This window comes from Schistocerca gregaria, chromosome 7, assembly GCF_023897955.1.
Source record: "Schistocerca gregaria isolate iqSchGreg1 chromosome 7, iqSchGreg1.2, whole genome shotgun sequence".
NCBI classification, from domain to species: Eukaryota; Metazoa; Arthropoda; class Insecta; order Orthoptera; family Acrididae; genus Schistocerca; species Schistocerca gregaria.
Window position 1 is genome coordinate 531,250,193 of NC_064926.1, and position 72,089 is coordinate 531,322,281.

The window sequence follows — 72,089 nt, forward strand, 5'->3', positions numbered from 1 at the left end:
ATCCCAGTCTTTTTGTTTAGGATGCATGTTATCGATAATGACTTTGGCACTTAATTTAGAAATGTATTTCTTAGCCCCATACTGACAATATCTTACATGTACATAATCTATCAGCAGATCCACCTGCTGTGAAGCAAAACACACTTTCCATTCTGCTGTATCTAACTTCCTTCTACAGATTAAAATTCCTTTATGTAATCAGTAATATTGTGCTACGTTTGGATAACTAGGTACTCCTAAGTGTCTTCTGACTGTTTCCAATTGATCATTATCATTATGCACCCGTCTTAAGTTTTTAAATACTTTCTTTAGGACACTCTTCTCCCTGAGCTCTTGTATGGCCAACATGTTTACCTCATTCCTATCTGCCAAGGGAAGCTCTGATTCATTCCATAACTCAGCACTTGTTGATAGCCCATCTGCTACCAGATTGTTCTTTCATTGTAAGTAGTTAATTTCAAGTTCGAACTACTGAAGGTACATGCCCACCTAGTTAGTCTTTCATGCCTGAGTTTGCAAGTCTTTAAAAAAGTAAGTGACTTGTGATCGCTATAGATTATCACCTTATGTGTAACGTCCCACTGGTTAGTGTGTAGTTAAAACCGGTTTAAATACCTATGAAAATCTTGCCTTCGGTGTCCCTCGACCACTGCATACATGAGCTAAAATATGCTTGTTCAATAATACAGGATACCATAATGGATATCACTACAATGATGTAAACCACAACTGAAGTAAAGTAAGTACTTAGATTTATTCACTTCAGAACCTGTATCTTATGACCTCATGATCAAATTTCGATGTAATAATCCTCGTTGTCACTACTACAGCTAATTGATGGTATCACAAGCTATACTGGCGATATTAAATGGTCCTGAAGCAGTAATTTAATGGAAATGCGTGTGTGAGGTCAATTGCATTGTTCAACACTACTGCTCAACAAAGTACAAATATAAAGTTACATGTCATTCTGCATTTTGCGATATTAAATCAAATTGTTTAACACTCTGAAATAATCTGTCGCTCCACTGTTCTAACATGCTCTTTTAGACAATGTCCAACATACGAGTTGCTCTATTGTAAATCCAAACCTGAATCATGCACAAAGAACTTATCTCAACTGTACACACACATCTGCCCTTTAGTGGGGCCAACACTCATCTGCACTAACGATACCCGAGGCCGAGTATTTATACTCTTCCTACAATGTATTACTGGTTGTAATAATGCAAAGGATAATTTATAAAATGAAATAGTTTAACAATATTTTCAAACACACTATAATATTCCCTACTTGGCTAGAACAAGTTTAAGACATTTTCTCAATACACAAAAATCACATTAATACTGAAATTGCAGAAATGAGCATTCTAAAAATGCTAAATGATCAATTATCTATATTTTGTTAACTAGGGTCGACATTTAATTCCTACCATTTACAGATGATGAGAACGAAGTAGATTATTCTTTTATCTAAACATTTTCCATATATTAATTTTCTGAATCTGATTTTGATTGTTTATGGTACAAAGGGTATTGTAACTACTATTGTTTGGTATTGCTATTATTCTTATAAAAGCCTTTTTCCTGTTATCTAAAAGTAATTGAATTTAATTATAACTGGAGATATAAGAGTATTGATCTAGTAATACGTATTGCAGGAATGGTAACCATAAGCCTGGAACTTTACATGTCCTAACATGTCTTCATGGACGGGATTTAGTTTCCCAAACGTGGCCTGTTGTGTTCATTTGCTACAGCATTAGATATGGTAGCATTTTTTCCTCGTACTGGTCTCAATGACCCTGTGTTTACATTTCTGCTTTCATCGTAATAATTTTCCGAAAGCGTGGTGACTGTCTGACCCCTCTTTTACCACGGCCTTGATTTTCATAAATTACCCTTGTGTTTATAACTTCCATACTTCTAACATTCACTTTCCCATTTTCTTCTTTTCTGTTTTGTACGTGATTATTAGATGAACTGCTTCATGCTGCATCTACTCCTCCGCTGCAGCTATTCTTTCCACTCGTTCTAGGTATTCAGTGAATTTTTCTATATTGTCTCTAGGTGCGGAAATGATTCATTTCTACCAGTACCAAGGCAGCCTACCTTCTAAACCCATAATGATCATTTCCGGTTACATCTTTTCTGTCACATATGGCAGTCATGAAACCCACTTCCTAGAGAGACGTTTTACTGATTCACGTCCTGGGGAAAACTTCTTACCACTCCAAAATTCCCTGAAAACATCATTTTGTTTGTTGTGTGACCAGCATCCTTTAATAAATGCACGCTTAAATTTTACATTTTATCATTACACCATGTGACCATCGAAAAGCATCTCCTGACAAACGACTTCTTATAAAAGAAATTTTGTCCTTTTTCTGACCAAGCATTAGGCAAAACATCTTCAAAATCATTCCAAAATTCAAGAGGAGGTATCTGTTTATCTTGATCAAAAGGTAGGAACTGTCGACACCCGATAGAAGCACCGTCAACTGAAATCACATGCTGTACAGTAGTACTATTAGAACTAACAGAAGTTACTTTAATTGTTAGTATTCAGTTCTTCTACTTTTAACTCTACTGCTTCTACCCTTTCAGAACACCTTTTGTCCACCTCTTCAGTATTTACCTGACAGGCATCTACCTTAATTTTCATCTCATCTATCCTTTTAGATCAAAGCTTGGATTCGTTGTCTATTCTTTCTGACAACCTCTCTTCCAAAAGTTCATCTGCATCTTGGAAGTCTTTGCAAATCTTGTCAGTTTCGCATTTAAAAGTACTGAGCATTTTACTTAACTGTTGCCCTACTTTTATCTGAATATCCAGATGGACAGCATCCATCTTGTAATCTAAACTGTTCATTTTTTATTTCATTTCATCTTTCAGTTCTTTATTACCAGCCTCAATCTTCTTCTCCAGTTCTTTACTACTACATTCAGTTTTATTATTTAACTCTTTATTATTATCCTTGAGCTCTTTATAATGCGACTCAAGTTTAGCAAACAGTAATTGCATCCAATTTAGAGCCTCTACCTTTCCCACTTGGAATTCCCTGACCTGGATGACTTTCAGACTTGTTGAGCTCAGTTTCATTATCTGATAAACTCATTAACTCTATCGGCTCCTTTTTGACTTGTATTTCAATTACTTCATCCGAAACTGGTTCTAACCTTTCAGTATCATTTAAATTCAAATCAGATTCTACTTGTGACACCTCACCCTCCGATTTAATATTAATTGGCTCAACGGAACCATCCTCATTTAATTCAGTTTCTGATTCTGAGGATTCATGGTCAGAGACCAGTTCCTTTTTGAAACTTACATAAGTATCCCTTTCTAGTAACCTGTTAGCAGCAATTAACAAATAATTTAAAAGTTCTTGACTTAATTGCTTGACTTGGACGAATGGTGTCGGCGCGTTGTACTAGCACCCATGATGCGACGCTTCGCGACGTATTGCAGGGTCAGCAGCAGCTGTGGCGGTGAAGATGGCCGCGGGTATCAACTACTGCAGTATCTCTTGGAAGGACGAGGGGGGGGGGGGGGGGGGGGGGGAGCGGGCTACGCACCGGTGAGCGCTCCCCGCTGCTTGCAGGTATCTCGCAGACCTACGCCCCTCCGTGATTACGCACCGTCTTCTTCTGACCTCAGTGCCGGTGGCAGCCGGGATCCTGCGTCGTCTTCTTTCCTTCTTCCTTAACATCCATTGTTTATTCACGACACTCGCGAGTAAATTATAGCAACGTTCTCGCACTGGTTTCTACCTATGTCACTTCGGTATCCTGTTAGTACCAACCGAGTTCGCTGTTTCCTACTAATCACATTCAATGTTCAATCACATTGATTTGCTTTCCGTTTCACGGACGATAAGCACCATATATCTGGTGGCTGGTGGAAATAATTTTGTTTTATATTGGTTTGTATAAGTAGTAAACGCCGTCTTACTCACGCGATACTGGCAACAGCCAGAAAGCAAAGGGAAACATATTGACCTTAGTATCCAGTGTACACGGTCACAATCCGGTCCAGCTCACTGAAAGCAAAGTTTCTATTCTCCTATTTCTTTACGGGATCAGGACTATGATTTAAATAAAAGTACACAGTTCCAGTTAAAAATGAAATTACGTAAAGTTTCTCAGGTACAACACTAGGAAATTCACTATGTTCAGTTGAAACCAAGTCTTATTCTGACAGCACATTTAGCAGTTCAGAGGCGACACCTACGGTACGCTCCTACCAGATTGTCTTAAGCACTGACTAAAAATACTCAACTGAAACTTGGTAATAAATGTTAAAAGTTAATGCTTGCCATAAAAGTGGAAATCAAGTCACCACTTGCCACGGGGAATTGTAACTCACGCGGACGGCATACTAACAGCTACTTAGGCAAATTCTAAGCGATACAGGTCGGCGTACAGTCCTCGCGAGTTCAGTATCCGTTCTTACGGCAAAATAAGCGCTTTCTCACAGTTCTGACGTCATCCGGGGCAGAGCGAGATCCGACGTTTAACAGACGTGGATCTTACAGTGGTTGAGTGCGAAGTGAACCTCCCTACTACCACTCGGGCTGTATTTATACAGGTGCCGGAGCGAACGGCCGAGGGAACGTCTGTTGTCCACGGCCATCTGCATACTGCAGCAGCCTCCGAACGACCGCTTTCTCGGGTACATAAACTTTAATAATATAGTTACCAATTTCTTCAGAAACCTCTTAATTTCTATTTGTACTCAGGTAAGTTGTCTGAAAGCATATAAAAAGTTTCAGATTACTAGAATGAAAACTTTGCCTTCTAGAATGTTTAACGGTAGATCGTTACCTTTGAACCCAATGTTTACTAGAACTTGTGTCAGCAGTTATTAATACTACAACTGTCCGCCCCCGGTAGCTGAGTGGCGCCGGTACGGTAGCTCAGCGTGTTCGGTCAGAGGGCTGTGTGCTCTCTGTAATTAAAAAACTGAGTGAAAAAACCAACGATCAATTTCAACGGATGTCTTGTGACGTCCGCCCAGACCAAACGCAACGAACTATGTCGAGCAGAAAAAAAAAACAATGCGTAGAGTCGCTGAGCAATGAAGAGTTAAAAAAAAGTGGTCAGCGCGACAGACTGTCAATCCAAAGGCCCCGGGTTCGATTCCCGGCTGGGTTTGAGATTCTCTCCGCTCAGGGACTGGGTGTTGTGTTGTCCTAATCATCATAGTTTCATCCCCATCGACGCGCAAGTCGCCTTAGTGGCGTCAAATCGAAAGAATTGCACCCGGCAAACGGTCTACCCAACGGGAAGCCCTACTCACACGACATTTCATTTCATTTCAATACTACAACTCTCAAATTTGATATGTCTCTGTCACTTAGTATCTTTTATCATCCACTTTAACCAATCTTCTCTATCATTAAAATGACAGGTACTTAATCAACAACAATTGGGTATATTTTAGTTACAAAATTGGTATTTACGTAATTGTTCAAAAACTATAAGAGGTAGCTTAACGTGATCTCTCAGCTATTATTTTTGGGGTGAACTGAAGCATAAAACAAATTTTCATGTTTCTGAGTCCAATATTTAGCACCTCTGATTTTTCCTAAAAACATGGATTCCGGTGTTAATTTTTGTTATATTGTCTTGGAAACCTGCACTTCTGGCCGAATTCTGGCTTTCTAGCTTCATTATTTAGTGACACTTAGTTTTCTCTTAAAGCGGCATATTTGCCGCATGTCCCGAGGACATGCAGCTTTACTGTATGATTAAATGATGATTGCATCCTCTTGGGTAAAATATTCCGGAGGTAAAATAGTCCCCCATTCGGATCTCCGGGCGGGGACTACTCAGGAGGATGTCGTTATCAGGAGAAAGAAAACTGGCGTTCTAGGAATCGGAGCGTGGAATGTCAGATCCCTTAATCGGGCAGGTAGGTTAGAAAATTTAAAAAGGGAAATGGATAGGTTAAAGTTAGATATAGTGGGAATTAGTGAAGTTCGGTGGCAGGAGGAACAAGACTTCTGGTCAGGTGACTACAGGGTTATAAACACAAAATCAAATAGGGGTAATGCAGGAGTATGTTTAATAATGAATAGGAAAATAGGAATGCGGGTAAGCTACTACAAACAGCATAGTGAACGCATTATTCTGGCCAAGATAGATACGAAGCCCACACCTACTACAGTAGTACAAGTTTATATGCCAACTAGCTCTGCAGATGACGAAGAAATTGAAGAAATGTACGATGAAATAAAAGAAATTATTCAGATAGTGAAGGGAGACGAAAATTTAATAGTAATGGGTGACTGGAATTCGAGTGTAGGAAAAGGGAGTGAAGGAAACATACTAGGTGAATATGGATTGGGGCTAAGAAATGAAAGAGGAAGCCGCCTAGTAGAATTTTGTACAGAGCACAACTTAATCATAGGTAACACTTGGTTTAAGAATCATGAAAGAAGGTTGTATACGTGGAAGAACCCTGGAGATACTAAAAGGTATCAGATAGATTATATAATGGTAAGACAGAGATTTAGGAACCAGGTTTTAAGTTGTAAGACATTTCCAGGGGCAGATGTGGACTCTGACCACCAACTATTGGTTATGACCTGTAGATTAAAACTGAAGAAACTGCAAAAATGTGGGAAATTAAGGAGATGGGACATGGATAAACTGAAAGAACCAGAGGTTGTACAGAGTTTCAGGGAGAGCATAAGGGAACAATTGACAGCGATAGGGGAAAGAAATACGGTAGAAGAAGAATGGGTAGCTCTGAGGGATGAAGTAGTGAAGGCAGCAGAGGATAAAGTAGGTAAAAAGACGAGGGTTGCTAGAAATCCTTGGGTAACAGAAGAAATATTGAATTTAATTTATGAAAGGAGAAAATATAAAAACTCAGTAAATGAAGCAGGCAAAAAGGAATACAAACGTCTCAAAAATGAGATCAACAGGACGTGCAAAATGGCTAAACAGGGATGGCTAGAGGACAAATGTAAGGATGTAGAAGCTTATCTCACTAGGGGTAAGATAGATACTGCCTACAGGAAAATTAAAGAGACCTTTGGGGAGAAGAGAACCACGTGTATGAATATCAAGAGCTCAGATGGCAACCCAGTTCTAAGCAAAGAAGGGAAGGCAGAAAGGTGGAAGGAGTATATAGAAGGTTTATACAAGGGTGATGTACTTGAGGACAATGTTATGGAAATGGAAGAGGATGTAGATGAAGACGAAATGGGAGATACGATACTGCGTGAAGAGTTTGACAGAGCACTGAAAGACCTGAGTAGAAACAAGGCCCCCGGAGTAGACAACATTCCATTAGAACTACTGACGGCCTTGGGAGAGCCAGTCATGACAAAACTCTACCACCTGGTGAGCAAGATGTATGAGACAGGCGAAATACCCTCAGACTTCAAGAAGAATATAATAATTCCAATCCCAAAGAAAGCAGGTGCTGAAAGATGTGAAAATTACCGAACTATCAGTTTAATAAGTCACACCTGCAAAATACTAACGCGAATTCTTTACAGACGAATGGAAAAACTGGTAGATGCGGACCTCGGGGAGGATCAGTTTGGATTCCGTCGAAATGTTGGAACACGTGAGGCAATACTGACCTTACGACTTATCTTAGAAGAAACATTAAGAAAAGGCAAACCTATGTTTCTAGCATTTGTAGACTTAGAGAAAGCTTTTGACAATGTTGACTGGAATACTCTTTTTCAAATTCTAAAGGTGGCAGGGGTAAAATACAGGGAGCGCAAGGCTATTTATAATTTGTACAGAAACCAGATGGCAGTTATAAGAGTCGAGGGACATGAAAGGGAAGCAGTGATTGGGAAGGGAGTAAGACAGGGTTGCAGCCTCTCCCCGATGTTATTCAATCTGTATATTGAGCAAGCAGTAAAGGAAACAAAAGAAAAATTTTGAGTAGGTATTAAAATTCATGGAGACGAAGTAAAAACTTTGAGGTTCGCCGATGACATTGTAATTCTGTCAGAGACGGCAAAGGACTTGGAAGAGCAGTTGAACGGAATGGACAGTGTCTTGAAAGGAGGATATAAGATGGACATCAACAAAAGCAAAACGAGGATAATGGAATGTAGTCCAATTAAATCGGGTGATGCTGAGGGAATTAGATTAGGAAATGAGACACTTAAAGTAGTAAAGGAGTTTTGCTATTTAGGAAGTAAAATAACTGATGATGGTCGAAGTAGAGAGGATATAAAATGTAGACTGGCAATGGCAAGGAAAGCGTTTTTGAAGAAGAGAAATTTGTTAACATCGAATATAGATTTAAGTGTCAGGAAGTCATTTCTGAAAATATTTGTTTGGAGTGTAGCCATGTATGGAAGTGAAACATGGACGATAACTAGTTTGGACAAGAAGAGAATAGAAGCTTTCGAAATGTGGTGCTACAGAAGAATACTGAAGATAAGGTGGATAGATCACGTAACTAATGAGGAGGTATTGAATAGGATTGGGGAGAAGAGAAGTTTGTGGCACAACTTGACTAGAAGAAGGGATCGATTGGTAGGACATGTTTTGAGGCATCAAGGGATCACAAATTTAGCATTGAAGGGCAGTGTGGAGGGTAAAAATCGTAGAGGGAGACCGAGAGATGAGTGCACTAAGCAGATTCAGAAGGATGTAGGTTGCAGTAGGTACTGGGAGATGAAGAAGCTTGCACAGGATAGAGTAGCATGGAGAGCTGCATCAAACCAGTCTCAGGACTGAAGACCACAACAACAACAACAACAACATTAAGTCTAGATGATAAAGACTTGGTATTTGGAACGTTATAGCGTTGAACTATATTTTAACAAAGTTTTAAACATAAATTTTGATTTTTAATTTCACACTTACTTGTTGTGCAATACTTGCGCTCTACGCGGAGACGCGTCAAGGTGGCGTGGCGGTACTGGCAGTGAATTGGGGTGAGTCCCGGCGCACTCGCTCGCCTCTGTATCCCTCACAGTGACTCACACGATACAGCACTTGGTTTGCTACAGTTCTGGTCAATCGTCCCGAATGCGCGTAAGTTCAAAGTGAAACTTCAGAGTCCCTTCAGGACACCGAAGAAAAAGACGTGCGAGCGTGGAATCCACAATACGTAGAATCAGAATACCTATACGAATCCCAATAAGACTACGAAAGCCTCTCTGAGTTTTGGTAGCGTTCCTTCAGACCTTAGCAAGGGGCCCTGCACAATCTTCTCTAACCAATCCCAAAAATGGTCTAAATGCTCTCCGCGCGGGTTAGCCATTCGGTCTAGGGCGACTTGCCACGGTTTGTGAAGCTGCCCCCGTCGGAGGTTCGAGTTCTCCCTTGGGCATGGGTTTGTGTGTTGTCCTTAGTGTAAGTTAATTTGAGCTAGATTAAGTAGTGTGTAAGCCTAGGGACCGATGACCTCAGCAGTTTGGTCCCATAGTACTTACCATAAATTTCCAATTTTCTAAATGTTCTTTGAGTCAGGGATCTAAAGTCCGTTCCCTAGCTCCCACCATGTTAAAATGTGTACGTTTAGTATATTCGGAACTGCGAATATGGACAACCATCAGCTGTGGAATGGAATGACGACAATGAAAATTTGCCCCTGACTGGGGCTCGAATCCGGATTTCCGGCTTATCACGAGGGGTCACCTTACCATTTGGTTATCCGTGAACGACTCACTGCCTGACACGAACTTCCATATACCGTCAGCAATGTCCCGGTTCAGCACTAATTTTCATTGTCGTCATTCCATTTTACAGTTGATGGTTGTCCATAATTGCAATTTGAATACCTTTAATGTGTTTCATAACGGCTTTAGTCGCCGCCGTGTCTGTTGCTTTGGACATGCATGCATATTCAGAGGAACTTTGCACCGTAATTCAGAATAACACAAGCACTGCAATATCAAAGTTAAAATGTATCTGCCAATGAGATACTTCTATATGAAAACGGGAGAAGAACGTCGTCCCGTTCCCATGTCCAGACTTGTTCGTGGGAAATTCTGGAAATTTGCAGACGCACGACTGGCTATACGTTTTTCTTGATGAAACTTCTCTGGAGACCACATCCAGCAACGGAACGGAAACTGGACAGCTTAGTACTGTCTCCGAAGTTTACTAACAAGGTAGAGTTCTCACCCCCTCCACCAGTGCTTTCTCGTTCTGCTTTTGAGGACACCACTCTTCCTTTCCGTCCCTTACTGTCTACGGAAGCTGAGCCAGGACATAATCCCTGGAAAGTCTCCTCTCATGCGATCCAGTAGAGTGAGACCCTACACTAAGTGACCGACAGCTCTTCGAGAACGTGCGGAAGTTCCTACTGTTTTCTCCCACCGAAAAGGAGTTACCATGGTCAAGACCAGATGCAGTTAATGGAATAAACTATACCAGAAACGTAATTGTAGAATTAGGAAATTTGTGGTAAAGTCTTATGGGACCAAACTACTGAGGTCATCGGTCCCTAAGCCTTGTTGTCGCCTTCAGTCCTGAGACTGGTTTGATGCAGCCCTTCATGCTACTCTATCCTGTGCAAGCTTCTTCATCTCCCAGTACTTACTGCAACCTACATCCTTCTGAATCTGCTTAGTGTATTCATCTCTTGGTCTCCCTCTATGACATTTACCCTCCACGCTGCCCTCCAATGCTACATTTGTGATCCTTTGATGCCTCAGAACATGTCCTACCAACCGGTCCCTTCTTCTTGTCAAATTGTGCCACAAACTCCTCTTCTCCCCAATTCTATTCAATACCTCCTCATTAGTTATGTGATCTACCCATCTAATCTTCAGCATTCTTCTGTAGCACCACACTTCGAAAGCTTCTATTCTCTTCTTCTCCAAACTATTTATCGTCCATGTTTCACTTCAATACATGGCTATACTCCATATAAATACTTTCAGAAACGACCTACTGACACTTAAATCTATACTCGATGTCAACAAATTTCTCTTCTTCAGAAATGCTTTCCTTGCCATTGCTACCCTATGCCTACACACTACTTAATCTAATTTAAACTAACTTACGCTATGGACATCACACACACCCATGCCCGAGGGAAGATTCGAACCTCCGCAGGGGGAGCCGCACTTTTAGAATTAGGTAATGCTTACATTGCTACATGCTGCCACCTGAACACTTACGTAATATTGTCAAGTCGATAAACGAAACGGAAACGGACAGTAGATGAAGCAAGAGAGGCTAGTGTACAAAAACTGCTCACAATGTTTCTGTTGATCCTACACTTGTTTCATACCTGCGCAATGGGAGACACTGCCGTGCTCTGCTTTAACATCCGAATGAAAACTTCGAGCTACATAGTCCTGTAAGATAAAGCGTCTCAGCAAGTATACTTAAAGTAAAGGCAATTGCTTTTTAGACCTCCTCGCAAAAAAGCTGCTTGCCGACCTTCCAATAATGCACTGCATGACAGAAAAGCTATTTTATGTTTCCCTTTAAACAGTAAATGGAAAGCTTCGCGGGCTGATGGTAAAAAATTAAAGAAACATGGTTTCAGAGTGAAGCTATGGTGCATACCTTAACTATATAAAATTTGGCGTGCATTAGAATGAGAACTGTAATCATCTTGACTTTGCCACAATCTATGAAATTCATTGACATGGATTCTAAAGAACTGTCAATACGTTATTTCCCTTTTTACTTTTCCTTTGGAGTACTTTTAACCGGAAGAGGAGGATGAAAACTAGTTGTCAGAAACTTGATTACGTGACTGATAAGTCTGGAATGCATACGAAAGTGTAGATTGTTAATCGAAGTCACAGCTTTTGAATTCCGATAGATTGCCTAAAGTTGAATGTGAGCCAAGACACCTTGCATTTGTTTTACAATTACCATCGCAGAAAATACGAACTTTGTCCAAATTACCGCATTCAAGATAAGCAGTCATACCAGAAAGCGTCTCAAAGAAGTCAACTGCTATCACCAACATCCGCGCTGGTCTCTCATCAACCACCGACAACAGACACATATTCACGGCAAACCGACAGTGACATCATCTGCTCCTAACAAAACCTGTGATAACCAAATAGCTACATATCAAAAATGTCTTCAAATATCCGAAGACTCTCTCTGTGACAATCATTACAAACAAACCCGTCACTTCTTCATACAGCAGAAAACTTACAACGTAACCTGGTTCAGGAAATTCTGAAGGAGTCTGTTTCTCCACTTACTATCAATTGTGCTCACGGTAAACTCTATCACCGATCGGTAGTCACACTAGGACAAGGTCTTCTTTTCACCTTTCCAGGAGCGTGGGAGACGGACGTAGGCTACGTGCGTTTTGCTGTTTCCTGGACCCGGACCGAGGGTCCGTCTGTAGAGAAATATCGCTGAGACATTGAACCGCAGTCTACCTTCTGATCTCACTGCTGGATAGTTTGATCACACCAGAGAGCTATCGTCACAGTGCAGTGAGTTTGCAAGTACCTAGTGGAATATCAACGAACATACTTCTGATGTTTATAGCGTTTACTTTCCATTATTTAGGTTCTTTATCGCGTATTCATGTTTGATGGTCGGTGACATTTTTGGTAGTATCTATAAATATTGGTCATCGATGAAGCTCGCACCTTACACATGCGATTTGTTGATGATACGCCGACGTACAGAGGATAGCACAGCCATTAGACAATATTTTGATAACATCCTTTCACCCTTAATTTTAATTCCAATCGTCTGTGCGACTAATATAACCTTAAGCGAAGGTAACTGTAGCACCATGTCCGAATATACTGGGAGAACCCCAACGGTACGCGACAAAACTTTTAAGGGGTTCAGAGATATTTTATGAGTAGTCTGACACATGAAACAAATGATCTCCAATGGTTTGGTGCTATTTCTGTTTATGTAAACACCATTCAACGCCAGGCCATAGAGACATTTAACTCAGTAACGTAAAGGGAAGATTTTATATGATATCTGGCGCAAAAGGTTCATGTATATATCTCCGCACCAAGATGCGGAAGCCTGAGGAACAAATATTAAATGCGTATAGATCAAGCAATTTCCATTGGATCCCAGAATAGTTATAGGCAGCTGCATGTGAGTGTAGACAGCTATTGTTTCGTACTCCTTACAACTACAGGGTCTTGTAATCGAAAAAGTGATATTCCATTCATATGTACAGTCGTGCTCAAAAGCATCCGAACAAACTGAGTTGCATTTAGCCATGCAACTCACATAACGCAGCTGTCTAGCAGGTCCTCTAATCGCTCCTCAGTACAGTCGTTTGACTATTGAAAATGGTTCCAACAAGTCACCACTAGAAAACACTTCTCTGTATTGCAATAACTCAAGACGTAAAGTAATACCAAGGTACTACAAATATCGGGGAACACCTTATCACATATTACACTGTCCTTAAGTCTTGTAAGCTCACATTTATTACAATAAATGACACACCTTAAATGTTACCACTCTCATTATGACCTCAAACAGGTAACGCACGTAGTACGTTTGTCGTATTCAAGATTTCCTCTTCAAGGTAAAATACATTACTTATTATTTAAAATGAAATTTCAGTTATTTACGAGCAGCTACTTGAGAGTATGTATGAACTTCAAATGACACGACGAACCGTCTCGTTCTGCATATGGATTCAAACCCAGGTCATGCAGACTGAGCAAAGATGTCGTGACTGATGGAAACTAACAGCCACTCCTGATTAGGCATACAGAGAGTGATATACCTCGATTTTAGACAGTCTCAGTTTGCAAATATAAACTTTAAATTAAATAACGTAAACATTTTTAACGGACACGAATTCCTAACCAGCATCTATTGTCCTTGTTACCGAACTACGAGAGATGTTAAATATTGCTTCATCACAAGAACTTACTTGAAATGCCGTGAGGTAAAACTTTGTGTAGGACACGCATTCGAACCCAGAACCTAATCGGATTGTTACCGAAGCACAAGCAACTGTGACATATCGGATTTTCTCGGCAGCAGCTAGATGTTATAACCGAAATGACGAGACGAAACATCATTTTTTTTTTATTCCCAGGACTCCAACCTGGCACCTATCGCTGTTATATTCTAGAATTTTTTCCACCAGCAGCTCGGAATAACATCCTTGAACTTACAGTGATTTCGCAAATAGTTCTGTGTCTCACTGGGCGACAAAAACGTCAGATATCGTTAGTGTTGACAACGCATGAAAATAAATTACAAACCAAAACTATTATCGACTAGCAGATAGGTGTTCTCATGGTAGAGCTTCTTAATACATACTGAAAACGTTAGGGCCAGGCCAGCATTGGAAGACATTCCCACACTGTATGTGCAGATAATGATGAATCTTCACTTTTGAACAAACAACAAATTGTAGTCGATCTGTATTGTCAGGAACAAACCCATATTTAACTTTTTTTTTCTCTAGAATATAACAGCAACAGGTGCCAGGTTGGAGTTCTGGGAAGAAAAAAAATGATGTTTTCTCTCGTCATTTCGGTTAAGACATCTAGCTGCTGCCGTGAAAATGCGATATGTCACTGTTGCTTGTGCTTCGATTACAATCCGATCAGGTTCTGAGTTCGAATGCCTGTCCAACACAAAGCTTTACCTCACGGCATTTCAAGTACGTTACTTGTAATGAAGCAATATTTAACAGCTCTCGTAGTTCGTTAACAAGGACATTAGATGCTGGGTAGGAATTCGCGTCCATTAAAAATGTTTACGTTATTTAATTCGAACTTGATATTTGCACACTGATACTGTCTAAAATCGAGGTATATCACTCTCAGTATGCCGAATCAGGAATGGCTGTTAGTTTCCGTCAGTCACGAGATCTTTGCTTAGTCTGCATGACCTGGGTTGAATGCATATGCAAAACGAGACGGTTCGTCGTTTCATTTGTAGTTCATACATATTCTCAACTAGCTGCTAGTGAATAGCTTAAATTTTTTATGTCATTTTATCTTAAATAATATGTACGGTCTGTTACTTTGAAGAGGAAATCAAGAAAACGACGAAATTAATACTACCCCCGTGAACCATGAACCTTGCCGTTGGTGGGGGGGCTTGCGTGCCTCAGCGATACAGATGGCCGTACCGTAGGTGCAACCACAACGGAGGGGTATCTGTTAAGAGACCAGACAAACGTGAGGTTCCTGAAGAGGTGCAGCAGCCTTTTCAGTAGTTGCAGGGGCAACAGTCTGGATGATTGACTGATCTAACCTTGCAACACTAACCAAAACAGCCTTGCTGTGCTGGTACTGAGAACGGCTGAAAGCAAGGGAAAACTACAGCCGCAATTTTTCCGAAGGGCACGCAGCTTTACTGTATGATTAAATGATGATGGCGTCCTCTTGGGTAAAATATTCCGGAGGTAAAATAGTCCGTCATTCGGATCTCCGCGTGGGGACTACTCAAGATGACGTCGTTATCAGGAGAAAGAAAACTGGCGTTCTACGGTTCGGAGCGTGGAATGTCAGATCCCTTAATCGGGCAGGTAGGTTAGAAAATTTAAAAAGGAAATGGATAAGTTAAAGTTAGATGTAGTGGGAATTAGCGAAGTTCGGAGGCAGGAGGAGCAAGACTTTTGGTCAGGTGAATACAGGTTTATAAATACAAAATCAAATAGGGGTAATGCAGGAGTAGGTTTAATAATGAATAAAAAAATAGGAGTACGTGTAAGCTACTACCAACAGCATAGTGAACGCATTATTGTGGCCACGATAGACAAGAAGCCCACACCTACTACAGTAGTACAAGTTTATTTGCCAACTAGCTCTGCAGATGACGAAGAAATTGAAGAAATGTATAAAGTTATAAAAGAAATTATTCAGATAGTGAAGGGAGACGAAAATTTAATAGTCATGGATGACTGGAATTCGGCAATAGGAAAAGGTAGAGAAGGAAACGTAATAGGTGAATAGGGATTGGGGGTAAGAAATGAAAGAGGAAGCCGTCTGGTAGAATTTTCCACAGAGCATAACTTAATCACAGCTAACACTTGGTTCAAGAATCATAAAAGAAGGTTGTACACATGGAAGAAGCCTGGAAACACTGACAGGTTTAAGATATATTATAAAATGGTAAGACAGAGATTTAGGAACCAGGTTTTAAATTGTAAGACATTTCCATGGGCAAATGTGGATTCTGACCACAATCTATTGGTTATGAACTGTAGATTAAAACTTAAGAAACTGCAAAAAGGTGGGAATTTCTGGAGATGGGATCTGGATAAACTGGCCAAACCAGAGGTTGTACAGAGTTTCAGGGAGAGCATAAGGGAACAATTGGCAGGAATGGGGGGAAGAAATACAGTACAAGAAGTATGGGTAGCTCTGAGGAATGAAGTAGTGACGGCAGCAGAGGATCAAGTCGGTAAAAAGACAAGAGTTAGTAGAAAACCGTGAGTAAGAGAACAAATATTGAATTTAATTGAAGAAAGGAGAAAATATAAAAACTCAGTAAATGAAGCAGGGCAAAGGGAATACAAACGTCTCAAAAACGAGATCGACAGGAAGTGCAAAATGGCTAAGCAGGGATGGCTAGCGGACAAATGTAAGGTTGTAGTGGCTTATCTCACCAGGGGTAAGATAGATAATGCCTACAGAAAAATTAAAGAGACCTTTGGAGAAAGAGAGCCACTTGTATGAATATCAAGAGCTCAGATGGAAACCCAGTTCTAAGCAAAGAAGGGATGGCAGAAAGGTGGAAGGAGTATATAGAAGGTTTATACAAGGGCGATGTACTTGAGGACAATATTATGGAAATGGAAGAGGATGTAGATGAGGATGAAATGGGAGATACGATACTGCGTGATGAGTTTGACAGAGCACTGAAAGACCTGAGTCGAAACAAGGCACAGGTAGTAGACAACATTCAATTGGAACTACTGACGGCCTTGGGAGAGCCAGTCCTGACAAAACTCTACCATATGGTGAGCAAGATGTATGAGACAGACGAAATACCCTCAGATTTGAAGAAGAATATAATAATTCCAATCCCAAAGAAAGCAGGGGTTGACAGATTTGAAAATTACCGAACTATCAGTTTAATAAGTCAAAGCTACAAAATACTAACGCGAATTCTTTACAGACGGATGGAAAAACTGGTAGAAGCTACCTCGGCGAAGATCAGTTAGGATTCCGCAGAAATGTTGGAACACGTGAGGCAATACTGACACTACGACTTATCTTAGAAAATAGATTAAGGGAAGGCAAACCTATATTTCTAACATTTGTAGAAAGATTTTGACAGTGTTGACTGGAATACTGTCTCTCAAATTCTAAAGATATCAGGGGTAAAATACAGGGAGCGAAAGGCTATTTACACTTTGTACAGAAACCAGATGGCAGTTATAAGAGTCGAGGGGCATGAAAGGGAAGCAGTGGTTGGTAAGGGAGTGAGACAGGGTTGTGGCCTGTCCCCGATGTTATTCAATCTGTATACTGAGGAAGCAGTAAAGGAAACAAAAGAAAAATTCGGAGTAGGAATTGAAGTCCATGAAGAAGAAGTAAAAACGTTGAGGTTCGCTGATGACATTGTAATTCTGTCAGAGATACCAAAGTACTTGGAAGAGTAGTTCAACGGAGTGGACAGTGTCTTAAAACGAGGATATAAGATGAACATCAACAAAAGCAAAACGAGGATAATGGAATGTAGTCGAATTAAGTCGGGTGATGCTGAGGGAATTAGATTAGGAAATAATAGGCTTAAAGTAGTAAACGAGTTTTGCTATTTGGGGAGCAAAATAACTGATGATGGTCGAAGTAGAGAGGATATAAAATGTAGACTGGCAACGGCAAGGAAAGCGTTTCTGAAGAACGGAAATAACATCGGGTATAGATTTAAGTGTCAGGAAGTAGTTTCTGAGTGTATTTGTATGGATTGTAGCCATGTATGGAAGTGAAACGTGGACGATAAATAGGTTGGACAAGAAGAGAATAGAAGCTTTTGAAATGTGGTACTACAGAAGAATGCTGAATATTTGATGGTTAGATCACATAACTAATGAGGAGAAATTGAATAGAAGTGAGGAGAAGAGGAGTTTGTGGTACACCTTGTCTAGAAGAGGGGATCGGTTGGTAGGAGATGTTCTGAGGCATCAAGGGATCACCAACATGGTATTGGAGGGCAGCGTGGAAGGTAAAAATCGTAGAAGGAGACCAAGACATGAATACTCTAAACAGATTCAGAATGATGTAGGTTGCGGTAGGTACTGGGAGATGAAGGAGCTTGCACAGGATAGAGTAACATGGAGATCTGCATCAAACCAGTCTCAGGACTGAAAACAATAACAACAAAAACTACTACGTGCATTACCTGTCTGACGAAATAATGAGAGTGGTAACATTTCAAGTGTGTCATTTATTGTAATAAATGTGAGATGACAGGCTTTAAGGACAGTCTTATCTGTGATAAGGTGTTCCCTGATATTTGTAGTACCTTGGTATTATTTTGCGTCTTGAGTTATTGCGATACAGAGCAGAGTTTTCCAGTGGTGACTTATTGGAACCATTTTCAATAGTCAAACAACTGTAGAGACGAGCGATTAGAGGACCTGCTAGACAGCTGCGTTATGCGGGTTGCATGCGAATCTGGCTAAATGCAATTCAGGTCGTTCGGATACTTTTGAGCACGGCTGTACATAACAGAGAAATGATTGATATTTCCAAACAGTTTGTTTTAGATTTAAGTATAGCAGAGGTGTTTAAATGAACAATTGGTAGCGAATAGAGTTAGTAGTAAATAAATAATAAACTAAATCGTGAAGCTTGTTGATGAAATTTTACCACAAGAACAAGAAACATTTAACAAGGGATAAATTATTTTCCTGTCGTTACTCTGTCGGCTGAAACCTAGAATAAGTTCTTTAGTAATGTTTGAACTTTGTAGAAAGTCGCTCTCATTACCAAACACACTTTAACGATAGTCTGGGTAAAACTGAAATACGTTTAAAGAAGATCTAGTTTTTCACGCATCTCAATGTTTGTGAGCCATATATTCTGAACTACGTGTCGTAAAACGGTATAACTCTGCAGGTACATTCAGCGTCTGGAAAAATGTTCTGCGAATAGGGTTTGTTTTAAAGAAGCAGTAAATTAAAATGTTATGGTTGCATAATTTATAGGGAGTCTTGTTTTCGCTTCGTTAAAACATTTGACAAATCTTCTTCTTCCTCATTAAATGTTTCTGCTTATGCAGGCCGTTCACAGAATCTCTTAGAAAGCTCTCTTTTCTCCCACAGTCTATCATTTAGCATCTCCTCACATTGCAGTCCTCTTCGGTTCACATCATCCTTCACCTGTTCTCTGCTCTCTGCATCAAGTTCGTGGTCTCCCGATTGGTCTTCGTCCGGATTTCGTCCATTCTAAAGCTGTTCTTGAGAGTCTTATGGTACCATTCCTTTAATGTGGCCAAATCATTTCAGCCACATCCTCTGCTTGATCTGCGGAGTGTTTCTTATTGTTTCGTTTCTTATCCTGTCTCTTCTCATCTTAACAAGTATCACCCGCAGTAAGCGCATCTCTAATGCTTGTAATCCGGTGAGATCTTTTTTTTTTTTTTCTTGAAGTTCGACATTCTAATCGACAGGCCAAATCTGGCAGATAATATAACTTGTACATCACTATCTTTGTTTTGCCAGATATTTTCTAAATCCTAATTGTGTTTCATGCAAAATAATAATGTTGAACAGTTTTTTATTATCTCCGAAAGATAAAAAAATGGTTCAAATGGCTCTGAGCACTATGTCACTTAACTTCTGAGGTCATTAATCCCCTAGAACGTAGAATTACTTAAACCTAACTAACCTAAGGACATCACACGCATCCATGCCCGAGGCAGGATTCTATCCTGCGAACGTAGCGGTTGCCCGGTTCCAGGCTGTAGCGTCTAGAACTGTTCGGCCACTCCGGCCGGCCCGAAACATCTTCTTTAATGTTTCCTGTTGTGGTTGGCAGGAGAGCCAACCTCGTATTTCTAAAGGAGGCCGAAATGCACGCGTCTCAGCTCACGCAGGCTGACGTGAGGTCTGGAACATGAGAAGGGAATTAGAATTGACATAAACGGACGTAGCTGGTGGAATACTTAACTTTAATCCATTAATGACGAACGTCGCTCTCTATGGTACATGATTCACAATATCAATAGTACGGATACTGGCGCCTTGCTAGGTAGTAGCAAATAACGTAGCTGAAGGCTATGCTAACTATCGTCTCGGCAAATGAGAGCGTAGAAGTCAGTGAACCATCGCTAGCAAAGTCAGCTGTACAACTGGGCGAGTGCTAAGAAGTCTCTCTAGACCTGCCGTGTGGCGGCGCTTGGTCTGCAATCATTGATAGTGGCGACACGCGGGTCCGACGTATACTACAGGACCGCGGCCGATTTAAAGGCTACCACCTAGCAAGTGTGGTGTCTGGCGGTGACACCACATTTCCTTCCTTGGCTAATTTAGTTACTAGATAATTGAAAGCATCTAGCTCTTCTACAATTTTGCCATTGCAACCTGTATCATTTAATCGTTTTACTCGCTGATTTTCATTACTTCGCTTTTTGTTAAGCTTATTTCCATGCCTGCTTCTTCTGTCCCTCTCTGATAGGTATTTTGTTGTTCCTCCAGTATGTGGTTATTTTCTTCCCAAATCATCAAATCTGCATGTGCTACGATCTTCACATCATTAGTTGTTCACTCATGGCGAACCTCCCGTATGATGTTGTCCAAGACTATATTCAAGACACTGGTGAGAGCAGACCTCCTTGCCGAACCGCTCTGTCTATTATAAACTACTCTGATTTTTCGCTGTCTATCGTAACATGAGTCCCCCGTCCACGTGTGGGAGACTGGCAACGGCGTGCAGTAGGGGAGTGCCCGTGTGGGCGAAGTACAGTGGGGTCTGTGTGTGCCCAGAGAGCGCTACGGTAGCTATGAAGGGCCTGCCGGAATCCTGAAAAGTGGAGACCAACGGGGGGCTCTGGTGAAGCTGCGAAAGATCCAGAAAGTCAGTAGTGGATAATTCTCCACTTTCGAGAATCAAACGAGCCTTGTATTTGACTGATAACAAACATTTGTGTACAGGAAATCTCCAAAATCAACAACGATGCAATTCAAAAAACAGCAGCAGTATAGCGTGGAAGAGTCTACCACACGCATGAATCATCGCCGCGGCCTCAGCTCCCACCACCGGCGTGCACCAGCAGTGGAGAGTGAGCCTTCCAGGGCTGCCACTGTAGCTGCTCTCTCCCGCCGCCTCTGCCCACGGACTATCGCCGTTAAGCGACCGCCTAATCGCCCCGGAGAAGCGCCCCTAATGTCCGTCCCGCAGCACTCAGCAGGCGGCGCCACGCCAGAACTTGGGCCGCTAACTACACGGATAAACACTTAATTGTTTGTCGCTGCGCCGCGCCGCCCGAATCTCGGCGCCCGCCCCGCGACTGAGTCTCCGGGGAAACAGTTCCGGTGTAATGGCGCAGACAGGAGGCGGGCTACGCTTAAGCGACAGTGTTTCCTCCGTAGTGAACCAACCACCGACTACAACAGAGCGTCTATGGCGAAGTACTTATCCATGCCTTCTTACAGAACCTACGCCGAAGCGATAAAACACATGGGATAGTGATATGCACATGTACAGATCGCGGTATTATCTCGTTCATAAGGTTTAAAAGGGCAGTGCATTGGTGGATATGTCATTTGTATTCAGGTTATCCATATGAAAACGTTTCCCACGTCGCTAGGTCATACGATGGCAACTGACAACTTCTAACTTGGAGTGGTAGCTGGAGCTAGGCGCATGTCATATATCGTGTCAGAAATCGTTACGGAATTCAATATTCTAAGATCCGCAATGTCAAGAGTGTGCCGAAAATACCAAATTTCAGGCGTTACCTCTGACCACGGACGACCCAATGACCGACGGCCTTCATTTAACGACCACGAGCAGCAGGTTTGCGTAGAGCTGTCGGCGTTAACGGACAAGCAACGCTGCTTGAAATGACAGCAGAAATCAATGTGGGACGTACGACCCACATATCCGTTAAGACAATGGGTTATATTAAATTAAATGGAAGGGCAGCGTTGGCCGTAGTATTGATGGTTTATTGATAGGAAAATCGATTTTCAATCACATAGTTATCATCTTCAGTGCTTGATACCAGTGCCTGTGAGTTTAATTTGTACGCCACAGCACTGAAGATGATCAGTATGTGATTGAAAATCGATTTTGCTATCAATAAACCATCAATATTACGGCGAACGTTAACCTTCCTCTTAATTTTTAACATATTTACATCTACATTTATACTGCGAGAGCCACTCAACGGTGTGTGGCGGAGGGCACTTTACGTGCCACTGTCGTTACCTCCCTTTCCTGTTCCACTCGCGTATGGTTCGCGGAAAGAACGACTGCCGGAAAGCCTCCGTGCGCGCTCGATTCTCTCTAATTTTACACTCGTGATCTCCTCGGGAGGTATAAGTTAGAGGGAAGCAATATATTCTATACCTCATCCAGAAACGCACCCTCTCGAAACCTGGACGGCAAGCTATACCGCGGTGCAGGGCGCCTCTCTTGAAGAGTCTGCCACTTCAGTTTGCTAAACATCTCCGTGACGCTATCTCGCTTATCAAATAACCCTGTGACGAAGCGCGCCGCTCTTCTTTGGATCTTCTCTATCTCCTCCGCCAACCCGACCAGGTACAGATCCCACACTGATGAGCAATACTCAAGTATAGGTCGAACGAGTGTTTTGCAAACCACCTCCTTTGTTTCCAGAATGAGATTTTCACTCTGCAGCGGAGTGTGCGCTGATATGAAACTTCGTGGCAGATTAAAACTGTGTGCAGAAGTAAAGCTGTGAGTACCGGACGTGAGTCGTGCTTCGGTAGCTCAGTTGGTAGAGCACTTGCCCGCGAAAGGCAAAGGTCCCGAGTTCGAGTCTCGGTCGGGCACACAGTTTTAATCTGCCACGAAGTTTCACCTCCTTTGTTGATGGACTACATTTTCTAAGGACTCTTTCAATGAATCTCAACCTGACACCCGCCTTACCAACAATTAAATTTATATGATCATTCCACTTCAAATCGTTCCGCACGCACTCCCCCAGATACTCTACAGAAGTAACTGCTACCAGTGGTCGTTGTGCACGCAGCACTCCACGGAGCCGCCAGTCAACAGTGGGTTATGGCAGCAGACGACCAACACTAGTAGCTTTCCTAACAGCGCGACAACGCTTGCAGCGTCTCTCTTGGGTTCGTGGCCCTGTCGGTTGGACCCTAGACGGCTCGAAAACCGTGGTCAAATGAGTCTCGACTTCATTGGTAAGAGATGACGGTAGAGTTCGAATGTGGTGCAGACCCCACGAACTCGTGGACACAAGTTGTCAACGACGCGCTGTGCAAGCTGGAGGTGTGTCTATAATGCTGTTGGTTGCGTTTACGTGGAATGGACTGGACCCTCAGGGCGGATTGAATTGATCTTTGACTGGAAGCGGCTATGTTCGGTTAGCAGCCTTTTCATACACTTCATCTTCCCAATCATCGATGTCATGTCTCTGGGCCGCAATTGTTCGTAACTGGTTTTAAGAATATTCTGGACAATTCGGGCGAATGGTTTATTCACCCAGATCACTCGACATGGTTCCCATAGAACATTTCTGGTACATAATCTAGATGTCAGTTCGTGCAAAACAACCTGCACCCGTAACACTTTTGCAGTTATTGACGGCTGTACAGGCGGCATGGCTCAGTGTTTCTGCAGGAGACTTACAAAGATTTCTTGAGTCCATGCCACGTCGAGGTGCTGCACTACTGAGCGAGAGGTCCGACACGATATTAGGAGGCATCTTATGACTTTTGTCACCTCACTGTATATCACAAAGTGCCTCATGCGGTTCATGCCTCATGGTTCACGGTTCCAGTAGTTCGTTGACTACATAACGGCTTCCAGGGCAACAATATTTGATTTTCATTATTTCTTATACGCCCACTTAAAAAAAAAACTCATTAACAAGTATGAGCTAAAGTTAACAGTTTAACATAGTAAGATAAGTATCATACAAGGAAGCGCCAAAGACTCTGGTGTAGGCTTGCATATTCAAATACAGAAATGTGTAAACAGGTACAATACGGCGCTGTGGTCGGCAACGCCGATGTTAAGACAACAGGTCTTTGGCGCAGTTGTTACTGCTGCTACAATGGTAGGTTTTCAAAATTTAAGTGACGTTGAACGTCGTATTATAATCGGCGCACGTGCGATGGCACACAGCATCTCCGAGGTAGCGAAGAAGCGGGGATTTTGCCGTACGACCATGTCACAAGTTACCGTGAATATCAAGAATTCGGTAAAACACCAAATCTCCTACATCGCTGCGGCCACAAAAAAGATCCAGTAAGATCGGGACCAACGACGCCTGAAGAGAATCCTTCAACGTGACACAAGTGCCACCCTTCCACAGAATTGCTACAGATTTAAATGTTGGCTCATCAACAAGTATCAGCGTGCCAACCATTCAACAAAACATCATCGATATGGGCTTTCGGGGATGAAGGCCCACTCGTTTACCCTTGATGACTGCACGACACTAAGTTTTACGCCTCGCCTGAGTCCGTCAACACCGATATTGGACTGCTGATGACTGGAATAATGTTGCCTGGTCGGATGAGTTTCGTTTCAAATTGTACCGAGTGGATGGTCATGTAGCGGCATGGAGACAACCTCATGAATCCCTGGACCATGCATGTCAGCAGCGGACTGTTCAAGTTGGTGGAGGCTCTGTAATGGTGTGAGGTACGTTCTGTTGGAGAGATGTGGGACTCCTGATACGTCTAGATGCGGCTCTGACACGTGATACGTACGTAAGCATCCTATCTGGTCGCCTGCATCGATTCATTCCCATTGTGCATTTCGATGGACAATGCGACACCCCTCACATCCAGGATTGGTGCAGAGTGGCTCCAGGAAAACTCTTCTGAATTTAAACACTTACGCTGGCCACCAAACTTCTCAGACATGAACATTATTGAGCGTCCTTGGGACGCTTGCAACGTGCCGCTCAGAAGAGATCTCCACCCCCTTTTATTCTTACGGATTGATCGACAGCCCTGTAGGACTGATGGTGTCACTTCCCTCCATCACTACTTCAGACATTATTCGAGCCACGCCACATCGTGTTGCGGCACTTCTGCGTGCTCGCGGCGGCCCTACATAATATTAGCCATGTTTACCAGTTTCTTTCCCTCTTCAGTGTAGTTCGAAACTGTGTACATATCTTCGGACAATGTAACTCGCGGTGCTCAAACGAGCCAGACTGTACTCAACCAGTGTTTGCGAATGACAGCTCTTAACGACTTCCTAAAAACTTTCAACATACTATCCAACATTTATTCTTTCTCTGAGTCCGCCCAGAAAATGATGAAAGGAAAAAGATTTATCGCTTACCTTTAGGTTGGTGCTTAAGTTCACAGGGTTTTTGTTTTGCGTGTCGGTATTCCTCTTCTTAAGGGTTTATTTATCAATTTATTTTCTCGTGTGTAGTTACTTTTGCTATTTGAGTTTACGTACTGTCATTTTGTCATCTGGAGATAGTGAGTGGATGTGTGGACGCTAGAAAACGAAGTGGCAAGTGGAGAAACCGGAACATCTCCGATGTATGCTCCAACATGACTTTAACGTGATACGTGGAAAACTAGCATTTTATTTAAAACTTAGCGCACATTACCCAGAATTTATTCATCCAGTGTTTCACAACGAAAGAAAATGTCAACTTTCAACAAATACTGAATATAATTTGTATCCCTTTTAAACTTTTTCTAGCATAGATATTTAACTTCATATATTTAACACACTAATTGATCTTTTATCATGATTTTGAAGCTGTTTTGCATATGGCAGTTCTGTAAGTAAACTGGGCGTACTGGGGTGTATCGAATCCGTAAGACCCATAACTTAGATCATGTATTCTTATCCTACTATTATGGTAATTTTCATTGTTTTATTGGCTTCATCGAAACTGTATTACCTTTATTTCTGATGAGACTACATATAGATTTCCATCTAACCCCAAAAATCACCATAAATTTCTTTTTATTGTGTCAGGATCGATTTAGGGCCTACCAGATCCGACTTCTGAAGCACATGGTATACACACAGAGACTGCAGTACCACACCAAAGTCGGCAGTACGTATCGATAATACAGTCGTTAGCGAGGCCCAGCTCCAACCTTCAAATACGTATGGGAGATTCTCCTGAAGACCATGTCTCTTCCCCAGCAGTGCATCACACTCGCACTGAGGTCAATACAGTGTCGACCACTCATGATCACAGCCAGCCTTGACTAACCAGTCGACGTTATCTGGAAGGGCAGAAGAATCGTTGGAAGTCTCAGTGGAACACCTACTGGAATATGGAATGTTGTACTTCAAGAGAATCTGATGGTATGCATCAAGTAATGATTTCATTGTCAGTTGTCTCTTTATGGACGACTTGAGAAATTTTCAGACGAGAATATCTTCTGAAATAAACCACTCTCACAGCTTAACTTCCACAGAATTCTCATCGCTGAAGTCGCTTTTCGTCAGCGATACGAGAACCGATCAAACGCGCAATTTATTCATTTTGTACAAATTTGATCAGCGTGTTTTGTCATACGTGTTTACCGGAACATAACCCCCGAGCGACTATCTCGACTCACAGAGCTGAGGCACAAAGCAACACTCAAACACGCGGGAAATGCTGAATTCCCATTGGTTAATATCTTAAGCAGCCAATTAGATAATCTCGAGCACTTATATACTTCTGTACTGTTTAAAATGTCAGACAGTCGGATTAGCACAGGTAATTTAGACAAAAAACCTCATAATGTCAAAACCAAATAAAATTTAATGAAAAAAATATAATTGGCTCTCAGCACTATGGGACTTAACTTCTTAGGTCATCAGTCCCCTAGAACTTCGAACTACTTAAACTTAACTAACGAAAGAACATCACACATATCCATGCCCGAGGCAGGATTCGAACCTGTGACCGTAGCGGTCGCTCGGTTCCAGACTGTAGCGCCTGGAACCGCTCCGCCACCCCGAAAATAATGTATAATTCCTTTATAAAAAATAAATTACTAATAAATGTAATACTCAACGCGCCTTCTGCCTTTGACAAAATCAAGCTCACTCGGACGTACGTCACACATTCCCCTAGTGCACGTCAAATTTCTCAGGCTTAACTTTACATAGTTCTAATTAACTATCACTTTCTCACTTTGCATACGTCCTCTATTCACCCTCCCGGTTTCTCCAAAACACTAACACAACCAAAACATGTTGAAATAATAATTTTCCAAAGCACTTTAATTACATCAGAAATCTGTGGCAATTGAACTAAAGAAAATTTCAGAAAATTGGGTTATATGAACCTATGCTATTCGTTGTAGTTTCCAGTGGTACTATTGATGAATACGTTTTATTCCGTAACTCAGTTCACAATGCCAGCAAGTTTATTATGTACTTTAAGTAAGAAATTATATCTCCGAAAGTACTGAAGTTATTGATTAGAAATTTTAGCAATATGGTTGTGTTATCCATAGAATTTGCTATACTAAGTATGAAAATGATCGACTGATATTTCATAGTACTTCTTCAGATTCATAGAGGCTGTGTCTACCGTATTGCACGCAGTGTTAGTTAAGTACATTGATCGCTCGCCGCAGTAGCCAGCGTCGGCTGTGTCAGCTTGGGAACCGAATCAGCTCTCCTCGTGCCTCCAAGGCCAGCTACGCTTTCAGGGCAAGACGACAACTCGTAATAATTTTCTATGTTATGACACGCCCTATGAACCGAGAATTACTTTCAAGTACATTTGAGACTCATGTAGCAACCAAATTATTAGCACAACGTAATTGTAACTAAATAAACATTATTATTTCAACATGTTTTGGTTGTGTTAGTGTTTTGGAGAAACCGGGAGGGTGAATAGAGGACGTATGCAAAGTGAGAAAGTACTCATGTATTCTTTACAAAATTTTGACTGCCTAAATGCTTGTCGAAAAATAAAAATTCACGACACATTTAACTATGTTATAGTAATAAAGAGAACTTTTGTTGTTGTTGTGGACTTCAGCCCTGAGACTGGTGTGATGCAGCTCTCCATAATGCTCTATCCTGTGCAAGTTTCTTCATCTCTCAGTACCTACTGCACCCTACATCCTTCTGAATCTGTTTAGTATATTCATCTCTTGGTCTCCCTCTACGATTTTTACCCTCCAAGCTGCCCTCCAATACTAAATTGGTGATCCCTTGATGCCTCAGAATATGCCCAACCAACCGATCCCTTCTCCTAGTCAAGTTGTACCACAAATTTCTCTTTTTCCAATTCCATTCAATACCTCCTCGTTAGTTATGTGATCTACCCATCTAATATTCTGCATTCTTCTGTAGCACCACATTCGAAAACTTCTATTCTCTTCTTGCCTAATGTATTTATCGTCCACGTTACACTTCCATACATGGCTACACACCATAGAAATACTTTCAGAACGACTTTCTGACACTTAAATGTATACTCGATGTTAACTAAATTCTCTTCTTCAGAAACGCTTTCCTTGCCATTGTCAGTCTACATTTTATAACTTCTCTACTTCGACTATCCTCAGTTACTTTGCTCCCCAAATAGCAAAACTCGTTTACTATTTTAAGCCTCTTATTTCCTAATCTAATTCCCTCAGCAGCACCCGATTTAATTCGACTATGTTCCATTACCCTCGTTTTGCTTCTGTTGATGTTCGTATTATATCCTCCTTTCAAGACACTGTCAATTTCGTTCAGCTACTCTTCGAGGTCCTTTGGTGTCTCTGACAGAATTACAATGTCATCGGCGAACCTCGAAGTTTTTATTTCTTCTACTCCGAATTTTTCTTTTGTTTCTTTCACTGCTTGCTCAATATACACATTGAATAACATCGGGGATAGGCTACTACCCGGTCTCACTCCCTTCCCAACCACTGCTTCCCTTTCCTGCCCCTCGACTCTTATAACTGCCATTTGGTTTCTGTACAAATTGTAAACAGCCTTTTGTCCCCTGTATTTTGACCCTGCCACCTTCAGAATTTGTAAGAGAGTATTCCAGTCAACATTTTCAAAGGCCTCGGATTTACAGCAACACATCGAAATTATTTATAAAAATTGTTACAAAAAAGTTTTACAGAAAACTCAATTTTTTTATTCTTTTCAACAAAATAAATGTTTATTTGACAAAAATTAATACCACAGGATATTTTTCAAACTCCCTTCACCTTAAAACTTTACTTTCTAATTTTCATTATAAAATAAATTTTTATAATGAAAATATCTACTAAATTACGTCACAGAAAAGGCACTTATGGAAGTGTTTTCCATGCAGGAAGGCGTGCTGGTTGCCAGCACGAATCCGCCCGGCGGATTAGTGTCGGGGTGCGGTATGCTGGCCAGTCTGTCGATGGTTTTTTTAGGCGGTTTTCCGTCCGCTTCCGCGAATGCCTTTTGGTTCCCCTGATTCCGCCTTAGTTACACTATGTCGGCGATTGCTGCGCAAGCATTTTCTACACGTACGTGTACACCATCATTATTCTACCACGCAAACATTGGGGTTACACTCGTCTGGCGTCTGGTGTCAGACGTTCCCGTGGGTGGGGAGGAGGGGGGGGGGGAGAGGGGGAGGTGAACCCTCGGTACGGTGTGGGGCGGCGGTGGGGTGAGTGGTCTCCTGTAGCCTGTTGTGGGGTTGTGAACCACGGATGAGGGCTACGGCGAGGACGAAGCCTCTCCGTCGTTTCTAGGTCCCCTGTTCTATGCAATACGGTACAATACAATAAGTGTGCGTCCTTCATTACAAATCTAAACTGTTCCTGAATTTCGTTATGGTGAGAGTTCATGAAAAAAGATTTTTTAAATAATACATAACCTACATTATGTAGAGGTACTCTCTTTTACCTAAATGCAATTTTCCACTAACTTCTCACAAAAACCGCTAAGGCGTCCTTAAAATAATCTATCCAAGAACAAATTTGAGTGAGGGAACCATTTCCTATCTTTCACCTTTTTTTGTGTGAAGAGCGTCTATAAAAATTTGTTTTGGCACTTACTTTTTAGTGAAACAACATGGGAATTTCATTATATGTTTACTCTTACACTGATTCGAGACCTGGGTATCTCATAAGCATCAATGTCCACTCATCTGCAAGTTACAACTGACTCTCTTATCTGGTTTACATAATGGTAGTACCTGCAAAATACAGTATGTCTAAAGCAAACAATCATTGCCTTGCAAATGATAGAGCATAGCAGACAATCGTCGTTTTCTTTCCGGTTTTATTACGCAAATCTAGATTTGGGGTAGTGAGTAGCCATTATCAATCCACATTTCATGTTATCAATGCATATCCTAGTACATCAGTCCCCTGCTGTATGGGCTTTTATCACAGTTCGTGCAGGACTCAATTGCAGGTAACTTGATGAATCACTATATTGGTTCATTCATAGAAGAATATAGTACACGTTTCTTCAAAATACGTACACTACTTGTTTCTTGTCATGTTGTTGTTGTTGAGGTCTTCTGTCCTGAGACTGGTTTGATGCAACTCTCCATGCTACTCTATCTTGTGCAAGCTTCTTCATCTTCCAGTACTTACTGCAACCTACATCCTTCTGAATCTGTTTAGTTCAATCATCTCTTGGTCTCCCTCTACGATTTTACCCACCACGCTGCACTCCAATACTAAATTGGTGATCCCTTGATGCCTCAGAACATTTCCTACCAAGCGGTCCCTTCTAGTCAAGTTGTGCCACAAACTTCTCTTCTCCCCAATTCTATTCAATACCTTCTCATTAGTTAGGTGATCTATCCATCCAATCTTCAGCACTCTTCTGCAGCACCACATTTCGAAAGTTTCTCTTCTCTTTTCGTCCAAACTACTTATCGTCCATGTTTCACTTCCATAAATGGCTACACTTCTACAAATACTTTCAAAAACGTCTTCCTGACACTTAAATCTATACTCGATGTTAAGAAACTTCTCTTCTTCAGAAACGCTTTCCTTGCCATCGCAAGTATACATTTTATTTCACCTCTCCTTCGACCATCATCAGTTATTTTGCTCCCCAAATAGCAAAACTCATTTACTACTTTAAGCGTCTCATTTCCTAATCTAATACCCTCAACATCACCCGACATAATTCGACTACATTCCATTATTCTCGTTTTGCTTTTGTTGATGTTCATCTTATATCCTCCCTTCAAGACACTATCCATTCTGTTCAACTGTTCTTCGAAGTCCTTTGCTGTCTGTGACGGAATTACAATGTCTTCTCCATGGATTTTAATACCTACTCCAATTTTTTCTTTTGTTTCCTTCACTGCTTGCTCAATATACAGATTTAATACCATCGGGGATAGGCTACAACCCTGTCTCATTCCCTTTCCAACCACTGCTTCCCTTTCATGCCCCTCGACTCTTATAACTGCCATCTGGTTTCTGTACAAATTGTAAATAGCCTTTCGCTCCCTGCATTTTACCCCTGCCACCTTCATAATTTGAAAGAGACGACTCCAGTCAAGATTGCCAAAAACTTCCTCTAAGTCTACAAATGCTAGAAACGTAGGTTTGCCTTTGCTTAATCTATTTTCTAAGATAAGTCGTAGGGTCAGTATTGTCTCACTTGTTCCAATATTTCTACGAAATCCAAACTGATCTTCCCCGAGGTCGGCTTCTACCAGTTTTTCCATTCGTCTGTAAAGAACTCGCGTTAGTATTGTGCATCCGTGACTTATTTAACTGATAGTTCGGTAATTTTCACATCTGTCAACACCTGCTTTCTTTGAGATTGGAATAATTATATTCTTCTTGAAGTCTGAGGGTATTTCGCATGTCTCATACATCTTGCTCACCAGATGGTAGAGTTTTGTCAGAGCTGGCTCTCCCAAGGCTATCAGTAGTTTCTTGTCATAATCGGTAAATTTAAAAACACAATTTTCTGGTTTTCAGTATCTTTACATATCCAGTAGTAACATTAATACACTACAGTATTAATCAGTAAAAATTATTCTTCAGAAAAAAAACTTTTCAGTGAAAAGTAAACTAACCTTTTTTAATCAAAAATATGGAATTCTTAACTGTTTTTATCTTTACCCAACTTAAATTTCAAAACAACAGGCATTAAAAAGCCCTTCGGACTCGAATTCACTCAAGAAAGTTAGGGCTGAAAAACATCTCTCTCTATCATGCAGGTCTTTATATTTTGCATTACCTTATTCTACAAATTTTATCTTATACTCCTCACACATTCTTTACTGATTATTTAGCATGTTAGTACACTTTTTAGTACTGAAATTTGTTCAAAAATTGTTTGTCGTTAACTCTTATCTCTACAAAACACTGTGTACGCAATATACACAAGAAAGTGAAGAAGAACACACGACAGCTTAAGTTCTGAATGAAGAAGAGACAGGCTGAAAGTACGAAAACAAAAAGGAAGTAATATTGACAATAATTCGGATGTCTGATGTTCGCCAAACACCTAACGTTGCAAAGAATGCACGTTCCCTGAGGCGAGTTTGTTACTGGTGTCTGTATTATCTTTTTGTACATACTTCTTTACATTTCCTTCAATCTTTTCCAGTCCTGATGTTTTTTATTTCATTCGTTCCTTTCTTTTTCCATATTCGTTGTACCCCATAACAGCCTCTTCTTTCCTGCAGCAACGTACTGGTGTGTCACATTGCTCAACTTCCGAATATCGGTTTCTTCATGCAAATGGCATAGTCAGGTGCTTCCCATCTACGGTAATGACAGATTTGGTATTCCCAAAATCAACCATCCCTTTGTATTTTTGCAAAAAATCTGCCCCAACTCAAATGTCCACACTTAATCCAAAAATTATCAGTTCTGGTAAGTGGCCAAATTTGAATGTTTACAGGTAGCATAACCACGCGAGCTATTGCTTTCTTACTTTTACCTGTATCTACTTCAATGTTTATCCTGGAAACGGGCATAATAACTATTTCTTTCCCATTAGGAATTGCATTTACAAAAAGTTTTGAAACTGCACATATATCTCAACCACTATCAAATAACCAAGGAACTTTTTCAACAACAACTACTACCTCTATTATCAGTGTAATGTTGTTGCTTTAATTTGTTATGAAAGCGGTGCTGATAGACAATAAAAGCGGGTTAAAAGCTGTGAGCTATGTGGGGCAGTTAACCTTGCATTACTGCTTAACTGTTTCACCAGGTATCCAGTCTAGCTTACCAAATTCCCAACCAGACTAACATTAATTATAATCTTTTAATAATCATAGAAAAACCGGTGATATATATAAAAAAAGAGAATTTAAATAAAAAGAAATAAATCAGTTTATATTTGGAAATTTATTTTAACATTGATCATTGAAATTTCAGCATATTAAACTTGAGTCATAACTAAGCTGGTGCCTTATTTAGGATTGTGAAAATGTGAGTTTGTAATCTTACGGAACACATCAAATATGGAGCCAAGATTGGTAGACTGCATACAACACTGCATTCATAATTAACACACGAAGAACGTTGAAACGTATGTGAGAGGAAATTAACTACAACCAACCGATTCAATTTTCACCCAAAGAAGTTACGTTCGTAGCGCAATCCTGTCCGTCATGCAATTACCACACACTGGTATACTAAATTCATACTAACTCTCTGTGAAATCTTCCCGAAAGGAATAGCTGAGGGCTACTTTGATGATTACACCGCATGCTTCACGCGGTCAACTTGGTTTACACAAATAGTGTCACTCCTCAATAATTTTGATAATTAAAATAAATTAGATCGAAAAGCAATTTACAAAAGAAAAACCTCGAACTGGTTACTATCGTCTTACTATTAACCTGATGGGTCAAATAATAGTAAAAGCACGTGGTACTGGCCTCACAAAGTACAACCCACGTGGGTTGAACAGAACAAAAAGTTGCTACATTGAAAAATATTGTTAAGACGAGACGTTATAATCTCACGCCCATTCGCATTTAAGATTGATGATCTTAGTTAGAGTTACTGATCAACACGTGGTTCCACTTTACTCACAAAGTAGTGATAAAGCAATTACTGGAAGATATTCTGAAGTTCACACTCGAAATACAGTGCGTTGCAATGTAAGATAACATTAGATATTTTAGAGCTAAACCTGATATAAAGGTGATTAAATTTTCAGTTAGGCTGAACTTATGAAATCCATTGTCCTGCGGACTTAGCAGACACGTGCTTAGCCGGAGACCTTACCACTTCAGACGCTCGCCGCGGACAGACTGACTTGCGCTCCTACCGAGCCTGCTTCCGTATACAAGACGGAAATGATCAGAGAGGCAGCTTCCTATACCAACATGACAAGGGACGGACAGGACAATACTAAGGGTAGATACCTCTTTGCTTTTAGAAAGCGTAGCTACCTGTTCCGACGTTGGTCCTACTGTTCTCTAGCAGACAGGCTTGTCTGCTACCATCCAGCATGCAACTAGAAATACATTTGCTCATTTATTCTTTCACACAGAAGGGAAGGGAGATGACAGTATCTTATCATATATAGTATATAACAGAAAGGGGATGTAGGTTCCGTATGAGACTGTGTGACATGAATGACATATAAACTGTGTTTTAAAGTGTAGTAGTGTGACAGATCGTTCTTGTTTATGTGTAAATTAACACGTTCCACTACTCAGTCTCCTCCCAGATAGTCAGAAACACCACAGTAAATTTAGGAGAGGAATTTATGCCGTAAATGACAATAGATTTAAGAAATTAACATGAAACGAATCCAACAGAGACCTTTCATCAGTTGTCCTGATGATTCTTCAGCAGTTTCAGGATTTGGTTCTTCCAATAAATCCTGCACTACCTCCTGTCTGTCGAATCCTATACCAATTGTTCAAATGTGTGTGAAATCTTATGGGACTTAACTGCTAAGGTCATCAGTCCCTAAGCTTACACACTACATAACCTAAATTATCCTAAGGACAAACACACACACCCATGCCCAAGGGAGGACTCGAACCTCCCCCTGGACCAGGAATCCTATACCTTCTGTGAAAATAACACACATATTTATTTCTTCGTGTTTAATTGCTGCAACTTTAATTATTATTTTTTATGTTTATTAGTGACAAGTCAAAACACTTCTCCAAAAATTCTCTCAGATTGTTCAATACTTACTTCTATGTTGTCAGAATTTTCAAAATACCCTCCAGCTTCATCTGCTTCTGTAGCTGTATGACTATCCGCTGAGCTTTCTTCCACTCTACTTATACCTTCTACGACCTCTGAAACTGCTCAGTCACTATCAGACACAATCTCCTCGATTCTAACTAAGACTTCATCTGCCATTGTATCTTCCTCCTCTGCTGCACTTTCCCTACATGGAGTGCTTTCTTCCAAGTTCCCTGCAGGATCCTCTTTAGTATTGCAGTGCTCAGTTAGACTAAGATCCTGCTCCACAATCTCATCATGTAACTCCTGTTCCTTGATAACCTGGTCCTAGATTCTCGAGTTTCGTGTAATCTTTCACAAAATGCTGCCACGTTTCCCTGAAAAGTAAATATTCTCACTTCTTTCCTTTCCTCTGTAATGTTTATAGTACCTGTACCACCACTATGGTGGTCAGATGATTTCTGGCTAACAAAGAGCTTTGCTAATGGATTTAGGTTACGTTTTAGCAGTCTGCAAACGCTAGCACCCTTACCGACTGCTGCTAGTTTTCCTCATCGTCTATTCTGTCATTAACTGTAGCGTTCCGTTCATTCGTCTGTCTGGATGCTGTTCTGCTCTCTCAGCTGATTGCTGATTTAGGTAACTGTCATTCCTGTTCCTGTCATAATTTCTATTTCCAGTAAAACCCCCTCGTCCTCTGGATCATCCTCTGATTGTTAGACCTCTGCATACCTATTCTGTTTACTTGCACTTCATTGTGCCTAGTAGGAACCCTATAATCCCTATTATTATTTTCCTTTTCTTTCGAAAGATTCTTTATCCTTTCCAGGTAACCAATGAACTAGCTAATGTTCTCTCTGGGTGCTGAAATTGTTTTATTTCGCCAGTAAAAGTGCAGCCTGTTTCCTAAACCGCCTTATACTTTATTCTGTTTCAAGCTTGGTAGTCATGTAAGACATAGTAGTTATCCACTTCTGCACAAACCTCTTAGTAGTGTCTTTCTTTGCGTTAAAATTTTCGGGTCACCAAAAGCTACTTAATATATTCATTTTTTTTATATTTTTCCACAATGTTTCTCAAAGAAAACCTGTCTAAAACTTTCCATGTTGCCATACTTGTCTACAGCTAAATTTCCCCAGACATGAGCTTCTCCCACACTTTTATGTAACACAAAGCCTATTTTCCGTTTGCCGTTCCACGACGTAGGCAACACGTCCTTAAAATCACTCCAGATATCTTTGGGACTGACTCTGTTATGGAAATAAAATCTCAAAAACAGTCTGTGGTTAACATCGATAATTTCAGTGGATTATGCAACACTATTTATTATTACATGACCAGTAATATTAGTAGTTTTCTGTTCTGCATTTGTTACTCTAATGTCATGTTCTTCTAAGTTACCATTGACTGGTGTACTTAATTTTGACAGGTTAGGTTCTGAAACAGTTATTCTTGCACTCACTTGGCCTCCAAACAGTTTACATTCACAAACGTACAGGAAGGTAAAGCCTGTTTAAAATTTTCCATGCTGTCATACTTTTCTACAGCTAAATTTTTCCAAACATGAGCTTCTCCCATAAGATTAGATAACAGCAAGAATTCTGTGATCCTCATTACACTGTTTTCCAACATGATCTACTTGGGCCTGTACTTTAGTCAAGTCGGCACTTAACAGTTCACCTGGATGTTTACTGCCTTCAACAGCATGCCTTATGTGGATAGTTAGCTCACTGTTTGCTCTTACAATATTATTCTTACATTCTTGTTCCGCATGACAATTTTTTCCTTTCACGCTTTCCTTAAGCTGCGGTATTTCATTTTTTGCAGAATCCTGTTATCCATATTCCCCTGAATTTCCTCTAAATTTTTTCAGTTTATTATCAGACTGTTCTGACTGTTTTATGAACCCCTGGTTAATTTCAGAAACTAATCCACTTATTTTACTATCCACTTCACACCCAATTTCCTCTATTTTTGTATCCATATTACTATACATCATTTATTTTACTGTTCAGTTCATTATCCAGTCCACCTACTTTACTATTCATTTCGCTACCCAGTCCACTTATTTTACTATTCATTCCACTCATAATACTGCTAATACACTCCATGTGTTGCATAGTGTTATGGAACATGGTTTCAGTGCTTACTTTCAGCTCACCAGTATCTAGCGCTGGCTCAAATTTTCACTTCTGTGACAGTAAATGGTACTAATTTAACATTGAGACCAGGAGTCTGTTCCCTACTTATTTCTTGACTCTGAGATCTTATATTTTGCTCATCAACTTCAAAACGTAACGTCCTTTTTATTTCTGTCACAAGACCATCCACCGTGTCTTGCTCATTAATTGACCCATAAGTATCAAATACTGATTTTGGATAACCAGTGTCATTAATCTGAGGCACAATGAAACTAAAATTTCCTTTCATATTATCATCTGCAAGTACTGAATCATCAAATCTACACAATTCTCCCTTTCACTTTTCTCCGTGTTGAAAAGTTTCTTTCCACACTCATTCACCAAATGAAGCAGACCACGTTGTCAGCAGCGCGAGATGCTACAGCGAGGCTGCCAGCTCCAGTTTGTGGGACCCCACAGCACCTCCACAGCTGCCAACTGCTGCTGCTGCTGGTCTGCTGCGGTTCGCTGCTGCAAGCCCCATCAGTCGGCGTTCCTGCAGTTCGCTGACCTTTCTGCATACTGTGTCTTGTCCCTCCGTTGACACTACTGGTCATTAAAATTTCTACACCAAGAAGAAATGCAGATGATAAACAGGTATTCATTGGACGAATATATTATTCTAGAACTGACATGTCATTCCATTTTCACACAATTTGGGTACATGGATCATGAGAAATCAGTACCCAGAACAACCACCTATGGCCGTAATAACTGCCTTGATACGCCTGGGCATTGCGTCAAACAGAGCTTGGATGGCGTGTACAGGTACAGTTGCCCATGCAGCTTCAACACGATACCAAAGTTCATAATGTGTAGTGACTGGCGAATTGTGACGAGCCAGTTACTCGGCCACCACTGACCAGACGTTTTCAGTTAGTGAGAGAGCTGGATAATGTGCTGGCCAACGCAGCAGTCGAACATGTTCTGTATCCAGAAAGGCCCGTGCAGGACCTGCAACATGCGGTCGTGCATTATCCTGCTGAAATGTAGGGTTTCACAGGGATCGATTGAAGGGTAGAGCCACGGGTCGTAACACATCTGAAATGTAGCGTCCACTGTTCAAAGTGCTGTCAATGCGAACAAGAGGTGACCGAGACGTGTAACCAATGGCACCCCATACCATCACGCCGGATGATACGCCAGTACGGCAACGACGAGTACACGCTTCCAATGTGCGTTCGCCGCGATGTCGCCAAACACGGATGTGACCATCATGATGCTGTCAATAGAACCTGGATTCATCCGAAAAAGTGACGTTTTGCCATTCGTGCACCCATGTTGGTCGTTGAGGACAACATCGCAGGGGCTCCTGGCTGGGATGCAGCGTCAAGGGTAACCGCAGCCATGGTCTCCGAGCTGATAGTCCATGCTGCTGCAAACGTCGTCGAACTGAGCGTGCAGATGGTTGATGTCTTACAAACTTCCCCATCTGTTGACTCAGGGATCGAGACGTGGCTGCACGATCCGTTACAGCCATGCGGATAAGATACCTGTCATCTCGAGTGTTAGTGATACGATGCCGTTGGGATCCAGCACGGCGTTCCGTATTACCCTCCCGAACCCACTGATTCCATGTTGTGCTAACTGTTATTGGATCTCGACCAACGCGAGCAGCAATGTCGCGATACGATAAACCGCAATCGGGATAGGCTACAATCTGATCTTTATCAAAGTCGGAAACGTGATGGTACGCATTTATCCTCCTTACACGAGACCTCACAACAACGTTTCACAAGGTAACACCAGCCAACTGCTGTTTGTGTATGAGAAATCGGTTGGAAACTTTCCTAATTTCAGCACGTTGTAGGTGTCACCACCGGCGCCAACCTCGTGTGAATGTTCTGAAAAGCTAATCATTTGCATATCACAGTATCTTCTTCCTGTCGGTTAAATTTCCCGTCTGTAGCGCGTCATCTTCGTGGTGTAGCAATTTTAATGACCACTAGTGTATTATTCACAGCATGTGCTCTGGGTTTAAGTACTTCTACTGCTCTAGTCAAAATTTTATCTGCTCACGAGTGCTCTTCCAAACAAAAGTTTTACACTGCTGCTTTTTAAGATCATTTGACAATTAACTTATCTTTTCCCGGCCCTAACTGTACCAAATACGGCGGGACGGTTTGTGCTCTCACTTCCCTTTAAATAATCAGTCCACCTACCTAAATGGGCTTCAGGGTCTCTGCCCCTTCACACTACGATGGTAGATACTGGCTTAGCCGACAAAAGGAGCGTTGACGAAAGTTCGACTAAATACCTACCACGCACTCCAGTTCATGGGAGGTAAGTGTAAGTTATTAACACTATCGAGCGGTCGGGATTCTTGCATGAGTTGTTTGAAAACATGTAAAATATTTCCATTTTGTTGATTCATTGTCTTTAAAACAAGGAAAATGTCTATGAAGACCGTATGTAATATCGCAACTTCATTAAGCAATGTTAATGATTACCTCCGTTACAAGTTCACACCTGTAAGCAGCCGGAAGATATTTTGTTCTTCTTGGTATTTTGGCCGGCCGAGGTGGTCGAGCAGTTCTAGGCGTCACAGTCTGGAGCCACGCCACCACTGCGGTCACAGGTTCGAATCCTGCCTCGGGCATGGATGTGTGTGATGTCCTTAGGTTAGTTAGGTTTAAGTAGTTCTAAGTTCTATGGGACTGATGACCTCAGAAATTAAGTACCGTAGTGCTCAGAGCCATTTGATAATTTTTTTTTCAAGGTCCTAAACAGTCACTGACTATCGCCATAATGTCTGATAATGTGCACGAAACACGCCATGCGGAGCTTATGGAAGACGAGAACATCTCCTAAAAATAAATCACTTGATAACCTCAACTTTCACAAAATACTCAACACTGTAGACACTTTGCGTCAGCGACACGAGGACCAATCAAGCGCGAGAATTACTTCGTTTTGGTACAAATGTGATCAGCGAAGTTTAACATAGGCGTTTACCAGAAGACGGTTCCCTAGTGACTATCTCTACTCACATAGCTGAGGCACAAAACCCTACTCACACACGCCGGAAATGCTGAGTCCCCATTGGCTATTACGTTAAGCTGCCAATCAGATCATCTCGAGCACTTCTATATTCGTGGAAGTTTTAATGTTGGCCAATCAAATTGGCATAAGTAATTTAGTTCAGAAATCTCATAATTCCCAAACTATGTAAGATTTAATGAAAACAAAATATGATTCCTTTCCACAAAATAAATTACTAATAAATGTAAAACTCAATGTCAGTCGGACATATGTTACAAATTCGACTATTGCACAACAACTTCCTCACGCATACATTTACATGGTTCTAATAAAATATCACACTCTCACTTTACGTATGTCCTCCGTTCACTCTCACAGTGTCTCCAAAATACAAACACAACCAAAACACGACGAAATAATATTCCAAATCACTTTTAATTACGTCAGAAACCTGTGGCAATGAAATTAGAGAAAATCCCAGAAAATTAGATTATATGAACCTATCCTCTTCGTTATACATCCAATTGATAATATTGATGAATAGGTTACATTCCCTAACTCAGTTCACAATCCGCGCGGGGTAGCCACGTGGTCTCAGGCGTCTTGTCTCGGTCCGCACGGCTCTCTCCGTCGGATGTTCGCGTCCTCCCTCGGGCGTGGATGTGTGTGTTTTCCTTACCGTAAGTTAGTTTAAGTTAGATTAAGTAGTGTGTAAGCTTAAGGACCGATGACCTAAGTACTTTGGTCCCATAGGACACCACACATTTACAAATTTCAGTTCACATTCCAGCACGGTTGTTTTGTGTCCTAAGTGACACCAAACTCGCTTCATTTGTTCATGAGACCCAGAAAATAGTAGATACAGACTCCAAGGTAGATGCCATTTTCCTTGACTTCCGTAAGGCGTTCGATACGGTTCCGCACTGTCACCTAATAAACAAAGGAAGAGCCACGGAATATCAGACCAGCTGTGTCGCTGGATTGAAGAGGTTTTATCAAACAGAACACAGCATGCTATTCTCAATGGTGAGACCTCTACAGACGTTAAAGTAACCTCTGGCGTGCCATAGGGGAGTGTTATGGGACCATTGCTTTTCACAATATATATAAATGACCTAATAGATAGTGTCGGAAGTCCATGAGGCTATTCGCGGATAATGCTGTAGAACACAGAGAAGTGCAGGATTAGAAAGTTGCAGCGAAATGCAGGAAGATCTGCAGCGGATAGGCACTTGGTGCAGGGAATGGCAACTGACCCTTAACATAAACAAATGTAATGTATTGCGAATACATAGAAAGAAGGATCCTTTATTGTATGATTATATGATAGCGGAACAGACACTGGTAGCAGTTACTTCTGTAAAATATCTGGGAGTATTTGTACGGAAGGATTTGAATTGGAATGACCATATAAAATTAATTGTTGGTAAGGTAGGTGCCAGGTCGAGATTCATTGGGAGAGTCCTTAGAAAATGTAGACCATCAACAAAGGAGGTGGTTAAAAAACACTCGTTCGACCTATACTTGAGTGTGGGATCCGTACCTGGTCGGGCGTTAACAGAGGAGATACAGAAGATCCAAAGAAGAGCGGCACGTTTCGTCACAGGTTTATTTGGTAAGTATGGTAGCGTCACGGAGATGTTTAGCAAACTCAAGTGGCAGACTCTGTAAGAGACGTGCTCTGCATCGCGGTGTAGCTTGATGTCCAGGTTTCGAGAGGGTGCGTTTCTGGATGGGGTATCGAATATATTGCTTCCCCCCATTTACACCTCAGTAGGAGATTACGAATGTAAAATTGGAGACATTCGACCGCGCACGGACGCTTTCCGGCAGTCGTTCTTCCCGTGAACCATACGCGACTGGAACAGGAAAGGGAGGTAATGACAGTGGCACCTAATGTGCCCTTCGCGACACACCATTGGTTGGCTTGCGGAGTATAAATATAGATGAAGATGTAGAAGTAAAAAATTGAATGTCCGAAAGTCCTGAAGTTAATTATTCAAAATTTTAACGCTGTGGTTGTGTTATCCATAGAATTTAGTATAGTAAGTATGAAAAAGATCACTTGATGTTTAATAGTACTTCTTCAAATTCATAGAGAGTATGTGTAACGTATTGCAGTGTGAAGCAAGTACACGACTAGATCGGCATAGTAGTCAGTGTCAGCAACAGCTGAAACGAAAAATCTTCCAGAGCACTCAGATGTGGCTGGACGATTGTAGTTTCGTCTGTTCACACCACATCTAATCGAGATGAGATGTATGTCTTGGCATATACAATCGACTGCGGGTTCATATCCCGAGTAGTGCTATGGACGCAAGTTCCACAGTGCACGCTGCCGCTGGACGGTGATCAGCGCAAGCTGTGGTCCTACGAAAACCATAGCACATGTCGATTCGATGTAATACCGGATTCATACCAACAACTGTCTATAACATATCACAGTGGTATTGTGGTAATGCAGAAGATCAATTTGATATCAGAGACTTGCTGTCTATCAAGCCGGGAAAGTACCTCAAATAGACTTGCAAAAGGGCCGTTAGCTACAACGCATGCGCGCTGCGCGAGATTTTCAGTTAACTCTCGTTCCCATACGCCATTGGTTTGCGATACGTCTGTTGCGGAAGGATTTTTAGAATGAGAGATCATCCATGCTGGTGATTCAAAGTCTAAATAAATTTATGTATACGTACTTCGTATTATCGTGAGCAATTAACAGAAATTGTAAGGTCCTGAACCTTGACCGAATCAACAGCTGAACCAGCCAGTAGGGAAAATACGATGATGCAAAAGCTGAAACAAAGAAAGTTGGCCAGTGGTTCTTCCAGAATTGAGGTCTGAGTCATGCGTAGATAGTTCGCTTGGTAATGTCTTTGCCCGCGAATTGTAAGCTGCTGAGATCGACTCCGGTCCGAGGCAATGTTTAAACCTTCCAGGTAGTTTCGAAACAGTACACCCTTCACTGTATGGTAACAGATTCATTCTGGTCTTTCATTTCTTTCCGTTGAGTATCTTAGCTACTTCACCACATTGCTAGTCCAGTTCACCTTGAAAGTTATGACCGGTAACGTGTATACCTAGTAAGTTCCTATGCATGTTGCTTGGTGCAGCTGACATTTTGCTCAAATGTCACACATAGTTCATTGTTTGGGGCTACAATACGTACCAATTGTATTTTCTCATAGAGGCTATGTTAGTGACGACAAAGAGAGTGCGTAATGAAAGCGATACGTCTGTATGATGGCAGGAAATCTGTTACATTTACGAGGACGAGGCTATGATACAATTTGAGAGTATGTGAATGCTCAGTTCAGGGCCTGAGTATGTGCCTGAGAATGTGATGGTGGCCGTCAGAAATATAGGGTGTCTCAAAACTTACACTACAACTACAGAGTGTTATATAGGGTGTATACTCTCCGTGAAATCCGGGAAAAACGTGGGAGCTTTTTCACACCGGAAAAACCCGGGAATTTTTTTGACTTTCAGGAATTTGTCATTGTTTTAGTTTTCACTTAAATTTGTCTATTTTTGACTGGTAAGAACTGATACCGGGACTCTAACAAAAAAATTTTAATAAAACTTTAGTTGCAAAGAACATGCGCCATTTACAACAACAAAACACAGTGTACACACAAGCAAAATATGTCCCAAACTTTAGAACGAAGACTGTGCAATACTTCATAACAAGAAACCGCTTTCCATGAGTGTTAAGTCACGACTGTTAAAATTTTTAATGGGTTTTAGGAAGGTATTGCGAATAGTGGTTTGAGAAACGTTGCTCTCAGAGCATATTTCTTTTTACGCAAGATGAATTATGTTATATGTGATAATGTGCGGTGAATTTCTTAAGTCACCGAGCGTTTGACTCTCATTCAAAACATATGCTCTTAGGACCAGGCACTTAGAAACTTCAGTGTTTCGGAAGCTTACCGTGCTGTATTTGTTGGAATTCGTATTTGTACTTTCGTAATACGATAAAAAGGCATTGTAACATGTCACTGTGCAGCAAATATCTTTCCTAAACTGCTGGGCAGCTCCATGCCGGTGTACATAACCTTTACCAAAGTACTGATAAGTTTTCCAGCTCCGAGGAAAAGTATATTGTCCCCTAACACGGGAGAATGTACTTTTACCTAGGAAAAGATATATTTTTAACACGAGGATACAGGAAAATCCGGGATTATTTTCTCTTGTCCGCGTATATACCCTGTTATAGCACACAAACTAATTAATACATTCGCTCGTGTTTGGCTTATGTGACAGACAAACTCACTAAGTTTTGTTTGTATGTTTTCCACGATTTCGTGAGAAAAACGTAATGACAACGGTTAAAGAAAAGGCCCTGTGTGTGGAATGGTTTATTCAGACGAATTCTGGCACGCACGTTCAAAGAAACATTCAAACTTGGTGTGGGAACCACCCTCCTTCACGGAAGTCGATACGCTCGTAGTATAGGAATTTTACGCAGACACAAACATTACTGTGAGGCGTAATACATGCCGACGTGGAACAAGTGAAGCCGACACTGAACGGATACGGTTGGCGTTTTCAACGCTCTGTTCGGAATATACACAGAGTTTGAATACAGAGTGGATGTCGTTCGTGCTACCCAAGGCGCACTCGCTGAAACTGACTGAACTGCATAAAGACTCTGTAGATAGTGTGTCTCAACGCCAAAAGCGTTGTAAACATCTTAATTACTTCGGACGCTGCAAATGATTCAAATGGCACTGAGCACTATGGGACTTAACTTCGGAGGTCATCAGTTCCCTAGAACTTAGAACTACTTAAACCTAACTAACCTACGGACATCACACACATCCATGCCCGAGGCAGGATTCGAACCTGCGACCGTAGCGGTAGCGCGGTTCCAGACTGTAGCGCCTAGAACCGATCGGCCACGCCGGCCGGTTCGGACGCTGCAATACATTAAATTTAGACTCCAACTTTGGAGACACCCTGTACAAGCGTAAAGGGTGTACTACCAATCCTAATCTGTATTTGGAACCCCTTGAAGAATAATTTCGGCTGCTGAGCTATAAGGTAATTGGTAGGTTTCCTAATAGTGTTTCATTGACTCATGGAGTTCACGGCTCGTGGTCTAGTGGCTAGCTTTGCTGCCTCTGGATCACGGGGTTCCGGGTTCGATTACAGGCTGGGTTGGGGATTTTTCTCTGCCTGGGGACTGGGTGTTTGTGTTGTTCCCATCAATTCATCATTATCATTCGTGACAGTGGCTAAACTGGACTGAGTAAACTATTTAAACTGTGTAAGAATTGGGACTATGTACGGGCGCTGATGACCGCGCAGTTGAGCGCCCCACAAAACCAAACATCATCATCATCATCATTGACTTAATGATCCTCCTGTTTGTCGTTGCCTACGGACAACCGGTGATCAAAAGTACGTTCCTTCGTCCTTCCATAATTTTGCTCTGGTTGCTCTGGTACTCGAAACGTTTCACCTCTTATGTGTCTCAGGATGTTCCGTTTTGGTCTGAGTGTGTCTTACGATGTGGAAAAACATTATTCCTACGCCGGAAAACTACATTATGGAGTTCCTCCGTAGAATAAGTTAGCTGAGCTTACGAGGTACGAGAAAGGAAGCAATAAAATTTTTGAGGGAAACCAAAAAAAAAAAGGAGAAGACTAGAACAAGAGAAGAGGACAAGTTTCTTTGTTTACAAGAGTGATTATGGAACATAGAGACGGCTTTTAAACAGGCAACAAAGAACGTTTGTTTTCAGAGAGCACGAAGAAATATTCTAAAGTATCTCGAAGACCATCTGAATTATTCGCTATGGCTGTTACACGTATGAATACACGCTTGTGTTCAGTCACTTACGAAGACGGTATGTAATCATTGTATCCTGTTGCAACAGGAATCATCTTCTTACTCTTGCTGTACTAGAATTACTATTGTAGCATCCGCTGTTAGTTATTTTCACGTTCATGGATCATTTTGCACGATAAATTGTAGTGATTGGGAAGAGACATTTTACATTCACGTCGCAAATTAAACTATGGCTAAATGCCATACTTACTTAAAGTTTATTTTATTTCTTTATTTTGTTAATGTGCAGATATGGGTTAGTAATTCCTACCCACCACCTTTTACTATGACAATAACATTCTTCCATGTAATAGGACTTGTGAAGAAGAAACATATTCCGGTTTTTTTCAGATTTTACTTTCTACATCTACATCACCATGGATACTCTGCGAATCACATTTAAGTGCTTGGCAGAGGCTTCATCGAAACACCTGCACAATTCTCTATTATTCCAATCTCATGTAACGCGCGGAAAGAACCCGAGCTCTGATTTCCCTTATTTTATCGTGGTGATCGTTTCTTCCTAAGTAGGTCGGTGTCAACAAAATCTTTCCGCATTCGGAGGATAAAGTTGGTTTTTCGAATTTCATGACAAGTTTCCGTCGCAACGAAAAACGCCTTTGTTTCAGTGAAGAACACCCCAAATCCTGTATCATTTCAGTGACACTCTCTCCCATATTTCGCGATAATACAAAACGTGCTGCCCTTCTTTGAAATTTTTCGATGTACTTCACCAATCCTACCTGATGAAGATCACGCAACAGTATTCTAAAAAGGACGGACAAGCGTAGTTCAGGCAGTCTCCTCAGTAAATCTGTTACATTTTCTAAGTTTCCTTCCAATAAAACGCAGTCTTTGGTTAGCCTTCCCCACAACATTTTCTATGTGTTCCTTCCAATTTAAGTTGTTCGTAATTGTAATTTCTAGGTATTTAGTTGAATTTACGGCCATTAGATTTGACTAATTTATCGTGTAATCGAGATTTAACGGATTCCTTTCAGTACTCATGTGGATGACCGAACACTTTTCGTTATTTAGGGTCAACTGGATATTTCCACACCATTCAGATATCTTTCCTAAATCGTTTTGCAATTTGTTTTGATCTTCTGATGACTTTATTTGTCGATAAACGACAGCGTCATCTGCAAACAACCTAAGACGGCTGCTCAAATTGGCTCTCAAATCGTTTATATAGATAAAGAACAGCAAAGGGCCTACAGCACTGCCTTGGGGAACGCCAGAAATCACTTCTGTTTTACTCGATGACTTTCCGTCAATCTCTACGAACTATGAACTCTCTGTCAGTAAATGGCGAATCCAGTCACGTAACTTAGACGATATTCCATAAGCACGCAATTTCACTACAAGTCGCTTGTGTGGTACGGTGCCATAAGCCTTCCGGAGATCGAGAAATACAAAATCGATCTGAAGTGCCTTGTCAATAGCACTCAACACTTCATGCGAATACAGAGCTAGTTGTGTTTCTCAAGAACGATGTTCTCCAAATCCATGTCGACTGTCTGTCAATATACCGGTTTCTTCGAGGTAATTCATAATATTCGCTCACATAATATGTTCCAAAATCCTGCTGCATATCGACGTTAATGATATGTACCTGTAATTTAGTGGATTACACCTCTTCACAGATATCATTGGGCAAGTGGTCAAAAATTTATAGTTACAGATTGTGCACCCCTTTTTGTGCTGGAGACAACCTTAAAAGTGAAGTACTGAATGGAATTTTTCTTTCTGGTATTTTAGTTATATACATCACTGTTTCTTTTGAACTGTAGTGGATTATTACCAGCAAACATCATGTGGGAATAATGTACTGTGAATCAGTAGTCTGAATACGCAACTTGCAAAATATGTCAACTCTCTCCTCAAGATTTGCAATGATTCTGAGTGCCACTGGAAATAAATCAAGTTGTTTTTGGAGTTCCAAAATGTGTTTCTTCCAGTTCAAATTCCAAAAGATATGGACAACTAAGAATTTTAAATTTTCTACTCTATTTATTATTTCCCCGCCCTGTATTATACTTACCAGTCTCACCAGTGGTGTAGCACCTATAGATGTGCAGAACTGAGTATGTTGTCTCTTTTTAAACTTGTGGGTGAGACCATTAGGAAAAAAAACAGTCGATGATATTTTGATAAACATTGTTTACCATTCCTTCTGATTGTTTATGTATCCTTGGACTGATTACAATACTACTGTCACCTGCAAAAGTAACTAATTCTATTTTTTGTGTATTAGAAGGTCATTTAGATACGTGAGGAACAATAGTGTATTTAAGATTGAGCCTTTGGGAATCCCATACGCGATTTCCCTGCCAGTCAAAATTAAGTCCTCGGAATATACTGGTTGAATTACTAAGTACAGCTTCCAGCATTCTTTCTACGTATTATATTACCCATTGGTTGGCTATACCATCACACCCGTAATACTTCAATTACTCATGAGGAATACTGTGGAAGGAAGGAAGATACTCAGTCACATGCCTTAGATAGGTCACAGAAAATACCAGCCAGCGCTATTTTAATGTTTAAAGCTTGTAAAATTTGGTGGGTGAACAGGTAAATGGCATACTCAGTAGAGCAACTCTTCTGAAACCCAAACAGTTATTTGTTGAGGTTGTCATTGTAACTAAGGTGAGATACTGTTCTAGAATACTTCACCTTCCCACAGATTTTGGATGATAAAGTCAGCAGTGAAAAAGGTCGGTAGTTACTGACATCTCTCTTAAAGAGGATTTTAACAGTGGAGTTTTCAGCTGTAGTTTGGTTTGAAAATGGACGCAAGTCCCAAACTAGTCGCCACTAAAATCTAAAGGAGACTTCCTAATGCTACTTACGACGGTATTCTAATCATTTCTATCATGAAATACTATCAAAACGAACTGATTGTAATACGACTTACAACGAGAAAATTAATTGCAGAAAGTAGCCTCAAGTGCTTGTGTTTTGAGGCCGTTGGTAGAATACGTTCAATTCTAAAACTTAGAGTGACGAAAAGGCGCTATAGGAATAATAACGTTTGGAGTAAAGCTCTAGCTTTCAGCTCGACATTGTAGATCAACTCACTTCGGACCATATTACCAACAGTTCATGATGTACGTAATATGAAACTGAGAAAAAACCAGTGTAACTTTTCGTAATGAAGATTAGTTTTTGTTAGTGTAACCTTTTATAGTACCATAACATATAAGACAACGTGATGGTCGACATAACTTTAAACTGTGTGAATGAACGTGTAATCAAGTGGTGATCTAATTTCATTGGGTTGCAATGAATGAAGTGAAGAGCGCTTGTTAACAGTGGTTAATTTTACACGTGCCATTTCGCGATGAAAATAATTAAATTAAATTTACTCTGCAACTCTGGAGCACTAAATCTGCACTCAGTTCTACGTCCTGAACCTTTCCTCAAATAAATACTATTGCCATAAGTATATAGTACCAATGGTGCTGAATAATTAGTATTCATGCGCTCAGAAATGCAAACAGTTACTCGAATACCGTGACACACCCAATCCATTCAACTTGTGAAAACTGCAAACAAATCAACAATAAGCACTGTATACTAGCTGTCAAATTCGAATATCGTGCGGGCTGCGGTTCTCGGCCAATCAGAACAAAACACATTTATGACAGGTTCACATGGATGCAGTATATTGCGGGTTTGAAAATCTGCTAACTCCAGAAGGTTACTTACTTATGACATGAGAAATCGGAATCTACGAAACACGGCAAATACAGTGTATGAGTGAGGGCATGTATCCTACTCGATGCACCTACGAAATACAGGATGTATATAAAGTCCTCGAACACTTTCAATTATTTATTGCACAAGAACCAAACTTTGTACAGATATAACATACATATGTCATTTTGAAGAGAAACTCTTCAAGGTTTTTTTTTCTTTTTTCATGTATACCGCCACAGCGTAGTTTGGTAATCTGCCGCTAGTCAGCGCTAGTCCCAAATATGGCGAGTTCAGGTGCGAACCGAGGTTTCTGTGTGTTCGACAAAAACAAGTGAGCTTCAGCTGTGCAGCGGATGTTCAGAACCAAGTATGGTAAGAAGCCACCAACAAGGAAGGCCATTAACCACTGGCACAACAAATTCGTTACGATGGTAGAGAATACGGGAAGCGACTGCCACAGTCGACGATGCCATGCTGGGACGGGTATGGCAACAATTCGATTGCAGTATTGACGTCTGCCGGGTCACTCATGGTTCGCTCGCATATCGAATGAAAAATAGAACTTTCAGAGTTTCTCTTCAAAATGCTATATGTATGACATCTGTACTATGTTTAGTTCTTGTGCGATAGATAACTGAAAGTGTTACCGGAATTTATGTACACCCTGTGGTTTCAGTTATTTGTTTAATACGACGCAGTTACAGGCTTATATACATCAATGCACAGTCTTTGACATTTTTAAAATTGATGTATTGTTTCATTAGTGAGCCACCGATTTGCACTGTTTGTACACACAAAAACTCTGCTGGTTCATCCACGAATAAAGGCGCAGCGCACATTTCACGGATCAGCCAATATTAAACACCGATTTATATCTGTTTATTGCAATATAGACAATTCATTTTCCTTGACTCCAAAATGCAATAACTAAATATCTGTGTATGTCATATCTCTGCTTAAGCCGTACGTATGTTTCGCGATATAGAACGGTTCTTCCATTTCGTCGAGCAATCTTTCTCAGTTTCTGTTTACAATATGTTTTCATAACAGCGCTCCAGCTTTGGTGTACGATATTTGCCCGCGACGCGGTCTTCTGTGGATTTTTCATTCCTTGTAGGCCTACGCAAGAGGAGATGTATGAAAACGAATGAATTCCTTTGTCGCGTTCTCTGCAGACATATTTCAAGATCCTTTTTTAGCTTTGAGTCGGAGATCCAGTTGATTTAATATGAAGCGGCACATACAAGCAACGAAACCATAGCAAGTATGGTTCCATTTTGATAGCAAACAATTCCATATGACTTTGTAGAAATGTTCAGTTCACAAGCGCTATGGAGAGACTACAAAAATAGTACATATGAAAGTAAAATAAGAAAATAAGTTCACGAAAGTGATATTACGTACGTCAGAACAATGTTTCTACAAAGTGCAGTCACGTAGATTTACTCATTGTGAGAAATAACCCAGATAATATTGTTTATTCACCTTCAAAATGGATAGGTGTACTCAAGTTTGTAGTCAGACATACCAATTCAATTTGGTTTTTGGTCTCACCCTGCTTTTGTTCCTCAACATGCTGGAAAGCGTTGTACAACTTCAAGGCACAGATCCTCTCTTGAATAAATCACTGTGATGGTAGGTCAGGCAAATGCTTGCGTTACATTGAACCATATCATCCTTAAAGACGAACAATGTATGCTTAACCACATTATCTCACTCAGCGATATATCTGTTTTGCAAGCTTTCTTAAGGAGAACAGTGAACTAAGTTTCCGTCTAAGAAGCTTGGTAGCACATTCAGTTTGACTTCAGTGGCAGGCAGACTAGGAGTTGTAAATCAGTGCTCATTCTTCTCTGACCGACGTCCGATCCATCACAGCCAAATAAGATACGTCAACATCTACAAGGAAAAGAAACAGAGCTCTGAACAAGCTCTTCGCTGTTGACACGAAGACGGATAAAATTATCTACTGGCTGTCTTCCTCGCTGGTAAAAGACTTATCTCTTAGTATTCGCGTCTTGCAGTCAACATTACACAGTTTGTTGCGGAAGACGTGTGAAAAAATGCGTCTCTTTCTAGTCTGATATCTTCAACAATATCTGTGCCGGCCGCGGTGGTCTCGGGTTCTAGGCGCGCAGTCCGGAAACGTGTGACTGCTACGGTCGCAGGTTCGAATCCTGCCTTGGGCATGGATGTGTGTGATGTCCTTAGCTTAGTTAGGTTTAAGTAGTTCTAAGTTCTAGGAGACTAATGACCACAGCACTTGAGTCCCATAGTGCTCAGAGCCATTTTTCAACAATATCTCAACCACGAATGTCAGAGCTTTATCTCGACAACTTCATGCTTTTATTTCTTCATTACTAATAATTTTTCCTGCCGTTAGACAGTCTTGTGTATTGATAGATTTTTATTGTGTTTTTATGTTTGATTACGCACGCTGTCTGCACTGAAGCGACAGACGCCGTGGGTTATGCATGTACACAGATGGTGATAGTATAGCGTACACAAAGAAATAAAGAACATTGCATTGGCACAGCTCTCATTTGTACTCAGGTGACCCGTGTTAAAATGTTTCCAGTGCTATTATGGCAGCATTATGGGAATTAACAGACTTCGAATGAGGAATGGTTGTTGAAGCTAGACGCATGGGACCTTCCATTCCGGAAATCATTAGGAATTCAATATTCCGAATCCACAGCGTGAAGAGCGTCCCGAGAATATCAAATTTTGAGGCATTACCTCTGTCCACGGACGACGCAATGGCCGATGGCCTTCACTTAATGATTGAGAGCAGCCGCATTTGCGTAGAACTCTCGGTGCTAACAGACAAGCACCAATGAGTGAAATAACAGCAGAAATCAATGTGGAAGTACAACTAACGTATCCGTTAGCAACGTGCTGGTGAAGTTGGCGTTAATGGGCTGTAGTTGCAACAACCGACGCGAGTGCCTTTGTTGGCAGCACGACATCTCCTCCAGGGCATCTACTGGGCTAGCGACCGCATCGGTTACACACTAGACGACTGAAGTACCATGGCCTGGTTAGATGGGTCCCGATTTAAGTTCGTAAAATCTGATGGTAGGGTCCGAGTGTGGTGCAGACCCCGTGATGCCATGGACCCGAGTTGTCAACAGAGCATTGTGCAAGCTGGTGGAGGTTCCATAATCCTGTGGACTGTGTTTACATGGAATGGACTGAGGCCTCTGGTCCAGCTGAACCGATTATTGACTACTTGTAGACCATTTTGAGCCTTTCATGGACTTCATGTTCCCAAACGACGTTGTATGTTTGATGTATAAAGCGGGCCGCAATTGGTCGCTTTTCGTTTGAAGAATAGGGTTGGATCACCCGACATGAATCCCAACGAACATTTATGGGACCTAATAGAGAGTTCAGCTAGTGCACAACATCCTGCACCAGCAACACTATCACAGTTATGGACAGCTATAGAGGCAAAATAGTTGAATATTTTTGGAGGGGACCTCCAGTGACTGGAGTCGGGTTGCTGCACTTCGCCGGACACAAGAAGGTCCGATATGATATCAGGAGATTTCCATGACTTTCGTCACTTTAAAGTAATTATAGCGGTACATCAAATATGGCTGGTACATTTCATTAACTCCTTTAACTTTTTATTTAGTACAACCAAACAAGGGAGATGTCAGACGCAATTACGGTAGATGGAGAAGAAACCTTTAACAGAGAGCTACAGTAGTTTCAGTTATTAGCGTAGACATGAGAAACTAGCCTCCCAAATTGCTAGTTTTGGAGCATTTGTTTGCTGTCTTTGCTGCCGTCTTCACTCCGAAGGCTGGATTGATTCGCTGTCCTAGCTAGACTGTCATGTACAAAGCTCTTCATCTTTCAATAATCAATACAAACTTTTCCACGTAAACTTGACCTCTGATCTCCTCCTTCGATTTTAAGACCCTCCCTCCTTCCTCACGCACACACACACACACACACACACACACACACACACACACACACACACACACACACATTCCCTGTATTAGCTATTTGCAAATATTTAGGACGTGTCCTATGTACCAATACCCTCTTTTAGTTAAATCATGAAATAAGTATATTTTTCCCCAATTATATTAAATGTCCTTTCATTAGTTATTCGATTTATCCGTCACACATTCGGCATTCTTCTAGAACATCACATTTCAAACGCTGCTACTCATTTGTCTGTGCTATCTAAGTTTCACTTCCATAAAATGCTACACTGTGAGAAATAATTGTCAGAAACGGCTTCCTAACAGTGAAATTCATGTACAATGTTACTAAAGCATTATTCTTTTCAGGGGAGGTTTCCTTGCTATTGCGTGTTAGATTTATGACTAAATAGCAAAACTCGTCCCTAATTTTTAATGCTTCATTTCTTCATGTAATTTCCCTCAGCATCTCCCAATTCTAATCGACTGGACTCCATAACACTGTTCTTCTTTTTACCTTCGTTGACGTTCAGTTGATATTCCAAGTCCTTTCGCCTCTATGACGGAATTACAGTGTTATCAGTCAACCTTATAGCTTTTATTCCTTGATCCTGAATTTCACTTTCTTTTCCAAATTTCTCCTTTGCTTTGCTATTTTCTGTATGTAAAGACTGACTAACTTAGCAAATAGACTACGAATTTGTCGCACTTAGGCCCAATTACTACCTCTCTTTCATGTCTTTCGACTGTTGTAACTGTAGTTTGGGCTGTAATTTTTTTTCTGGGGGTTTCAGAATTCCAAAGCTACATTCCGATGTGTCCATGTGAACTGTTGACTCTGTTACCTGTAGAAGAAAATAATGACAGCATTTGGAAAGGTATGGATACGTGGCTGATGTGCTGATGTGCTGATGCATTGAGATGTAGTTTTTGCAGAGATAAATACGTAGAACAATATATCGGAGGTGTTGATGTATGTGTATTACGAATACAGAATGAAAAGTTGTGTACGACCTCTGAAGAGACGATGGAAATACCAGGCAACTCGTAAACTGATGACTTGACGAAAAGGAAACAGTGAGGTGCTTAACACAACCACACAAATCGCCTTCACGATAAACATCTAACGTTTCGCTATCTACAAAGCACAATCTACTCGTACAGCTTTACAGAATCAAATCTGTACCTAATCAAACTAAAAACCTAAATTTGGTGAAACCAATGCATTATACTTCTCTTGAAACCTTCCTTCCAATTTATATATATATGCAATTTATGTACTGGCTGGCTGCTGTTTCAATTATTCCTTGTTTAAGCATTGCTTGTAATTCGTTCTGTACCTCATCTGTAAGTGTGGAACGGGATATGTTTCACTTTAAAAGTTTCGTGTGGTTTTACCTGGAATTCATACATAAATCCTGTCATAGTTCCTGGAATGTTATTAAATACTGTTTTAGGCTGCACAAAAATAGTCTATAATTCTGCATGCTCTGTTTTGGTATTCGTCATACTTTCCCTACTTTGCGTGCAATTGTTTCCATTACATTGTATTCATGGGCCTCTGGGATATCGCTATTATTTACATCTGTGTATACTGTTAAACAACAATCATTGTCGGAAGAATCTGGAATAATTTCTACCCTATTAATGCTTCGTTCTTACGTTGATAACGTATTTTGGAATAACTGTACAATTTCTTCGTCTCCACTATGTAGTTTTAGATATGACAGTTTAAAATCGACATTTCCGTCATACTGCACGAGGAAATGTACTTCTAATATGACGTCTGTTGTCAATAGTGGAAGTATCCAACAATTAGTGTAAAATGTTCTACCTGCAAGAATAAACAATAAGTGTGTCTGTCTCTTTACTTCTATTCCTTTCCCTGGAAATGCACCTTTGACCTTGGTTTTACTTAATGGGAATACGGTATAGCTCTTCTTCAGATTGCAGCTGATAAACGTTTCTTCCTTAATTACTGACATTGGTGATCCTGAATCAATTATTGCTGGCATAACCTGTGATTGTACTCTTATGTGGACTACAGGGTGGCCTATGGTTTTCTGTACTACTGGCTTTTCATGTAGTAGTGTATCATGTACATCATCGAATTTAGTAGGCATGTTCAGTCATAATACATTGTTACCTTGTTATTTGTGTCGTTGTTCAGAAACGCGCCAGGGGCTTTTTCTAGTAATGCCTGTTCTGATGTGTCATTTCCTGTCGAGGAATGTTGTGAGTTTTCTATTATCCGTATAGTTCTAACACTGATTGTTGGCGTTTTGTGACGGATGAAATCTAGTATAAGGTTCGTTCATACGATAAATATTCTGTTGTGATACTGATTAAACTTACTGTTGTAGAATATGCGTTGTGATTCCTGTTCGCTTCCTCTACGCCTGTCACAATAACTGCTGCCATATGGCTTGTGACTCATTATTCTGGAACTGCGGTTTTCGTATGTATTGGTGTCTTTGCTGTGGCGCCGTAGAATGAGTCAAGCTGGTGTGTTTGTTGCAGGCTGAGCCATGTGATAATTAGCCCTATTTGGAAGGTTGTGATGTATCTCTCCCGTGCTATGTGGCTGGCTTCATTGCTGCTGTGCATTCAAGCTCGCATTGTTTAGATAAGCTAAATCATTACGGTTTGAGGGGGGCAGTGCACAAATGGTTTAATTCATACTTAACTGGAAGAATGCAGAAGGTTGAAATAAGTGGTTGATGTGATGTTAATACAACAGCTGATTCCTCAAACTGGGGGGGGGGGGGGGCTATCAACCATGGGGTCCCACAGGGTCCGGTCTTAGGTCCTTTACTGTTCCTGATATACATTAATATCTTACCATTCCATATTGATGAAGATGCAAAGTTAGTTCTTTATGCTGATGATACAGGTATAGTAATAACGTCCAAAAACCAAGAACTAAGTGATGTAATTGTAAATGATGTTTTTCACAAAATTATTAAGTGGTTCTCAGCAAACGGACTCTCTTTAAATTTTGGTAAAACACAGTATATACAGTTCCATACAGTAAATGGCACAACTCCAGTAATAAATATAGACTTTGAACAGAAGTCTGTAGCTAAGGTAGAATTTTCAAAATTTTTTGGTGTGTCCATTGATGAGAGGTTACATTGGAAGAAACAAATTGATGGTCTGCTGAAACGTCTGAGTTCGGCTACGTATGCTATTAGGGTTATTGCAAATTTTGGTGATAAGAATCTCAGTAAATTAGCTTACTATGCCTACTTTCATTCACTGCTTTCGTATGGTATCATATTCTGGGGTAATTCATCGTTGAGTAGAAAAGTATTCATTGCTCAAAAACGTGTAATCAGAATAATTGCTGGAGCCCACCAACAGTCATCCTGCAGACATCTTTTAAGGATCTAGGGATCCTCACAGTAACCTCACAGTATATATATTCACTTATGAAATTTGTTCTTAATAATCCGACCCAGTTCAAAAGTAATAGCAGTGTGCATAGCTATAACACCAGGAGAAAGGATGATCTTCACTATGCAGGATTAAATCTGACTTTGGCACAGAAAGGTGTAAATTATGCTGCCACAAAAGTCTTTGGTCACCTACCAAACAGCATCAAAAGCCTCACAGATAGTCAACCAACATTTAAAAATAAATTAAAAGAATTTCTGGATGACAACTCTTTCTACTCATTGGCTGAATTTTTAGATATAAATTAAGGGACGGAAAAAAAAGCTAACTTAAGCATTAGTGTCATGCAATATTTTGTGTAATGTAATATCTTGTACAGACATCTTTCATTAACCTGACACGTTCCAATCATTACGAAGTGTCGTATTCATGATCTATGGAACAAGTATTAATCTAATCTAATCTCTACTGCGTTTCATTGTAGCTCTATGTGTAATCTGAAACAAAATTTTCTTCTTCGCTGCGAAAGCGTTTCTCACGATTGTTATTCACAATCCTTGACAGTTCAAAATTACCTTCGTTTGGCTGATTTGCGTTTTCTCTTCAAGAATTTTTATTGACAAAAGCATAATCAGACTGGCGTGTTTCTGGTAGTTGTAATAGTTCCCAAAATGCGTAAATGTGGTCTTTATGTTGGCCTGTTAGTAATGAAACCTCCAATAACCTTGTAAGCTCTGAAATGCAAAATGGTATTATTGCAGATTGGCTGTACGGTTCATTTAAATACTGGTTTTTCTCTACCATGTACTCAAAGAACTGTGTTATGGTGTGAAATTTGGAATTCTCAAAGTTTGGCAGACTAATTAAATGATCTTCAATACTGCTTTTCGTTGTGTCTGACCAATGTGCTGACAAAAATGCTTCTAGCGATAACATTGCCTTGCAGTTGGTCTCATTCTCCTTGCCGGTTCACCTTCAAGGAAACTACTAATGAATTTCAATTTCCGTTGTTCTGGCCATGTCGGTGGGAATGCAACGTTAAATTGTTTTATCCAGTCTAAGGATTGTGTTTGTGTTCTGTCGTTCTTTAACGTTTTTAATTTCCTAAGTGATAGAAAATGTTTGTGGTCGAAACCATAATATCTGTATATGTAATTGTTATCACAATAGTGCGAGCATGGGTTTGTGTGCCGTTGTTCGTGATCAAGATCCCTTACTCTCTGTAGTCTACCTACGTTGTATGCGTTGTGCACCTGTGACATATCATGTTAATGTGCCTTTTGTTGGTGTGTATTGTTTAGAACCATTTCATGTGTTTCAGCTATTACTTGCTGTAATTAATCAAATTTTTGGGTGTAACAACTTTGCATACTCTGACTTTCAGTGAAGTGGGGCTGGTGGAATATCATTTGGAGTAGTGTTATCTGATTTGGCATCGTTGTTAGTGGCTAACACATCCATTCTCGTAGTGAGCTCGTCGATTTTCTTTGTGAGTTCTTTTTGTAACTTACGATTTCCTTTCGTCACTTTCTTTAAGACTGCTTTAAAAGTTCCTGGATCTTGTACAATTTCTATATGCTCTATTCTGTCAGTAAGTGTTTGAATGCCATCTGAAAGTTTGTCCTTGACAGTCTGTATTTCAGCGTCTGTGTTATTTTTCGCCTCTTTTGTGGTCACTTGTATCTCAGTGACAGTTTCTTGTATTCCCTTCAACAGTTTCAATTTCTTCCGATATTGATGCAATGTTATTGTCTACATACGTCCTTCTTGGGCAAACAGATTCCTTTTGTCTTCCTGTCGCTGTTTAGTGATTATGTGTAATTATTTTTTCCTTTCTTTGTCTTGTAATCGTACCAATTTGCGGTGATTATTAAAACGTTCGTCAGTCTCAGCGTTTTGTTTGGCAAAGTTTTCTACCACTGTCTCACGTAGACTAAGTGCCAGTTCATCATGTTTTTTTTAAATAGTTCTTTCTACTCTTCAATTTTGTCTGTGAGCATTTTTTAGCGACTGCTTTAATTTCATATTTTGTGTCTTTTGATTCTTGTGACATTTTGTCTAGTCATCAGTAAACGGTTCCGGGATAAATTATCATGGTCGATCTGTAGAACTTCTTCTCCCTGATGTTTCGTTCTCAACTACAGAGAACATCTTCCGAGGTGAGTCGGCGACTGGCTGCTAGGAGCTGGGGCCGCCGCTTATATGGAGATCGTAGAGGGCGCCACCCTACGTCACGTGGCATCGATGTGTAGCTATATCTGGCTATCGTCTGTTCTCTACATTGCAGGCAAGCGATTGTCACGTGATTGATGCAACGTCGACCGCCATATTTTGTCCAATTTTAATTCTTCTTCTTTACGATTAAAATTGTATTGATGTTTGTGGATTTCAATTGCCTCTCTATTCATACGTGTGTAATAATGCGACGTCCTCGCTAACACGCTTGTCTCACCGAATTTTATTTCATGATTTCCATCCTTAAAAACATGTTCCGCTACTGCCGATTTGTCGATATGTCCCAAGCGACAGTTTCTTTTGTGCTCCGTCAAACATGTATTGATGCTTCTTTTTGTAGTTCCTATGTAAACCCTGCCACAACTACACGGAATTTTATATACCCCTGGGGTGACTAGGGGTTGACGAGCATCTTTTGTTGATCTTAGGCATTCATTAATTTTCGTAGTAGGTCTCACAATAGTCTCCACCTGAAACTTGGCTAGTACTTTCCCAATGCGATCCGTGATGTTATGGATGAAGGGAAGAAATACTTTTCCAGCTGATGGTTGTTGCTGTCTCCTATTTTTAGGCACTTTTCTACTTGGGTGAAGTGCTCGATTAATCTCGTTTTTCGTATAACCATTTTTCGCAAAAGCCATTCGTAAATGATTTAGTTCTTCTTATAAGTAACCTGGTTCACAAATATTATTGGCCCTATCCACTAGTGTTTTTATGAACCCCCTCTTTTGCCTAGGGTGGTGGTTTGAGTTCTTGGGGAGGTAGCGATCAGTATGTGTACCTTTCCTGTAGACCTTGTGGCCTAAGGTCCCATCCGCCCGTTTGATAACTGATACATCCAAAAAGTTAAGTTGCCCATTATTCTCTTTTTCCATGGTAAATTTGATCTTTGGATTGATGCTATTTAAGTGCACCAGGAAATCATTCAAGTCCTCTTCCCCGTGACTCCATATTACAAAGGTATTATCCACATACCGATACCACTTCGAGTAGCTTTTTGTGGCCGACTGCAGTGCTTCATATTCAAAATATTCCATGAATAAATTCGCAATTTAGAGGCTTAAGGGGCTTCCCATGGCTACCCCATCAATCTGTTAATAAAATTCACCATTGTACTGAAAATGGGTCGAGGATAGACAGTGTTGGAACAAGGCCACTATATCAGTAGTGAACATATCGGCTATATGAGAGAGAGCTTCATCAACTGGAACCACAGTGAACAAAGACACTATATCAAAACTGACAAGGATGTCATTCGGACCGACAGAAATTTCCCTCAGTTTCTCAATGAAGTGTAGAGAGTTTTTAATATGAGTCTCAGTTTTGCCTATGTGAGGTTGTAACAAAGAGGCAATGTGTCTGGCTAGTTCTTGGGTAGGAGCTCCAATTGCGCTGACTATCGGTCTCAAAGGAAGATCAGGCTTATGTATCTTTGGTAATCCATATAATCTCGGAAGATAATCCTCCGTTTTACAAAGATACTTTTTAACTTCTGTACCCGTGGTTTAGGGGTATCATCTTTGATTCATACGTCTTCGGTCCCGGGTTCGATCCCCGTCACTGCCTACATTTTGATAAATAATCAGCATTGGCGGCCGAAGACTTCCGGCATAAGAAGTCAGCCTCATTCTGCCAACGGCCTTGTCAAAGAGGGCGGAGGAACAGATAGAGGTTCAGGACACTCTCTTGTCCTAGGGGTGGGAAATTGCCCCTAAAGGCGGAAGCATCAGCAATGATCAACGACATGAGGATGCAGAAGGCAATGGAAACCACTGCATTAAAGATACGTAACGTGTATCCACAGGACATGTCGCCTATAGTTGAAGAAGTGTCATCATGATCTCTCCATTGGCAAAAGATTCCGGAATAGTCCCCCATTCGGATCTCCGGGAGAGGACTGCCAAGGGGGAGGTTACCATGAGAAAAAGATTGAATACTCAACGAAAGCATAATGTTCTATGAGTCGGGGCGTGGAATGTCAGAAGCTTGAACATGGTAGGGAAACTAAAAAATCTGAAAAGCGAAATGCAAAGGCTCAATCTAGATATAGTAGGGGTCAGTGAAGTGAAGTGGAATGAAGACAAAAATTTCTGGTCAGATGAGTATCGGGTAATATCAACAGCAGCAGAAAATGGTATAACAGGTGTAGGATTCGTTATGAATAGGAAGGTAGGGCAGAGGGTGTGTTACTGTGAACAGTTCAGTGACCGGTTTGTTCTAATCAGAATCGACAGCAGATCAACACCGACAACCATAGTTCAGGTATACATGCCGACTTCGCAAGCTGAAGACGAACAGATAGACAAAGTGTATGAGGATATTGAAAGGGTAGTGCAGTGTGTAAAGGGGGACGAAAATCTAATAGTCATGGGCGACTGGAATGCAGTTGTAGGGGAAGGAGTAGAAGGAAAGGTTACAGGAGAATATGGGCTTGGGACAAGGAATGAAAGAGGAGAAAGACTAATTGAGTTCTGTAACAAGTTTCAGCTAGTAATAGCGAATACCCTGTTCAAGAATCACAAGACGAGGAGGTATACTTGGAAAAGGCCGGGAGATACTGGAAGATTTCAATTAGATTACATCATGGTTAGACAGAGATTCCGAAATCACTACTGGATTGTAAGGCGCCCCCAGGAGCAGGTATAGACTCAGATCACAAATAGTAGTGATGAAGAGTAGGCTGAAGTTCAAGACATTAGTCAGGAAGGATCAATACGCTAAGAAGTGGGATACAGAAGTTCTAAGGAATGACGAGATACGTTTGAAGTTCTCTAACGCTATACATACAGCAATAAGGGATAGCGCAGTAGGCAACACAGTTGAAGAGGAATGGACGTCTCTAAAAAGGGCCATCACAGAAGTTGGGAAGGAAAACATAGGTACAAAGAAGGTAGCTGCGAAGAAACCATGGGTAACAGAAGAAATACTTCAGTTGATTGATGAAAGGAAGTACAGACATGTTCTGGAAAAATCAGGAATACAGAAATACAAGTCGCTGAGGAATGAAATAAATAGGAAGTGCAGGGAAGCTAAGACGAAATGGCTGTAGGAAAAATGTGAAGACATCGAAAAAGATTTAACTGTCGGAAGGACAGACTTAGCATACAGGAAAGTCAAAACAACCTTTGATGACATTAAAAGCAACGGTGGTAACATTAAGAGTGCAACGGAAATTCCACTGTTAAATGCAGAGGAGAGAGCAGATAGGTGGAAAGAATACATTGAAAGCCTCTATGAGGGTGAAGATTTGTCTGATGTGATAGAAGAAGAAACAGGAGTCGATTTAGAAGAGATAGGGGATCCAGTATTAGAATCGGAATTTAAAAGATCTTTGGAGGACTTACGGTCAAATAAAGCAGAAGGGATAGATAACATTCCATCACAATTTCTAAAATCATTAGGGGAAGTGGCAAGAAAACGACTATTCACGTTGGTGTGTAGAATATATGAGTCTGGCGACATACCATCTGACTTTCGGAAAAGCATCATCCATACAATTCCGAAGACGGCAAGAGCTGACAAGTGCGAGAATTATCGCACAATCAGCTTAACAGCTCATGCATCGAAGCTGCTTACAAGAATAGTATACAGAAGAATTTAAAAGAAAATTGAGAATGCGCTAGGTGACGATGAGTTTGGCTTTAGGAAAAGTAAAGGCACGAGAGAGGCAATTCTGACGTTACGGCTAATAATGGAAGCAAGGCTGAAGAAAAATCAAGACACGTTTATAGGCTTTGCCGACCTGGAAAAAGCGTTCGACAATATAAAATGGTGCAAGCTGTTCGAGATTCTGAAAAAAGTAGGGGTAAGCTATAGGGAGAGACGGGTCATATACAATATGTACAACAACCAAGAGGAAATAATAAGAGTGGACGATCAAGAACGAAGTGCTCGTATTAAGAAGGGAGTAAGACAACACTGTAGCCTTTCGTCCCTACTCTTCAATCTGTACATCGAGGAAGCAATGATGGAAATAAAAGAAAGGTTCAGGAGTGGAATTAAAATACAAGGTGAAAGGATATCAATGATACGATTCGCTGATGATATTGCTATCTTGAGTGAAAGTGAAGAAGAATTAAATGATCTGCTGAACGGAATGAACAGTCTAATGAGTACACAGTATGGTTTGAGAGTAAATCGGAGAAAGACGAAGGTAATGAGAAGTAGTAGAAATGAGAACAGCGAGAAACTTAACATCAGAAATGATGGGCATAAAGTCAATGGAGTTAAGGAATTGAGCTACCTAGGCAGAAAAATAACCAATGACGGACGAAGCAAGGAGGACATCAAAAGCAGACTCGCTATGGCAAAAAAGGCGTTTCTGGCCAAGAGAAGTCTACTAATATGAAATACCGGCCTTAATTTGAGGAATAAATTACTGAGGATGTATGTCTGGAGTACAGCATTGTATGGTAGTGACACATGAACTCTGGGAAAACCGGAACAGAAGAGAATCGAAGCATTGGAGACGTGGTGCTATAGACGAATGTTGAAACTTAGGTGGACTGATAAGGTAAGGAATGAGGAGGCTCTACGCGGAATCGGAGAGGAAAGGAATATGTGGAAAACACTGATAAGGAGAAGGGACAGGATGATAGGACATCTGCTAAGACATGAGGAAATGACTTCCATGGTACTAGAGGGAGCTGTAGAGGGAAAAAACTGTAGAGGAAGACAGTGATTGGAATATGAAGAGGTTAGCACAGGAAAGGAATTCGTGGCGGGCCGCATCAAACCAACCAGTAGACTGATGACCCCCCCCCTCCCCCCACACACACACACACAAAAAGGAATGGAAGACTGTTTTATCAGACGATTGGCGGCATTCAGCACATTCGTTGTGGGATCCTTTTTCAACTACTTGTATGTGCTGGGTTCTAGGAGATCACTGATCTTGTTGTGATATTCCTCAGTATTCATTAAAACAGTAACATTTCCCTTGTCAGCGGCATCTATATTAGCATTCTTATCTGCATTGATCTCCCGCAATGCCTTCCTTTCCCCTTGAGACAGATTACAGCTGGGTGGCTTAGCTTTACGTAGAATCTTGGAGGTTTCCATCCTAATTTCATCAGCAGAATATGATGGTAACTGACGAATTCCTGCCTCTACATTAGCAATAATGTTCTCCATAGGAACCTTGGGTGGAGTGATTGCAAAATTCCCTCCTTTAGACAGAACAGAAAGTTCTTCCTTAGACAATTCTTTTTCCGATAAGTTAATAACCGTTTGGGAATTGTTTGGAACCGGTGTTTCCTGTCGACCCTAATGTAGACGATCAAACTTCTCCTTCTGCCTATCGGAAGACACTTCTGCACTAATCTCCATAGATCTAATTGTTAAACTGTCCACTTTGTTCCAATGACAAAACTGCATAGTATTGCTAATAAGTAAATGAAGATTTGGCAGTTGACATACCGCCAGTGCTCGTCGTGTCTGATGTATCCGCTCACGTAGTAATGCCAGTCCCATACGAGAATAAATACGGTTAGCTTGTGCCGAATGAAACATTCTTCTCACTTTTAAAAACTTGGGAACTATACCGGTATCACGACAGCGTAGCAGAAAAGTGAGTGAGCCAAGTTTCTGACCTTTCTTCATGCGTAGGTACTCCAGTTGTCGTACCCTACCTGACATTTCCTTCCCTTAGAGGCGTCGAATCATCCCGTGTAGGCTTTCATGGCCGGCGTCTTCATCAGTAAACACTTCCGGGCTAAATTCCCGCGGTCAATCTGTAGAACTTCTTCTCCCTGACGTTTCGTTCTCAGCTACGGAGAACATCTTCCGAGGTGAGTTGTTGCTTCTTTTTTTGCATCAATACACGTTTGACGGAGCACAAAAGAAACTGTAGCTTGGGACATATCGACAAATCGGCAGTAGCGGAACATGTTTTTAAGGATGGATATCATGAAATAAAACTCGGTGAGACAAGCGTGCTAGCGACGACGTCGTATTATTATAAACGTATGTATAGAGAGGCAATTGAAATCCACAAACATCAAGCCAATTTTAATCGTTAAGAAGAAGGATTAAAATTGGACAAAATATGGCGGTCGACGTTGCATCAATCACGTGACAATCGAGAGAACAGACGATAGCCAGAGATAGCTACACATCGATGCCATGTGACGTGCGGTGGCGCCCTCTACGATCTCCATATAAGCGGCGGTCCCAGCTCAGTATGGAAGATCATGAAAGCGCTGAAGGCTACACCCAGGGTAGAAAGGCCACTCCGAGGAGAAAACGGATTAGTTTATGACAGTGAGGAAAAGGCAGAAGTGTTAGCAAAATCGCTAGAGTCACAATTCCGAACTCACGTCATCGACGATGACGTGAGCGACAGGCAGGTGGAAATAATAATCGGACGAGTGGCTCAGTGGAGGCAAGAGAGGATAGAAACGGCATTTACGCCGGTTTCCGATCGCCTTGTATGTGCCTACATTAGACAGCTAGGGAACAATAAATCACCCGGTCCTGACAAGGTCCGTGTCCCTTTCCTGAAACACCTTCCTCCTGCAGCAATCACTCACCTCACCGCCATATATAACCAGTGCCTCTCCCTAAGCTACTTTCCCAGCCGTGTGGAAAACAGCTCAGGTTGTAACCTTACCCAAGCCCAATAAAAACCCTATCCTACCTGAATGTTACAGACCCATCTCACTCCTGTGCTTTCTGGGGAAAGTACTGGAGTGTCTTATCCAAGGAGCCCTTACCCAATTCCTGAGAGACCATAACATAATCACACCTGAGCAGTTTGGCTTCCGTCCTGATCACAGTACTATCCATCAATCCCTACGTCTGGTGGAACACATATGCAAGGCGAGAGACATAAAACATAGCACGGGAGCGGTATTTCTCGACATCGAGAAAACGTTCGACAAAGTCTGGCATGATGGCTTAATACATAAATTACTCCAGTTAGACATTCCAGGGCACATAATACGCATGATTGACTCATTCCTGGCAGGGAGAAAATTCTCTGTCAGGTGTGGCAATCATGTTAGTACTCTCAGGGATGCTGTGGCCGGGGTACCGCAAGGGTCTGTTCTGGGCCCTGTATTGTACTCGCTGTTTACAAATGACATACCAAAACTGGCAGGCAATGAACTGGCGCTATACGCTGACGATACAGCGGTATATAAAAGCAGTAGCAAGCTCAACTTCATAGTGAGGAAACTACAAGATCACCTCGACGAAATAGTAGGCTGGTGTAAAACATGGAAAATTAAAATAAATCCAGGGAAAACTGTAGCGATTATGTTCACGAGAAAGTTAACCCCCCCAAGCAGGCAGATTTCTGTTGCAGGCAGAGAAATCGACTGGAGCGACTCAGCAACATACTTAGGATTAGAGCTAGACAAAAAGCTGACATTTGGGAAACAAATAAAAAGGGCCAGGACCAAAGGCTGTTCAGCCTTTAATCGCCTTTACCCTCTCCTAAAGGGAGGCGGCCTGACAGTACAAACAAAGCTAAGATTGTACAGAGCGGTTGTCCTCCCTACCATACTATATGGATCTGAAGTTTGGTCAATGGCGGCAGGCACCCACCTGCACAAACTTCAAAGCTTTCAAAACCGCATCCTCCGTACCATAGCGGAAGCAGACAGATATACGCCCAACACACACATTAAAGAATTATTAGACGAACCATCCATCCTCTCATACAATAAAAAGAAGTCAGTAACTCTATACGAAAGGACTTCAACTTCGCCCCACCAACTAATTCACCAGCTAGGCACACAGTACCCCTACGCTTCAAATAATAGACCAATTTCCACAACCACCAGACAATTTAGAGAATAACAGGTACAGACATACAGTCATACATACAAACAATCACTTAGACAAATAAATAAACGCTAACCTCAAAAAACTCATTAGCCATGCTAGAAGTCAGACGGGCAAAGCCCTGTGGTGCTTCAAATGGAATTAAATATAGATAGCAGTTACTACTAGCAGCCAGTCATCGACTCACCTCGGAAGATGTTCTCCGTAGTTGAGAACGAAAGGTCAGGGAGAAGACGTTCTACAGATCGACCACGGCAATTTAGCCCGGAAGTGTTTACTGATGAAGACGCCGCCCGTGAAAGCCTACATGGGATGATTTTGTCTGGTATTTGATTCGTGTCTTGTGACTGCTTGTCTAGTTTTTGTAACTGTTTTTCTTGTTTGTCCATTTGTAGTTTGAGTTATAGCGAAACTGCAATTATTGTATCCGTTCTGTGTTTGTTTTTATGTTTGTTATTGAAGGTTGTGCATCTGTGTTCATTTGAACATGTTCAGATGAATGTAACTGTGTATTTGTTGCTGAGATACCGTCTGTTGCTACATTGGTATTCCGATTCATTCATCACGTCTTCCATGATTTTGGAATTTTCGTAATAGTAACTATCGTGTCTGCTACACGGATTCAGTAGCTGTGTACCAACTGTTGTATTTGTACATGTTGCGTGGTGCAATGTTCTCACATTGTTTGACTGCATTTGGCGACTTCGTTATTGTGACTGTCACGTCTGCTACGTGGATTCTGTAGCTACCTATGTACCTTCTGTTCTATGAAAGTATATCGTTTTGTATTGTTGTCGCATTGTCTGGCGGCATAGCTAAATTCATATATTCGTCACTGCATTGCAAATTATTTACACTCCCGGACATCTGATTCTCTGACATTTCACTGCTGGGATCATTACATGTAGGATTATTAACTACTGCTAAAAAAAAATTTTGTCTGTGTTTTCCATGGTCCTGTCGAGCAACGTACGAGTATTTGGTTCTGCGTGGCATGGTCGGTCATTAACACTGTGCACCATAATAAATCACTTTACAAAGCGGAGTCAACAAAAAGGCAAACAGTATTGCCGATGCGCTGTAAATAAATGCATACACATTAGTAAATGCGTTGCGCCAGTTAATATTAGCTTATCAAGAAAATATATCAGTGTTAGTATATCCACACTTTCACAGTAGATTCTCTAAGTATTCGCACCGTTCGGATATCGCCCAGTGCAACCTTCCCGTGGAATAAATAAAAGAAACAAAGATTGAACTTAATGCGTTTAGACAATAACCTCCCCGTCTAGACTAATATAATTTAACTTACTTTCCATCTAATTAAAGAAGTAAGAAAATTGAACTTTCTGTAACCAGCAGCTTTCCTGTCAGTGTGTCTGATCTGATAGTCTTTAGCGTACACAATGCTGTATGCCTTGTGCCTTTATTGGTAACAATATTAATGTGACTGATCAAAAGAGGATTACTTCGACGTGAACACATAAGTTTACACCGTGGCCCTTAGTACTCGTAGTCTACGCAGTGAACCTGAAAACTTACATATATATTTTCCTTACCTTTAATTTTACTGGGTCGCCTTCGGATAACGTCATCTGACTTCGTGTCTGAATATACTCACTCTGATCTATTGTAGGTAATTATTTGGGTAGGCGTTCATTTATTGGTATTGCAAATATGCGAGCTAAAACTGTACTTATAAATCATTTGTTTTTTTGATTGACATTAGTGGTGATAAATTCAATGTCATTATAAAATAAAAAATTGAGAAAACTCAACAAAATTTAAACCTTGTGGTTACTGGGTTCAATGAAAAATAATACGATATTGACTGAGATAAGCTGATCTATTCTGAAAATGATTGAGTATAAATTTTTATCTCTTTATAATGATTCAATTTATAAAACTTTACTTTGGGGATCATTTATATAAAACAGATTAAAATTGTAACAACGAACTTATAATATGCAGTTAGCACTTAAATACCTTTGATGTCTTCATGACGTCGATTTTTTAATAATTCATGAATAGTGACTAATTATGTAATTATAGTATTCTTCAAGTAATATATAGCTGGTGGTGAAGAGGCACACTGCTCTGTCTCTACATACAACTTCACTGCACAAAGGTTGACTCAATAGTGTTCTATCGACAATGCTGCGCTCTTCTGGCCGCGCTCCCTATGTATCAATGCGGAGGATCTCTCGCCAACAAAGAGCTTGGTGTGGATACATCATTGTCACCATCGATATACAAAGAACTTAAATAAATTTTACATAATACTTTTCTTAACATTTATCTGACACACTGTAATTGTTATTTACATATTTCATAGCTTATAAATATTTTTCATCAGTTTATTACTTTGATGTATTTATGTTTTGGCCTGGTTGATTTTCTATTGACATATTTCAGTCTAAAATTGTGTCAGGGTCTTTATTTCCTGTTTTTAAAATAGCACTGAACATTGTAACATGTAATGCTAAATGATATACGTGTTTTAACATTTCTGGCACTTATTAACTACCTTATAGAATACACATTTTCGTTTTCTAAATGAAACCCAGCCGCTAGAAATGTTCCTTGACCTCTTTCCTTGGGAATCAGTTAGGTATCAATGGAAATTATTCGGCACACTCTTTCCCCAACTAAAACACAAATGTTGCTTTCCCGGTAAAGTAACGAAAAGGCATCACATGCAAATTCAAGTGTGCACACCTTCTGTTTAAAGAGCTGCACTCACAATGAATTTACGACGAGGGTCACGTTTGGTTCGTTTGTTGGGGAACTGTTTTCCCGGTTCGATCATCCGGTTGCGAGCTGGCAAACACATCGATTATGTAGGCACGCTCTGTGAATGCCCCTACCCTTCTGCACCTGGGGTCACCTACGACAGGAAGCAGCAGAGAGCACTGTTGTGTAGCTATGGACATCTACACATGCAGCATGTATTCTTGACAACGTTCGTAAGTTTTCAAAGCTACCGAAAAGTACGAAAAGTTCTGTAATAAAAATGAGAAATCAGATAAGATCCGCCGTAGTCAGAAGTTGTAGTCCAAAGTCATTGTTGGAAGTTGTGATGTAAGTAGTTCATATCAAACACGGGAAGTAAAGAATACACACTGTACACTCACATTAATGTTACCATCGGTCAGACGCCTGAATAATCGACTTCTGCAATGGTAACCGCTGCAAGACGTGTAAAAATAGTTAGTGAGGTTCTGGAAATGACAGACAGGGATATGGAGCCATGATGACTCCAGTGCCATGGCCGACCGTTATGGCCGAGAGGTTCTAGGCGCTTCACTTTGGAACCGCGTAGCCGCTACGGTCACAGGTTCGAATCCTGACTCGGGCGTAGATGTGTGATGTCCTTAGGTTACTTAGATTTAAGTAGTTCTACGTTATAGGGGACTGATGACCTCAGATATTAACTCCCATAGTGCTCAGAGCCATTTGAACTACACTCCTGGAAATGTAAAAAAGAACACATTGACACGGGTGTGTCAGACCCACCATACTTGTTCCGGACACTGCGATAGGGCTGTACAAGCAATGATCACACGCACGGCACAGCGGACACACCAGGAACTGCGGTGTTGGCCGTCGAATGGCGCTAGCTGCGCAGCATTTGTGCACCGCCGCCGTCAGTGTCAGCCAGTTTGCCGTGGCATACGGAGCTCCATCGCAGTCTTTAACACTGGTAGCATGCCGCGACAGCGTGGACGTGAACCGTATGTGCACTTGACGGACTTTGAGCGAGGGCGTATAGTGGGCATGTGGGAGGCCGGGTGGACGTACCGCCGAATTGCTCAACACGTGGGGTGTGAGGTCTCCACAGTACATCGATGTTGTCGCCAGTGGTCGGCGGAAGGTGCACGTGCCCGTCGACTGGGACCGGACCACAGCGACGCACGGATGCACGCCAAGACCGTAGGATCCTACGCAGTGCCGTAGGGGACCGCACCGCCACTTCCCAGCAAATTAGGGACACTGTTGCTCCTGGGGTATCGGCGAGGACCATTCGCAACCGTCTCCATGAAGCTCGGCTACGGTCCCGCACACCGTTAGGCCGTCTTCCGCTCACGCCACAACATGGTGCAGCCCGCCTCCAGTGGTGTCGCGACAGGCGTGAATGGAGGGACGAATGAAGACGTGTCGTCTTCAGCGATGAGAGTCGCTTCTGCCTTGGTGCCAATGATGGTCGTATGCGTGTTTGGCGCAGTGCAGGTGAGCGCCACAATCAGGACTGCATACGACCGAGGCACACAGGGCCAACACACGGCATCATGGTGTGGGGAGCGATCTCCTACACTGGCCGTACACCTCTGGTGATCGTAGAGGGGACACTGAATAGTGCATGGTACATCCAAACCGTCATCGAACCCATCGTTCTACCATTCCTAGACCGGCAAGGGAACTTGCTGTCCCAACAGGACAATGCACGTCCTCATGTATCCCGTCCCACCTAACGTGCTCTAGAAGGTGTAAGTCAACTACCCTGGCCAGCAAGATCTCCGGATCTGTCCCCCATTGAGCATGTTTGGGACTGGATGAAGCGTCGTCTCACGCGGTCTGCACGTCCAGCACGAACGCTGGTCGAACCGAGGCGCCAGGTGGAAATGGCATGGCAAGCCGTTCCACAGGACTACATCCAGCATCTCTACGATCGTCTCCATGGGAGAATAGCAGCCTGCATTGCTGCGAAAGAGGGATATACACTGTACTAGTGCCGACATTGTGCATGCTCTGTTGCCTGTGTCTATGTGCCTGTGGTTGTGTGAGTGTGATCATGTGATGTATCTGACCCCAGGAATTTGTCAATAAAGTTTCCCCTTCCTGGGACAATGAATTCACGGTGTTCTTATTTCAATTTCCAGGAGT